The sequence below is a fragment of the Cryptomeria japonica genome, chromosome 7, assembly GCF_030272615.1.
Source record: "Cryptomeria japonica chromosome 7, Sugi_1.0, whole genome shotgun sequence".
In the NCBI taxonomy this organism is placed as follows: Eukaryota; Viridiplantae; Streptophyta; class Pinopsida; order Cupressales; family Cupressaceae; genus Cryptomeria; species Cryptomeria japonica.
The window spans coordinates 437,477,573-437,549,661 of NC_081411.1; positions in this window are offsets into that span (position 1 = coordinate 437,477,573).

The window sequence follows — 72,089 nt, forward strand, 5'->3', positions numbered from 1 at the left end:
TCAAGTGACTCCTTGAGGAAACAAAGAAAGGGGAATGCCAAGTTTATAAAAGTCTACTTCAAGTAACCAAGTAGCCTTAGATTCTTGAACTTACTTCCATTTGACCATATGCTCCATATAAGCGGTGTGCCTTGTCATCTTGAGAATCCTAGAATCCAATACTTTCTCGGCTTGTGGCATGGTTGCAGGTGGTAAGGGTAGGTCTGAAAGTGCTTGAGAGACCTTTGAGACTCTGCTACATTCCTCTGGAAGTGTGCCCTTATACTGCACCAAGTCTGCAACATTAAATATAGAAAATAAAGCCATGTCTCCAAGTAGGTCAAGTTTGTAGGCATTGTTTTCATACTTGGCCAAGACCTTAAAAGGTCCAATCCTCCTCATATAAAGTTTATTAGGGACACCTTTCTGAAGCCTTTCTTTGTTCAAATGAACCATGACCAAGTCCCCAACAACAAATTGTATCTCTTTTCTCTTTTCATATACTTAATCTTTGATCCTTTGAGAGGTGTCTATTAATGCTTTCCTAACCTGCTCATGAATCTCTTGCATGGATTGAGCCATGTCCATAGCATGTCCACTTTTTTGTCCCATCTTCCCAATATCTCTGAGCTCCAACACACCTCTGGGATGAAGGAAATAAACTATCTCAAAGGGGCTCTTATTGGTTGATCTATTCACACTATCATTGTAGGCAAACTTAGCTTGATGGATGATCTAATCCCAAGCTTGTCCATGCTCCTTTGTCAAACACCTAATAAGGTTTCCAAGTGTTCTATTAACCACCTCTATTTGGCCATCCGTTTGGGGATGGTAGGCTGAACTGAAAGACAAGTTAGTACCCAATCTCTGCCATAAAGTCTACCAAAAATGACCAATAAACTTTCCATCTCTATCTGATACTATACTGATAGGTAAGCCATGAATCCTAATGACTTCCTTGAAAATCAAGTGAGCAATATGATTAGCATCATGAGTCACCTTACATGGAATAAAATGGGTCATTTTTTCTAAATCTATCTACCACAACATAGATGCTATCAAATCTTGATTTGTTCTTGGGCAAACCAACAACAAAATCCATACTTACACACTCCCATGGTCGGTTAGGGATAGGTAAAGGCTGATAAAGACCAACATTAGAAAAAGTACCCTTGGCTCTTTGGAAAACCACACATTGCTCCACATATTTTCTGATATCCCTTTGCATCTTAGGCCAATAGTATAATCTTTGGACAAGTTCCAAAGTCTTATTCAATTAAAAATGTCCACTTAAGAAACCATTGTGCTTCTCTTGCATCAAATTTTCTCTCATGGACCCTCTAGGAACACAAAGTTGTCCTCCTTTGAACAAAAGACCATCTTGTAAGGTAAAATCTGCATATTCACCATGAAAATAATTTTTAAATTCTTGACAAACCTTGTAGATGGCAGAAAAATCTTCATCATCTTGGTATAACCCCTTGAAACTATCCACTCCAATGCTCTTGAGTTTCACTTCTTGCATTGTTAGCAACCTTCTAATTAATGAATCAACAACTATATTACATTGACCTTTCTTATGTTTAATGGTAAAAGTATATGACTACAAGTATTCTACCCACTTGATATGCCTATGATTCAACTTTTCTTATGAATTGAGAAAGCTAAGAGCTTGATTATCAGTATAAACCACAAATTCTTTAGGAAGAAAATAATGCTTCCATTTCCTAAGTGATTGAACAAGTGCATACAACTCCAAATCATAAGAAGAATACCTTTTCTTGGCATCATTGAGCTTCTCACTTAAAAATGCAACTAGTCTATTGTCTTGACTTAAGACTACTCCAACTGTTATGTTGCTTGCATCACATTCAATGGTGAAGAGTTTGTCAAAGCTTGGAAGAACTAGTATCGGTTGAGTAGCCACCTTTTTTTTCAAGAGATCAAATCCTCTTTGTGCTTCTTTGGTCCATTGAAACTTAGTCTTCACACCTCCTTTGATTGTGTCAAGCATAGGTGCACATATCTCATTGAACCCTCTTATGAACTTCCTATAAAATTGTGCCAAGCCATGAAAACTCCTCACTTCACTTGTTGTCTTAGGTGTATGCCAACTAATTATGGCTTCCACCTTAGAGGTATCCATCTTCATCATCACTTGAGATTAAAAACCTAAGATATATCAACTCTTGTTTCATGAACTCACATTTCTCCAAACTAATAGTTAGTTGCTCATCACATAATTTCTTCAATACAATCTCTATATGCTTAAGATGTTCATCTTTAAACTTTCTAAAAATCAAGATGTCATCTAAATAAACAACAACAAATTTACCAATATAATCCATCAATAATTCATTCATGAGACTCATGAATGTGCTAGGGGCATTTGTGAGTCCAAATGGCATAACAAGCCATTCATAAAGTCCTTTTGTGGTCTTGAATGTTGTCTTCCATTAATCTCCCTCCTTGATTCTAATTTGGTGGTAACCACTCTTGAGTTCTATCTTGGTGAAGTATTCAGCACCTCCTAAACAAACCATCAAATCTTCAATTCTTGGAATGGGAAATCTATACCTGATTGTGATCCAGTTGATAGCTCTAGAATCAGTGCAAAGTCTCCAAGTACCTCCCTTCTTTGAGAACAAAATGGTAGGAATTGCACATGGGTTATTACTCTTCCTTATCAGACCATTATCCAAGAGTTCTTGTATTTGCTTAGCTACCTCTTTATTCTGCTTTGGTGTCATTTTATAAGCTACCTTATTAGGCAATGAGGCTCTAGGTATGAAGTCAATTTGGTGACTTATGGAACATTGAGGAGGCAAGGTTGTTGGTGTTCCATCACTGATAATGTCCTTAAACTGATTTAGAATTTGCTACACTTCATTGGGAATGCATACCTTCTTATCCTTGCTTTCTTCTTTTGGTTTTACTACAAGTGCAAACCCCACTCCTTCTCCTTCCTTAAGTGTTAATGAACTCCTTCTCACCAACTAGTAGCACATTGGGACCTTTTGATCTGCCCTCTTCTTGGTCTCCTATGGACTGAATTTAATAGGTTATCCCATATTTTTGAAAAATATAGGCATTCTTTTCCCCATGGTATATTACTTTCCTATCAAATTGCCAAGGCCTACCTAGGAGTAGGTGGCAAGCATCCATTGGCAATATTTCACACAATATTTTATCCTTGTAGCCTCCTATAATGAACTCCACCCAAGTTTGTTAATTCACTAGAACATGCTACCCCTTGTTGAACCAAGTAACCCTATAAGGATCACTATGTGGGATTATTTGTAGGTTGAGCTTACTCACTACTTCTTCTGACACTATGTTATTAGTGGAACCTGAATCCACCACCACTCTACATACTTTACCCATAATCTTGCATTTTATCCTAAAAAGGGATCTTCTTTGGCTAGGTTCCTCCTTAACCGATTCTTTAATCAAGACTTTTCTCATCATGAGATTCTCTCCAACCTCAGAATCTAAACTCACTTTTGATGCCTTCATGTTTGCTGCATCTTCTTGAATATAACTTACTCTCCTCTCACCTCCTTGGGATGAAAAAGACCTCTCAGAACATCTATAACTTGGGTGTCCAAGTTGAAAGCAAATATAGCACTTCATTGTGGCAAAATAGGACCCTCTTTCTAGTCTATTAGACCTTCCTCTACTAGAGTTGCTAGATCCCCTTCCTCTATAGTTGTTCTTTCTATTGGAATCCCCACTTTTCTCTATTAACTTAGATTCCCCTTGGGATATTTGTTCTACACTTATTCCACCATAGCTACCTCTATGACCTCTGCCATCTCTTCCCCTACCTCTACCTCTATTTCTTTTCTCTTATTTCTTTTTACTCTTCTCTTCCACTTTGAGTTCTAATTGATTGCACTTATGAATAGTTAGGACACAACATACTCAACTCTTCTTGTATATTCCATCTCAATCCATTCAAGTACCTAGCTACCCTGATGCTTTCATCTTCCACCACCTTGGATCTCATACACAACTTCTGAAATTCCTCAGTGTAGTTGCTCACATCTAGTTCTCTTTGTCTCAAGTTTTGTCTCCTCTTGTATAATTGAATTTCATAGTCTTTAGGGATATAGGCTTCTTTCACCTTGGCTAGCATTCCTTTCCAAGTGGAAATTGGGTTCTTACCCTCCTTTTGTCTCTCCTCTTGGATGAACTTCCACCAAGTCAAGGTTTCTCCTCTCAATCTAGATTTGGCTACCTTCACCTTTTGTGCTGCACTAATCCCATCACATTCAAAATTATTCTCCAATCCTTCAATCCATTCCATGACTACTTCTGGTTCCATTTTTCCACAAAAAAGTGCCACTCCTTCTAGGGATTTTCCTCCTAAGGCTTTTATGGCTCTAAGGAAAGGTTCTTCAGGTAGTATAGGGTCTGGTTCAGGTGTGTCATCCTCTTATACTACATCTTTACCCTTCCCTTCATTGATTTGGATTGTTACTTTCTCAGTCTTGTCTTCAACTACATCTAGTTTTCTCTCTAACTGTTGCAGTCTTACCCTGAGGAATCTATTCTCTTCCTCTTGATCTTCTACCTTCTTGGCTAACTCTAAATTGGTCACCATCTTGAGGCTATTTTCTCCTACTAACTCAGTCTCTGACATGAACTAGCTTCTTCCCAAAACTTAGCTTGCTCTAATACCACTTTGATGGGGATGGGTTCTCAAAGAGAGTTTCACCTTTCTCAATAGGTAGTTATATGATGTTTTAGTGGGCTCCTATCACTCTTCACATTTCCATTAATTATTCAAACACTCAAACTCTCTTGGAGTGCTCCCTATCATTTTGTGCTCAATAGTTACTTCAAGCATGGTTGAGATTCACCATGGTAAATCCAACCATTAAACTATCCAAACCTCCAACTTGTACTTGCAGGGGTTTTAGGGGGTGTCTTATAGGTGTTTCCATTCTATTCAACTGGTTCTTCAATTGGCTTTCCATCATTTTCCCATCGCTCCCTCTTTCTCCTATTTTCTAGGCCTAGTAGCCCTAGAGCCCCAATTAACCCTACCTTGCCAGTTTTTGGGAAACTCCTCAAAAATCACTTGATCTGAGTACCCTTTTGGACAAAATTTTGGATCCACTAGGGTAGGCAGTTTGGTCTTTCTGTACTGGTACAGATCCCAAAAATGACACTTTTGAGGGTTTAGGAGTTAACAGTCCTCTCCAAAAGGTTTTATTGGCTTCTACACCCTGTCACACCTCCACCTCTTCACTTAGACTTTTCCCTACATCACACTTCCATGCCAAACACTTGGTACATCCACAACTTCTCATCCCTGCAAGCAAATACAACATTTTCAATCATTTACCTAACCGGGCTATGAAAGAGCTCGCTAGGAAATGATGGCAAGTTGCTTCCCAACAACTTCCAGGCCATTACAAAGCATATATACATTGTACAAGGTTTCCATGACTTGAATCTCAAAGGTCATTGGGAAAAACTCAAGGGATTTCAAGTTGGAACCATGACTGGGCTCTTGAACCCTTGCTCAAACCAAGAGAAATACAAATTTGTAAACACACTTCAAACCTACACTAAGAGAAATTAAAAACACCTCCTAAGCAATACAATACATACACTAAACCACCATGAAATAACAATAGCAAGGTTAATCCATTTGGTACGGACTGCTACTACAAAAATGACAAAATACAAGGCAAAATATGGAAATTGTCTTCAAATTATAATCAAACTTTCTCAAAGATGTTCCAACCCATTTACAATCATTCTCAAAGAATTTTATATGAAATTTTGGTCATAACCAACTCTTCATCGGTTTCCTAACCACCAATTTTCTCAAAAATGCAAAGTTGTTCAAAAAGTTGCAAAAAGTTGTCAAGCAACAATGACAACTTTTGCTCAAATGTGCATTTTTGCATTTTATGCATTTCTACTCATACTAAACCTACTAGTTTGACTCCTAAGATCAAAATTACATTCCTAAATTCTTAATGAGGCTTTACAAGATGTTTTACATCATAATGCAAATTTATGCCATTTTAGGCTTACAAGGGCTCATAGGCCAAATTTGAGAAAACAAACAACCTAGGTGACAATCATCCTTCAAATGACTATCAAACACACATGTGGACCTCTAAGTAGTCCATTATTCAAACACTAATCCAAAAGATGGACTATCACGCCAAAATTTTGAAAATGCATCAACAAACTGGTTAAAAGCTAGGTGCTCCTGCACCACCCTATATGGACAACTATGGGGTATCCTCTCCAAGTTCACCTTGTTTACTACTTCCAAAGATACAATGTTATCAGTAGACCTTGAATCTATGAAAACTTTACAAACCTTACCTTTAAGCTTTTATTTGACTCTAAACACAGCCTTTCTTTGGGGTGACTCAGTCTTCATTGGTTTCTTGAGCAGTTTCCTCTTGATCGTCAAATTCTCTCCCATCTCTGATGTCAAATTCACTTTAGGAGATGTCACACTCCTTGCATCTTCTTGAGTCAAATTTTTTTTGCTCTCACCACCATGAGAAGTTGAGGCCTTCTCTGGACACTTGTAAGTCGGGTGCCCCTTATGATTGTAGTTATAGCATCTCATACTGGAGAACTTGTGTCACGAACCCTATTTTTCCATAATTATTTAATTAGGAAAATAATGTTTATTTTTCGCAAATGAAATGAAATTGGAATTGTTAATGAAATAAGATAGGAGATCGAATACACTGAAATGATTTATATACAATTGAATGATCAATAATAATTTTCATTGCAAAATTGGGATCCTCATTGCTAATGAGCAACTGAGTGCGAGTGAATGCAGGAAATGGTGAACATAGATGAAGGCGAGAACATGGTTCAGGTAGAGTTGTCTTAGCTCTTGTATTTTGTTAGAATAGATGGAATCTCTCACACACCACATTAGGATTTATAATTTGCATCTTGAAAAGATGGATGATTTAAATGACCTTATTTGAGTGTATGTTCAAATTGAAATGATGAATTTGGAATGAGTAGAAGATTTATTTAAATATTTATACATGAGCAGTTGTTGCATGACTTGAGTAGTGATTGAATTAAATCTAAGTTGCATGAGTGATTGTATGCTTTATTGTTAAAAGAGATGTAATGTGTTAATGATTTAAAAACAAATATTGATCCTATGATTATACATCCTTTATGTGCAAATATGTATAAATGTATGAAATATCATACTTATGAGTTTACATTTATAAATTGGATAATAGTATAACATATATATGTATATAAGAAATTGATTCAATCATATACATATATATATCTATATAATTATATATATTCAATTATCGTGGAATTTAATAACTTCATGAATTTTGTTTATACCTATACATAATTGTTTGAAATTAAATATATATATGTAAATAGGATTGCAGGATTTAAATTACTTTATAAAAATCCATATTATATATTTATAAACATAGGAACGGTTTATTAAAGAATTTGTTAACAAGTTTAATATATATAATTGAAAATATAATAAAAATTAAAATTAAAATTAAAAATTAAAAATTAAAAATGAGTTTATGATGGCAGGATAGTTTTAAAATTTAACCTTAATGAGGGTGGTCGATAGTAATACCAACCACTCCCCTTATTTAAAAGGAGGGGTCGGTATTACCACCAACCACTCCCCCTTTTTTATTTTAAAGAAAACCACGATGGGTAATGTTGTCCATAAACCCACGTAGCAGCCATTAAGACTTGAAAAATCACTTGCAAATAATCGGTATTTATGGTGACTATGAGAAAACATCGAGTTAAGAGAAGGAAGTCGATAGGCGACTTAACAAAAATTGCAGTCAAATCCTCCTCGTGGTGGCTCACGACCGTTTGGGGAAGGAAGGGACTTGGCACATAGTGCCATGGCAATTTGAAAACTACAATTCCCATGGTGATCATTATTCCTTCCTATCTCACGGTGGCAATAGGAAAGACTGTAGTTTGACGGTGTTAGCATAAAACTCTAACAATCTCCTCCATGATCCAAGGCTAGAGGACGTCAACTCAGCTACAGAAAACAACAGTTAGAATCCAAGCACCCTAAACATGTTGACAAGATAGTTTAATAAGAGGTAGATAGACTGGGGAGTCTCTTATGAAGGAGTAGACATGGGGAAGAGGAGTGAGAGACCTGTCAACAATATAGCTAAGGTGTCAAACTCATAACAATAACTAAGCCTAAGATATAGCAGATTACGTAGGGAAAAATATTTTAAATAGAGGCAAGGGCTCGAGAGAAGAAAAAAAAAAAAAAAGGATAGCAAGTTGGAGCTAGAGAGTAAAGAGAGGAAGATAGGAAGTTAGAGGAAAGCAAGCTAGAAGAGAGAAGACAGGAAGGGAGAAAGATAGAGGAGAGTAAGAATGTAGAAGAGCGACAAGAGATTAGAAAGAATAGAATAGTGGAGATTTTGATGTGTTTACGACCGAGTCGTAAAAGTTGGATGATGATCATCTCTGATTTAGCGTCGAAGTTAAGGAGAGCTCATGAGATAGAAGAGCGCCGAGGTGGAAATTATTGGAATCTAGACGTATTGCAAACAATTTCAAGTTATCAGGGATCATAATAGCCATGGATTGTATTTCTTGAGGTAGGCTCAAATCTAGCATGTTTTTTTGAAGAGATTTAAGAGATAAAGAATGATCTAGTTTTAGCTTTATGCAATATTCTAATGAAAGAGTTAGAGTTGCGATATAAATCATTGTTAATTGTTTAAATTACGATCATGCAAATATAGATGCAATAATGAAATATTTTCTTAAACATTATTGATAAACATAAGTGAAATTCATAGAAATTAAACCACCAAATCCTCTAAAAACAGAGTAAGAGGATAGAGAGAGAAACTCTGAAATTGAACTGCGAAGAAGATGAAATATTAGGATTATGACTTAATAAATAGTGAAGTTTATTTTGATATCATAAAGAAAAGACTTACACTTTCAAACTAGATCCTTGCATGAAGAGAAAATATGGTTATCAGGTGTCTCATTTAAAAATCCATATAGATAGGTGCTTTATGAATTTACATCATGTTAGATTGTTGTTATGGTAAATTAGTAAAATCAGTGAGTTGAGTTTTTAAATCATGAAAAGTCACATATTAGTATTAAACTAAATATGATGTTTTTGAGAAAAGAGGTAAATGAACCAAGACACATGGAAAGATAGAGAGCTTAGACAATATAAACTTAGATTTCTAAACCATAAGAAATGGAATGCATGTTAATGATTACGCTATTTAATTTTTTTTGATAATTGAATAAAAGAATGTGTACTCATTTTATTCAATTTATATGTAAGATACATATATGTGCTACACCACCTTATTATTTTAATCATGTCTTTAAATTGCTTGAAAGATAGAAGCGAAAGATTGTTTTCTTTCAGATGTATATTTGTTTATCCATGAAAGATTGCTTCCTGTCAGATAGGATTGGTTGTAATAAAAGATTGATTCTTTCAATTTCTATTAAATGAAAGATTGTCTTCTTAAACATTATATTATTATCTTATGAGATATAGCAGGCTAGAATTGAAAAGGAGAAAGATTGTCTTCAATATATATTTATTCTAGATTTATGTGAACAAAGCTAGATAGGCTTGTGTATGGAAAGTTACCTTCCGGGATGGGTGCCGAATGGGTGGCTGCAAGAAGTTGAGTCCCGCTTTTGGGCAAAAAGTGGAAGTGTTTTCTCTATTTTTCAAATTTTATGTCGATTGATGTCAAAATTTGATGCACTTAGAGATTGAATCTCAAAAAACTTCAATAATAGAAAATGTAGTGCTCATAGTCTACTTTTCAAATATGTAATTTATTTTAATACCCACATGGTAGAAACCCCATTTTAGTAGGCATGTTTAAAAACCAGTTTTTCAAAATGCCTGTTTCAGGACCATACCACGCATGTGTACGACCACCCTTTTTTGATGCAAATAAATGAATTTTTGCAAATCCTTCCAGGAAATGATACCTAAGACACCAAATATTGATGAGAATATTTTTGCATTATTTTTTATTGAATATATTTTTTTTTATTAATTTTTAACTGACAATAAAGTATATTTTCAAAACATCAGGTGTACGACCACCATAATTTGATGAAAATTTCATATTTTTCAATTTTTTTTTTTTTAATATTCAAAATAATTGTATGTAGATTGATGCCATATAATTTATTTTTCTAAAATCCTAAAAACCAAAAAGTTATTAAAGTTTTAGTGAACCTTGGTATTTTAGGTTTAGGTTCCACTTTTGATTAATAAACAATACAAAAATAGTAAAAGTCATCTTATCACTATAGAAGTTACATTTCTGAAATAAGGACGATGAAAACTCTAATGGGTTTTCATTTTGTCAAAAAATTCAATCAGAAGGGCCCTCAAAAAATTAGGCCAAGGTAGAAATCTGATGTCATTTTACCTTAGTCATTTTTTTGGAGGTCCAAGCATAGGCTTGGTGAGACCAAGCCTATCCCGAAGCAAAAAACAAAGCTAAGGAATGTTTCCCGCCCCTAATTTTAAAAACCAGGCGCCCGTTTCGCTCTGTACCGTTGAAAGCAAAACGGGCGCCCGTTTCTGAAAACGAGTACCTGTTTCTGAAAACGGGTACCCGTTTCTGAAAAGATCCGTTGGGCCAGGCTCTGGCCCACAAGCACAAATCCCAATGATTGAATTATTTTTCAATCATTGGCTGGCAGGTACAATCTGCAAAGAGAATGTTTTGATTAATCATTCTCTTTGTTTGTCTTATTGTTGATTTGGTAAGGAGATTGATTTGAATTCAAATTTTGGTGTAGCCATGGGATCAAATCAACATAGGAAGAGGCAAAGGAAGGTTCTAACAACTAAGGAGATTGCAACAAATAGGGAGAAGGAGACAATGCATCAATGGGAGAGAAGATCAAGAATGAGACAAGGAGCTTCAAGTTCCACAATCATTTTAGAAGAGGAGAACATCAATGAGACCATAAATGCTGACGAAGGAAACACAATAGAACCATTTAATTCAGGTGCATCTTCTAATCCATTATTAGATACATGTATGTCTTCACAGCCCTATGTTTTTTCTCATGAAGAAATTGGTGATTTAGTAGAAGCAGGTTAGTTATTAAATGAAATTCTAATTGAAAATCAAACCCCAAATGAAATTACAAGTCAAGTTGAAAGTGAAATTGAAATCCAAATTGAAACCCCAACTGAAACTAGATCTCAACTTGAAACTAAAATTGAAACCAAATTTGAAACTCCAAATGAAATTGAAAATCCACCTGCAACTAAAACCAATAATGTGCATGTAGACATGGAAACACCAATTGAAAATGAAACATGTTTGAATGATAATCAAATGAATGAAAATTTGATGTACTAGACAACCTTCCTTGCTTGGTTTCATGGAGACAAATTAGGACACATGCAAATAGATTGTTTAGACATTTTTTTTTATAATAAGAAATTTGGGTTTCAATGTCAATTAATGGTACAACTAATTAAAATGACTAAAATGCAAAAAGTGATGAAGAAGTTAGGCTTTTATGTCAAACCCAAGAAGAAGGAGGAGTCTTTAAAACAAGTTGTATCGACTGTTGCTAGCACCTTTGATACAATTGGAAATAAAAGGTGTTCTAAAGATAAAAATGTGGCACGACAGGCAATAACAATAGCTTTAGTAAGTCAAACAACTTCTAATAAAAGAATGATGAGTAACATAAGTGGATATCTTAATATTCATCACAAAACTTTGTCAAGAGCTGTAAAAATAAGAGTTAATTTTGAAAGTGATCCGGCAAAAAAATTGTGGACTTTTAGTGGTAGACTACCAAGGTCTGATATGAAACTTACTGGTGAAGTCAAAAATTTGATCAAAAAATTCTGGCATGATAATACGAGAGTATCACCTAATGTTAGAGATGTTCTTAAATTAAGAGTTGGGTCAAAAATTCATGATCCACATCCAAAACACCTATTGGACATGACTCAAACTGAATTGTATAAAAAAAATTTGGATGATAAGGTGTTGACTATTAGCATTTGTCAAAGGTCTTTTGAAAAGTGTAAACCTTGGTATGTTCGAATTAACAAGGAAAGAGGCACATGTTTGCAAAACTCATGTTCAATTTCGCTACCATTATGATGTATTTCGATATATACGTGTTACCATGCATAGTAATGGAATGTTCCAAGAATGTGGTATAAATATACCACCTGAAACTATAAAGGAGTTTATTTCAAGTTTGTTTTGCAACCCACTAAATGAACAAAATTTCCTTTTCAATGCATGTGTTTTTGGTGTATGTGATATATGTGGCAATCTTGCATTGTTGGATGAATGTTTGCATGAAAATCTTTCAAATGATTTTGGACAACAATTAATTGATGTTAAAAGATTTAAAACTATTGAGTATCCACTGAAGGATGGAAAGGTTGGAAAACAATGTGATCTAATCACTGAAAAAGTTAGTATTCATGCATTTATGAATGAATTCAAGAGTAACATCATACCTAAATATGTTAAACGCACTCAAAATGCTAGATGGCTCAATGGTCAGTTTCGAATATGTAAGTATACATTTCTTGTTGGTAGTATACTTTTGGTTGTTGACTTTGTAGAGAACTACATGCTTGCACCACAAGATGAGGTACAATCACAATACTACAATTCAGTGCAAGTATCAGTTTTTGTCCATATTGTCTATAGGCATGCACCAGATAGTGCACAAGAGGATCGCAAAATTTTGAGAGAGTACCATTTCTATATGAGTGATAATAAATTACACTCATCTGAGTTTGTCCAGTTTTGCTTCAAGACCTTTTTTCAGAATTTGAGGGAGAGAGAAATTCAAATGACACAACATCTAATATGGTCTGATAATTGCACATGGCAATTCAAGAATGCTAGAATATTTTATTGGTTGAGTAGGATTCATAAGAAAACTAATATCAAACACATTTGGAGATTTTTGAGGCTGGACACAGGAAAGGAGAACATGATGGTGCCGGTGCATGTGTTAAGAGAGCCTTTTGCAGAGAGCAACTCAAATTCAAGGAAAAGGCTAAATTTAAAAATGCAAGTGCAATTATGGATTGGTGTAGTGCAAATTTATCCACAGGATCAAGTCAGAACTCTACAATTAGATGTTTCTTCTGGCTAGTTAAAGAGGAGAATATCCTTCCAAGATATGATTGTGATACAATAAATGGGTTAGCTAGATGGCATTCATTTAAGAGTTCTAATTCTAACGCTTGGACTATATGGACTAGAGAGCTTGCATGTTTTTGTCAATTTTGTGTTGCGGGTGAATGGGAAGAATGCAAGAATACGGAATGGGTCAAAGAATGGCAACACAAATCCTTAACACCTACTGAGACACAATATGAAGATGTTAGAAGAAATGAAGACCCCGATCATGCATTTGCATCAGAAGATTATGATCGTGTTTCAGACCTCATACAACCTGGTAATTTAATTCAATTTATTGTTTATAACTTTAAATTATATATTTTTTATGTATTGTCATATAATTTATGATTACATATTTGAATTATAAATTCTAACAAGTTTTATTTCTACACATTGTACTTAAATTTGTTTTATAGGACATGTGTATGTTGTTGTTGCACCTGAGGATAATGATGAGCAGGTTGAGTATTGGCTAGCTAGATGTGTAGAACCTAAGAAAAAGTTGATATTGTAATACCCTAAAATTGGTCATCTAAACCATGGGCCCCTAATCTCGACAACATCACCAAGGTCCTAACCAAAGGCAATTAAATCAATCTTGAGCACATTATTAATTCCTTAATTATCAAAAATCACATGGCAAATCAACCACTCAATATTAATTAAATATTTATTTAATTAATTGAATTATTTCAAGAATAATCATTTTGATCAATTATCCCATTTTAATTTATTAAATATCTTTGCATATTTAATTAATTAATAAATTTGCCATTCAATCATGCGAAAGGATTAATTTATTACAAAGAGTTGAATTGAAACAAAACAAAAGTCAAAAAAAAAAAGAATTGAAGAGAGAGAGAAATCAAACTTGAGATATTATTTCTTTTTCTAAATTTAGAACTTGAAATCAGAAAAGCAATTTAATTGAATTGTTGAATTATTCTCTAAAATTGGAACTCAAAGCTTTTCAGAAAAAGAAGTTCAGTTGCATTAAGAAAACTCTTTTCTTGATTAAATTGAAGAATTATCTATTTTTATCAGATGTGCATGGAATTAATTTATTATTATTTTCCAATGCAACTTGGACTTCTAATTTGAATGCATTTCAATTAAACTTATAATTGGAATCTATCTCAAGGTTAACTCAACCTGATTTCTCAATTATTTTTCAATTAATCCTAAATTGAGCTTTTTGTAATTCTCTATAAATTCAGTCTTCAACTCTCATTCCAATTCACCCCAGAGATTTTTGAGAACACGCTTGGAAATTATTATCACGCTAATTTCGCTCTGGAGTCATTGAAATCATTGTGCTTTTTTAGATTACTTGCATCCATTTTACATTCATTATTGCTTGCATGCATTGTTGCTTGAATTTGCTTGAATTACTCATACATCTTGCATCCATATAGTTTAATATCATATAGATTAAATCCTTCATCTTGGTGTAGTCTAGTCACTGGTATTGCTTATAAAAAATCTGAGAGCAATCTTATACTCGCATCTTTTAGAAGGCAATTAGTCGCTTTGCTATGGTTTATTTCTTATTGATTATTGATTACTAACCATGCATATAATGACTTAATTGAAGTGTTGTGCTTGCAGCTACAGGTTCACTTTTTCACACACACAGATATGTGATCAAGTAGATGATGATGGTTTTTAGTATCCAATTGGGTCTATTGTGGTGGTTGGTACATGGCTACGCAAATACTTAACAAGAAGGAATGGCTTACCAGCTTATGAAGACTACCAATCAAAATAGAAGATTATACACTATTCTCATTTGGTGGTGGCAACAAACATCAAATTAGAAAGATACAAAGGTAGACCTGCTAATAAGGTATTGTGGACACTTTCAGTAGAAGAGCATGAGGCAATCATAGATGCATTGCAGAAGAGAGAGGATGCAGATGGTACATTAGGTTGAATCAAATTTATATGCATGTAAGTTTGTGTTAATTGTGTGAACTCTTTTATATTTAATCATGATAATTGTTTTTCTTTGTCCCTTTAACATTGTATTTGTCTACATTTGATACAATTTTGGTTTCATAAACAACATTGTATTAGTTATCTTCTTCTTAATGTTATTTTGTGCACATTGTAATTGTGTTACAATTGAATTCTAATTTTTAATGATATATTTATTTTATTGTAATCTCTTCATAGATTAATTGTAAGTTCAAAGATAGAATTATGTCTTAAATATGACCTGACTCTATATTTATCATTGTATGACAAATCTATATTTATAGTGTACTTTTTTATTTTAGTACCATGAAGTCCATGCTTTTCATACCACTACTATCCGCACTAATAAACCATCAATTTACTAGTAAAGTAGTGTGGTCAACTTAAGAGGAAAGTCAATACTATGTTTGTATCTTCCTAATAATTTGGTTAGCCTTAGTTCCATCAATCTATTGGATTCCTCTATGAGATTCATTTATAATTAATAATCCTTTTATATAATCATGAAAATCATGATTCCTCTATGAGATTCATTTATAATTAATAAGTCGATACTTGTGTGAACTCTTTTAAATATTTAATCATGATAATTGTTTTTCTTTGTCCCTTTAACATTGTATTTGTCTACATTTGATACAATTTTGGTTTCATAAACAATATTGTATTAGTTATCTTATTCTTAATGTTATTTTGTGCACATTGAATTATAAACTGTTGCACTATAAGATGATCAATCACAATGTTAATATATAAAGTCATAAATAGATCACATAACAAGTCATAAATAAAAAGTCTTGTATACAATCACATAACAGTTCCTGATGACATAATAACAAGTCTTGAAATAATAATTTAATAAGGAAATGACATTAAAACAAGTCCAAATAACATAATAACAAAACAATGTATCACATATATAATCACTAGAGTGCTCCAAATCACATAACACGACCTAATATCATAATAGAAAGGAAATGACATAATAAAAAGTCCTATATATAATCACATAATAACAAGTCCTGGGATAACATAACAAGTGTCATCATAAAAAGTCCACAATACAATAACATGACATGATCTAAAATATACAATCTAAGAACTCGCGTGCATCTCATCTGCAGTCCTCTTCACTCCATGTGAAGGTGGCTGAGATGAATCATCCTTCTACACGTGGTCCTGAGATGTAGCATCTTGTGTCTGTGCAATATCAGTGTCTCCACCCTCCTGTGCAGTATCAGTGACTCCACCCTCCTATGCAGTATCAGTGTTTGCACCCTCCTGTACATTATTAAAAGATTTTACATGAGAAGAAGTTACTTGCATAATTCACTTATAAATTAATTAAATACTAAAAAATTTTAAATAAATTACCATACGGACGTGCTCTACAATGCCCTCACTGGTACGTAGAGGTCCACTATCATGAACAAGAAAAGTGGTCGTAGCCAAGTCTGGCAAAAAAAAACATTGTACATCAATTTTGATATTCCATATAAAAGCCAGGTACACAATATAAACAAATTAGAAATTATTTTTGTAATCATTGTGCCTCAAATGATAATGTCAATGGTTGCATCTGGCTCAACCCCATAGTCGTACCAATATTGGTAGTGGTGTGGACCTGAACAACATATATAAAGCATGAATCAAACTTGTATATATACATAAATTATAAAGTATATATATATATATAGACTACAAGATTATCAAAGAAAAGCATACATGTGATGTAGGCAAAGTAACTGATGGTCGAAGGCATACATGTGATGCGCCATCAAACAATCCAAAAGCCTACAATTGCAAAAAATAACGAACATGAATCAAAGTTGTACTTAAATTAGTAAGCATGTAAACACTTCAAATTAATGGATGAAAAACATACTAGTGGTATATGAGGCTGAGCCTCAGTGGTCCATGGGTCACGTGAAGAACTACCCACCTCAGTGCTACATGAAGCACCCTACAAAATTGAAAAAACATATCATATGTAAATCATTACATTAAAAAATTTATTGTTTATTTTAAATGTATATATCAATACAATGTATCTAGATGAAAGTGCATACCGTAAATGGGGCACCAACATCTCTAGGTATTGAGGTAACATGTTGTTGGTTCCTCAATGATGTGGTATGATCCATCCTCTGTTCAGAAAAAATTGACTCATGTTATGGTTCATATGTGTATATATAAGGAATTTAATATTGCACTGTATATTATACAAATAAATTTGTACCTCTCTAGGTTGATCATCGTCTGCCCACTAGAGATCAACATATGAAGAGATGGCATCAGCATGTGCAGCCTCCTCGACATCATCGTAACCACCATGGGCAGCATTAGCATCATCAAAATCACCATCTCCTCCAGGGGTAGCCTCACTCTGTGGACCCCTACATACATCCCCACAACTCATGCAAACATGTGCTAAGCATGGGGCAGCCCTCACCTCCCGCAACTGTTGTACCAAATTGCCCAACAGGGCACTCAATGAACCTAGAGCAGAATCCACTGCTCGATGATGGGCAGGTGCTGGAACAACTGGTGATGGAAGAGGAACCAATGGATCATCGCGCACACAGTTTCTAACCCTGTCACTCAATTTTGCTCCTGGCCTATCTTGGGGCATGCCTCTCCCAACCCCCTGAAATGATCTAATATCAAAGTAATTGGGCTTTTTGCCCAATTCAAATTATGCCCATAATTTCTTCAAAAAATACATTGGGACCTCATGATTGGAGTGTGGTGGATGGTCAAAGACCATCCACCACCACTCCCAAAAGTGGCTAGCAATGCTTGGGTGCCTACACCATCGAATAGAGATTTGTGGCTTCTTCGAATCTATCTCTTCACCCATCTTAGGGTTCACAAAATATTTTTTCAAATCTATTTTTGTTATTTTTAAGTCATTAACGTGTTTGTATGTGAGGCCATCTACGTAAAATGCACGCAATCCCTCATGACAGCTATGATAGCTATCTAGCTCGCTATCTAATGCCTGCACAGACTGTACAATACCTTGCATACTATCTACAAGGTGTAACAACTGAGGGGGTGGATGAGGCTCATGCCTAATAGTGTGAATATCTCTAATCAAAGCATCAATATTTGTCCTAATTGTCTATCGCAACTGATCTGGTGGAGGTGGAGGTGGAGGTGGAGGTGGAGGTGGTACTATACCTAATAGCTCATCTATCTCAAACTCATCCATCATGTGAAAATAATCTGCATATATATACAAACATGAAAATTTACAATTACAATTACAAACATGAAAATTTACAATTACAAACTATTTAATTTACATTTCACCTTCCAAAAAAACTTATAATTAAATACAATTTAGCAACTTAAATATAAAAAAAGGAAACTCACATAGATCTATAATATTATTAATAGGTGGGTAATAATAAGCATCATTTAAGAAATATTATCCACTTAAATCAAAGTATAAGAAAAATTTTACAAAATAAAACATCATAATGCCCATGCAACTCAAACAATACTTTTTAACATCTAAAGATGAATTATTATAAGTTCCATCAAAATCATAAAAATAATCATAAGTTAAAGTCATAAGTTATATCTATGAACTTGTCAATACATGTACTACTTTGTTGTGTTCTTTTCTAGAATCATTGGATGATTTAGTGATCGCAACTAGTAATACTACACTAAGTTGAAGCTTGATTCAATGACCATTTTTTTGTGATTTCACATTCTAATCATTTACTTGGACATCTTGGCACTTGAAAATGACCGTCTTACATGAGATGAATTTGTTTGATATGTTTTTTATGTATTGATTTTATTGATTTTTTAAAGTTTTATTTGAGGAGGTATCATAGGTTTCTCTATTCATCCTTTTGTGGTAAAATTAGAAAGGGATAACTATGATTCTTTTGTAAAATGGTAGCTTCATAATTTTTAGGTGGTGTAATCATTTTCCTTTTATGTATGGAGTCATACCTAAACTAGAAACACTAGAAAATATATAATCTTGGTGTAACATCATTGACCATGTAGGAGTGATTTGATCTAGTATCAAGATCATGATTCTATGTGTATTGCATTGGATATTGATTTCCCCCACACACTTTGGAATAGACTTTAGGAGATCCATGGAGACCCTCATATCTCTCCATTCCTAGAGGATCCTATTGTAGATTGTTTCATTCCCTTTGTAGATGAAGATCACATACCCTTCGATGGTGATACTTAAGAGGAAATTCATTATATCATATTAAATAATTTATTTACTTAAGATCAACTTTTATTTACATATTAAATAATTTTCTAAATATATTTTAATTATGTACATCAATTATATCAATTAGAATAAACATTTGGTAATGAAATACAAGCAATTATCATAAAAAAATTAGAATCAATTCATTCTAAATGTAAAATTATACATACACATATAAATATATAATCAGTTTTTTAATTTAATATATACTTGGCAAAATAAATTTATATAGACGTGTAAATTTTTAAGTAATTTAGTGGGGTTTATAATGAAACCTATCCAAGAAAATTTGTCATATATTAGAATACATAACTCATCTACCCTATATAGACACCACCCTCAACTCTCCCTTCTTGTTGGTTCTTATTTTACTATTTCAATTAATGCTTTCACATAATATAATACATTCACTTCCAACACACACTCTACTATTTTCATGTGCATTTTGCAAACCAACCAACACTTTACTAATATTGCTACAATAAGATTGCAATACCTCAAACTCTTGATGTACACCTTCTATTTATACTTTCATGCTTTCCATTTGAGGCAAGTAGGTCACTAAGTCCAATCCTTTCGAGAAATCAACAAACATTTCTTAGACAACCCTACCTTGATTCTACCTTAACAATTTTCATGCCCATAATTAAAAGGAGTCTTAAGATCCATTTTCATAAGCCTACATTAATAATGAACATAATTAGGTTGAAGAAAAACCCCTCTTAGATAAAAAAATTTGTGATGTTACCTACCTCCATACTTGTCTCTTCTAGTGCAACTTTCATGAATCCTAGAGTTTATTTTGATTTGTAAATAAAGATTTGGTTAAACCTTTTGTAAAATAAATTATTACAAGGTTTTTGATCCTTTCCTTTCTCTATGTTTATTATACTTATCATCCAATCCAATGGGAAAATACACTGTTCTATAGCCAAGTTATTGAATCTTAATCCAATGTTTAGGGTTTTAATTAAAGATTATAATTAAAGATTATAATTTAGGGTTTAGGGTTAATCAACCAAGATAGTCAAATTTCTCATGGGACTTGTTCATTTTTTTCTATTTAGGGTTTAGTGTTCATTTTATGTTCAGGGTTTATTGTCTGTTTTTTGCGTCTAATGTTTATTGTTCATTTTTTTGTTTAGGGTTTATTGTTTGTTTTTTGTGTCTAATGTTTATTGTTCGTTTTTCTGTTCAGGGTTTATTTTCTGTTTTTTGCATCTAATGTTTATTGTTCATTTACGTTTTTGTTTTTTGTTTTTTTCCTACGGTTTAAATACTATTCATGTTTTTTTCTTTTTTCTTACGGTTTTTACTATTCATGTTTTTTGCAATATTTGAAAACTGAAAACTATTTTAAACATGAAATAAAAGACGATTTTCAAACTTCAAAACATAAAAATTAAAAAATAACAATACATTAACATTTTTTATGAAAAACAATAAAATAGAATATAAAAAATAAAACTAAATACCTGGAAGGAGGTAAAAATGTTCAGGGGGTCAGCTGAGGTGAAAAAAATGGGTACCCGTGCTCCTCAGAAACACCTGCCCATTTTTCAAACAATAAAAATGATGGAAAATGGTTAAAAATAAAAATAAATACATTTCAAAAATGGGCGTTCGTTTAGCTTCGAGCACCCGTTGCCAAACGGATGCCCATTTTTTGGTGGCTCGGGCACCCGTTTCTAGCGGGCTCATTTCCCAACCCGCAAACTTCCACGGGATTGGGACCCAACTTTGTACGTTTACCCGAATATGGAATCTTAGCGAGAATAGTTTCTTTTTCCAAACTATTTATTTTTTCCATGCATGGCATTATACTCGGCCGAGTAATCAAATTGAATAAACCATTGAAATAGATGGAATTCTTTTATTTATGCTCTCTACCATATCCTTGATTGATAATGCTTGTTTCTTAAAAGAATTAGAAAATTGAAAATGCATGTATCATCTAGGCACGCACCAGATTCCATCTTGCCTTTCGAATTCTTTTGCTAAGCAATTCATGCAGGGTCGGGTATTCTTGATTGACTACAAATTTCGAGGAAGCGTAAGCTTCAAGGTTGGGTAGAAAAAGTGTCTGAATCTTGTTCTCATCTTCATACTAAAGATTGCATTGGCGATGGCTTGGGTTGCAGATCAACGGGTGCATCTCACCCTTTACTTTGTATTAATTATTATTGTACTTATGGCAACTTGAAATGCCTAAGTATTGTATGATTGAAATACTACTTATATCGATTTATTGAAGGAAGAATCTTTATCTTTTATAGAAATTTTGTGTTTATTACGATCTAAATGAAATGATCAAATGAAGCTATGGATTGAAAAGTGGAATGAAATAGACTTATTAACTGATTTATGAGTTTATTTAAGAATAAAGAGTATTTTGGCTATTATTGAAGTTAGCTCGATTTACGTCCTTACAACTTGGATCCTCTCCCTGATCGATTTGTCCCACCTCTTCCATTAGGTCTTCTCCCACGGTAGCCTCCTCTACTACTTGAGTCCCAAACTTTCTCTCCTTAGCTAGACTCACCACTAGACCTTTGGTTAGAACTTCTTCCTCCAAAATTGCCTCTACCTCTGAAACTTCTCCCTCCTTTACCTTTGTTACCCTGCTCACTTCTTCTCTTTAGTTTCTCTTCTGCCCTTAGGGCCTTTATACACCTAAAAATGGTCTGAAGATAATTAATTAAATAAGCAATTATTTAATTAATCTCCCTTCCTAATTTAATTGAATTCATTAGAAATTTGATTAAATTCTCCCATTCATCTACTTATTAATAAATCTAAGGATTTATTTAATAGGTTCATCTCAATAGTCCCCTTTGATTAATTAATCTGAATTAATTGATCCTCCCACCATTTAATTCATTTCTTCTAATACCCTAATTAATTAAAACAAATCAGTTTATGATTTGTTGAAAGTTAATTAGCCTTTTCCTATTATTTGAATTTTTAAATTCAAATTACCCACATGCCTTCTAGCTTCTAACCACCTAACCTAGCCATCCCTTAACCTAACCCATTCCACCTAATCCTAGGTTTAATTAACCCTATCCTATCTTACACATCCTAACCTCCTAATCCTAACCTCTTATGGGTTGGATATCCTCCCCTTGAGACACATGGCACTTATACCACATCTCCTCCCTTGGACACTTGCCCTCTTATGAGCAAGGCTCCTTGACACTTGTCACCACAGAGATGACAAGTGTCCCTCCATCCAATCTCTTCTCCAACCTCCTCCAATTTCACCCTTGATATCTTCAGACTCAATCTTGATCGTTGATTCCTGCCACCTCACCCCTAGCCTTGGAAATCCTATAAATATCCCCCATTTTAGAGAACAAAGGATCCCATCTCATTGTCATTTTAGTAATTGTTACTATAAGCATATCCAATCTATCATATCATTTAAGCATTGTTATTATAGGCAATTGCAACTTAGATCTAGCTTAATTTGATCATTTTCTAGCATAATTGTTGAATCATATAGCATAATCAGTCTCTATTCTAGCTTAATCATGCATATCATTAGCTTAATAGCCTCTTGGATCAATCTAGCATAATCAATCTCATCTAGCTTTCATATCATATCATTTTAAATCCTCCGTCTAGGTGTAGTCACTAGGATTGCTTATCCAGATCTAAGAGCAAATCCACACTCGCATCTCTTAGGAGGTGATAGGTCACTTTGTCATGGTTTATCTTTTGTTTGATTTCAATGTTCTAACCATGCTTGTAATGATCTATTGATTGTTTGTCTTGCAGTTGCAGGTACCCTACTTCACACACACGACATTTTGGCACCCACCATGGGGCAAGAAATCTAATTTCTTGGCCTCTCTCATCACCAAATCTTTAATCTCATGTGTTTTTAGTTTGGCCTGTTTCAGAATCTCGTATGAGTACCTTTACAGTACCATACGAGTTTCTTGATGCACTTGTACGAGTATTTGAGAATACTCATACGAGCAAGTGAGAATACTCATACACGTTTCTGCTTTTATGTTTTCAAAATAGATTGCATTTTAGGGTTTTTATGCTTCAATTTGGCTATTACTAATGCTAACTCTGGTCTGTTTGTGAGTTTTCTAGTAGCCTAACTAGTTTTTGCAGGATGATTGTCAAAGATTACGCTTGCCAATTCATTTCATCAAAATAACATGACTACTAACGCATCTATTTTGCAGGTTACCTGAGGAAAATCAACAAGACTTTGTGTATTCTTAAGTTTTCTACGCACACTTATTTTGCTAATTGTTAATGAACATATTGTTATCTATGCTTGAGAAGTTGTCTAAAAGGTAGGAGAGTATGCTCTTGTCCATTTGGACAATAAGAAATCCCAACCCTTGAAGCACTTCTATGTTTGAGATTTGAGTACCTTTAGTGGGCCTGTCACAATGGGAAAAAGTAATCACCCTATGAGAACGACCCAAGTGAGTACAACTAGACCTAAGCTTTCCAACTCACTCTAAAAAATAGGCCTCTTGGGATTAAAGTCTCAGAGGATGGGATTATTTGAGTTTTCTCTTTTGAGATCTCTCATATTGTACATTTAGTAGGGCCTCGCGGTCTCGCGGTCTCAATCATGCTTACGTGAGTACTTCTTGTTTTGGTACCTTGTTGGGCTATAGGCCTCAATCGCGCTTATGCGACTACAAGGGGTAATTTCAAACGGAAACCCTTAATACAAACCCTAAGATAGAAGCTACATGATTCACATCCGAAAGGGGGATAATCTTTGTGCAAGAGAGATAGTAACTCTCCCATGACACTTGTCATATTGTGCCCCTATTAGCGTTTGCAGTCAGATAATATGGTGTTGAGAATCCATTGCGTGAGACTCAGCGGTCATATTCTGATTAGCTATTGGGTGTGTACCTAATTTTGCAAGCAAAGGTTTTCTCTCTCAGCAAACTTCCTTAGGATTTAGCATGTTGTGCTTGAGGTCACTTATCATATCACATGTTTGTTGTGTTTTCATCCCTGAAACAGAAAATATGGCATCTAAAATTGGAAAACAAAATCAAAACATCAAACTTCATTGATCAAAAATCTATCCAAATAATTTTTTTCTTTGTTTTGTCCTCAGTCGTACGAACTTTCTAGTTTGTCGTACGAGAAAGCTAGTTTATCGTCTCATTCTATGGGAATTGTCGTACAAGTCAAACTAGCAAAAGATTTTGTGTTATCAGTTGTCGTCTAGTTCTGTGGGAAGTGTCGTACGAATTTAGGCCTTTGTCCTATGATATTTCTAGTTTATCATACGGGTCTGCCTAAATTGTCATCTGGGACTGTATAAACTATCGTACGGATTTTTGTCTCTATCAATCTAGATCTGTCTTCTGGCATGTCTTTTCCAGATCTATCATGTTTGCTTGGTCAATTTACAGTGAGCATAAACACTTGATATATGTCATTTTGTGCTTAGATTGTTTTATTGGTTCGCTTGGTCAAGTAATCTTCTATCAAATTGGATTCTAGAACTAGACACCTTAAGATTTTCAAGTATTCACCTTCAACAAGTTCAAGATCTAAACATCTCAAAGTGCATTATCACCCTCTTTGATAAACTGATCACTCAAAACATAGTTTCTCATCAGGATCTATCATCCTCTATCATGAAAATACAACGTTTGGTCAGGATAAACTTGTCCCACATCATAGGATATATCATTCCTATTGGACTTCATTTTATCAAAATCATCATCATTGCACTCCAAAACTGAAGATCAAAAAAACATGCAAACTTTCAAACACTTGAATTATCTTTTCATGTCATATCACTCTATCATATCTACATTGATAGTTGGTCACTTCTTGAAACACCTTTTAGACAATTGAATACTTGCACAATATTCAACACACATGTATGCCCATTTTAACTAGAGCGCAGAGATGAAAGATTGTTGAAATGGAAATAGAAGCCTTTGAAATGACTGAATATTATAGGAACATTGAATAGAAAAAAAAATACATGAAGAAGAGGAAATAAAAAAACAACATCTCAGAGAAATCAAACAAGATCCTAAATTTGATAAATTTATGGAGAAAATATTGGAGGGAGAAAAAGAAAAATACTTCCTAATGTTAACAAAATCTAGTGCTACACTCTCCCAAGATTTTGATGTGAGCAAATTAGGATAAAAGAGAAGTGGTCCTTCCCATGATAATGAACAACATGAAGAGATTTCCAACCACAAAAAGGACGACGCATCAATACCTAATAACACAAGAACTAACAAGGAAACTTTTGTTCCCAAAAGGGATGACGTAGAAATTCTCAACAAAGCTAAATCTAATGAGGACACAAGAAAGGATTGAGATGATACAAGAAGAGATCAAGATCATACTAAAACACAAACTCATAGTTATACAAGGATAAATCATGTTGATAATCCTATCATAGGTCTTACACAACAAATACAAACACTGCAAACACAGATTCAAGATATGTAGAGAGGAAATGTTAGAAGATACTCACTTCAAGAAATTTGTCCTTACCCATTCAACAGAAATCTAAACATGATACAATTTCCTATAGGTTGTGAAACTCCTAGATATGATAAATATGATGGAAGCACTCATCCTCAGGATCATATACGATAATTTTGCACAATGAGTATGGAGTTTGCACATGAGGATACCTACCTGATGAGATAATTTCCAAAGAGCTTAAGTGGACTAGCCATGGAATGGTTCTCCAAACTTCCACCTAGAATCAGATCATTCTTAAAATTGGTGGATAAGTTTGTTTCACAATACTCTTACAACATACAAAATGAGGTCACAATGCTAGACCTATGTAATGCTAAACAAAAGAGTGGAGAAACCTTCATGGCATTTCTACAGAGATGGAAGTGGTTAGCTTCACGATATCCTTGTATGGTGCCAAAATATGAGAAAATGGACATATTCATCGACAACCTAAATGATTAAATGAGTTATCATCTAAAAATGCAAGGCCATCAAAGTTTTGGAAAGACAATTGATAATTGAATCAGAATGGAGGAAGATATGGCAAAGAAGGGTGAGTTGAAGATATACAAAGAAGGAGTTCATCCTCCTAACAACAATAACAACAACAACAACAATGATAAGCCAAAATTTTGGAATATAAATTGAAATATCATCAACGATGGAATAGTGGATAACAACCATGTAAAACCAAAATAACCAGTTTTCAATTTATCCACTCACTCAGCAGTGGCTCAACAAAACAACAATCACCAAAAATCAACTTTCAACAATTCCTTTAGGAGAAAATTTACAAACATTGTTGAACCACTTGGGTTAGCATTAAAGACGCTTCTCGCAAATAAATTGATTACTTTTCTAGAATGAAGAAACTTCAAACCTCAAGTGGAACCCTCTTGGTGGAATGACAACCATTATTGCGATCTCCATCGACACAAGGGACACCACACAGATAAGTGTCAGCAGTTGAAACATGTCATCCAAGATTTTATTGATAATGGAGTGATAACCATGGATGGACATACAACAAACAAATCTCATACAGCTTTCAAAACTCTTCTTTTAAACTATGAGAAGGGAGAATCATCAACAACACATAATGGTAAGGGTAAAGCAAAGGTGAATTATGCTCATACATATAATAATGTGGTAAATATGATTATAATTAAAGAAAAGAAACATCAAGAACCTGCTCATGCTATCACAAGAATCAAAGATAAAGTTTTTTTGATGGGTCCTACCACTAACATGTCATCCACTACAAAACAATACAGTCTAGTGGATCAATTATAGAAAACTCTCGCACAGAAATCCATCTTAGAACTTTTAAAGCTTTCACCTGCACACAAAGAAATTCTTGAAAGAGCATTAGTAGATACAGTTGTGTCCAAGGATCTTGATATAGATCAATTCCAAACCATGGTGGGACATCTCACAACCCCTCACTACTTATCATTCACTAAAGAAGACAACATGTCCTTGCAACATCCCCATAATGCTCCCTTGTATATCGAAGTCCTCATTCATAAGACGCGTGTTAAGAATGTCCTAATAGATGGGGGAGTTGGCGTAAACATTTTCTCATTGAGTCTTGTCTATGCTCTAGGTTATTCAGAAGATGTAGTTGATCCTCGAAAAAAGATCACCATCAAAGCATATGATGAAGAAGAGCGTTCCTCTTAAGGAATTGTGATATTACCCATCAAAGTGGGACCTTTGCAGAAAGACACAACATGCCAAGTTCTAGACTTGGACCTATCATACAACATACTCTTGGGAAGACCCTGGATACATGACATACAAGTTGTTTCATCAACATATCATCAGTGCCTAAAATTTCCCTATAATGGGCAGGAAATCATGATCTTATCTAATTCAAATCCATTTCATTATTGTAGTAATCTAAAACTAGTTCAAGAGGTCATTGTTCCTCATAATAGGGAGGCATAATCTTCAAACACACAATCCAAAGAAAAATCATTTGCCTCAATTTTTTCAAGTATGGAAAAACAAATGTAGCTAAGAGATCGAGGGAACGGAGAATATTCAATATCACAACTACCACTTTCTCCTAAATCCTATGAAAAAACATCAAACTCTAAACAACAACCAATGGTGAAACATCTTCCAATATTTGATGGAGCATTTGTTAGTGCTAGGACATTATCAAAGGAAATAGAAGACAAAGATGTGCTACAATGACTATACAAGGATGAATAAGTCCAACAAAATATCAATAATGTTAGAATATCTACAGAAAAATATGGAAAAGGACTTAACATTCTTCAAAAATGGGATACACTGGAACGGGTCTTGTAGTTAAAAGAAAAGAAGGTATCTCAGAACCTATAAAACCTCATACTTAGTAGGCTATAGACAAATCAAGATTAGGGTATGGATGAGTTACTCTACAAGAGGAAACATCTTCTAAGCAACAAAAAGATGAACATGATAATAGACACTGGCAACTTGCAATTGAAATGGGAGAAGAAGATATAGATGTTGATATAGTTCATGTATATGCGGGACAAACATTAGGAACTAGCCCACTTGTATCAGGATCACATTCGGTTGACTTGGACTTAATTGAGGATTATTAGGAGCTACTTGCAAGAGGTCATTCTGACGAGAGTATTGTTCTAGACATTGAAATACATATCAAAAACTTTGACATCTCTATCATGACCTTTAATACCTTTGAAGCATCTCAGCCTAAGGACCCCTTACCTCTAATCCATCCTGAACTTATTGACTGGGAAAATGAAAGACATACTAAAATTGATACCTTTCCTAATGATCATGTCATATCCTTATATCTTAATGCAATCAAACCCATAACAACTTTCACCAAGTATTTCACCAGCGCATCTTCCAATCTAGTGGGTGCCAAATCTCCTAGTCACAAAAGTGAAAATAAAGAAAACAATATTAGGTCTACGGTTGAAAACCATTATAGGCAATAGTATTTGGAACTCTTCAAAAGATGGCAAATCAATTTTGCCTAGTCATATGCATACATTCTGGGGTTAGATCCAGATCTTATAATGCATCACCTGAATGTCAATCCAAGAGCAAGCATCAATAATGGAACACAACATGGATCAGGAGCAGGAATTCTATTCATCGTACCACAAGGTCATACATTTCCAAAAGCATACAAATTAAGCTTTCCATGCACCAACAATACATCAGAATATGAAGCTTTGGTCGTAGGTATAAAGATGGCCATAGAATGGAACATTACACAACTTCAAGTATTTGGAGACTCTCAGCTCGTCATTAGTCAAATCAATGATGATTATCAAACAAAGGATGAAAAGCTAATGCCTTGTAAATTTTGGAATCCAAGAACACTGAGAGGGGGGCTAATCAGTATTATGTCAGTAATATAAGATTGTACCTTATTATAACACACACATATAAATCGGTAAATGAAGAAACATATAATATGAATTAAACAAACCTGCCACATGAATGAACACCATAACACACTAAATTTTATACGTGGAAAACCTCAAAGAGGAAAAACCATGGTGGGATTTGTGACCCACAATATCAATTCACTGGCCATATGAAAGATATTACATAGCATGAGGGCCTGCACATGCAGGAAGGCACACTGCCTAGAGCACACTGCTCAACACAAAAGAGTCTCACTGACTACAAGCTTCTGTTGATATAAAACAGTAATGGTGAACTCACAAAATGCATCTGCAATGCCAAAAAGAGTTCCGGTTATAGCTCTATTCTGTACCGGTTCATAAACCCTGAACCCTTCTATCAGTATCTCCATTCCTCCAAGAATTATTTACAAACCATCTATTGATCATAGCATGATATAAAGTTCACATACAAATGATCACATAGTTCTACTTCCTTGTCATATATTAAAATGACCTAACAAACTGACTTATATACCCTCTACAAACAATATGCCTTATGTTGGCTTACAATACATTACAAAAGATATTCAATGTCGGCCTTATACAAAACGATTTTACAAATAAAACCTTTCAATTCCCAAACTGATGTCGGCTCCACTGAACTGTTGGATGTTGGTGTCAATGCCGATGTCAGTGATGACCGTGATTACTCCAATATCGGTATCTGTCGGTATATTCCTTCTATATAATCTTGTTGCCATCAATGACAACATATGAATCCAATGAGTGTCAATTTCCAACAATCTCCCCCTTTGGCATTGATGGCAACACTCATGTGAAAAATGGATTCCCTGTCGGTTCAACTGGAACATGAAACATGCTCCCCCTAAGCTGATTAACTATGATTGCAATATAATATGTCTGATATCCTCCCCCTAGGATTATATACATATTTTTCACATACATATACTCCCCCTTTGGCATCAATGCCAAAGACTGGTGAAAGAATTGAAAGAATTGTTACATATTACTTTACCGGAGCTTGACCAATCTCAAGATTTTCAGATAAGCTTTCTCTAGCAACTGTATATAGGTATCCCAACCGGTTTTGAATGTTGCAGATATGGATACAAGTTCACTTAGTAAATGTGCAAGTGTTTCTTTCTCAGTGACTTCTGTTGGTGTGGGATTTGTAAGCATATCCATACATTCCCTCTTATGTACACCAAGTGAATCCAATCTTGGACTCACCAAACCTTTGAGACTCCTTGCTCTCTGAATGATCTTGTCTCTTTCGTTTTCAAAAGAAAAAACTTGGTTCTACAAAGTCAAAATTTGTCCATCAATGGATGTTGTAAGTGAAGTTAGTCCACCAAAAGAGTTAGAAATATTGGCAATATTTTCATGTAACTCCTTTATCCTCTTATCTACATTTGTTGTAAGAATCTCTATATTACAATAGACCCTGTAGATCTTAGTAGACTGTTTCAAAGAATTTTCAATAAGTATAGGTCTCTCTTCAACCTTCCTCTTTTCTGTCTCAATAATCTGATCAAAAGCGGCTTTCTTAGCCAGAGTAAATCTTTCAAGTCCTGGTCAGTCAAAAATCTACTGCAATGATTTAAAGTTTTTAGATATGTGCTTTGTTAATATATTAAGCTTTCGAGAAGGGCTTGCTTCATTTTCAAGCATACAATCAGGAATCAATCTATGCAAAACTATTATTGACTGATCTATTATTCCTTTGTCTGCAGATCCCTCCTTCATTAGCTTTTGAGTAGCCATCATCATTAGCTCTATGGGACTCATCTCTATGATTGATTTCTTCTCAACTTGAGAAGTGTCAATTGCCAAATGTTTTGTTGAGGAATCAACTGTTGGTTCAATATCCTTTTCCTTTTCTTCCTTATCCTTTCCTAGTGTATCCCTTTTCTCATCCTCTTTTGCACCGGTGGCTTTGCCACTTGGTGCAGTATCTATTACTGTCGGTACAATATTATCAGTATCCTATATATTACCTATATTACCTTGCTCAGTCTGTACAAATGTTGTCTATGTTGGTTTAGTCTGTATACTCTCATCAGTTTTAGGTTTAACTATTGGTTCACTCAAAATTTGATCTGAACTTCCCAAAATTCCTTTCCCTTTGGATCTGTCTAGAATGGTGGGAGTTGTTGCCTTAGAAAATTTTGTTGGTATTTTGGTATGGTTTTTCCATTGATGTCAACATCTATCAACACTTATCAACTCTGGCACTTTGGAGGATCAACAATGTTCACCGGCAAGCAAGTGACTTATGCATAGTCACTGGTATCTGGTACACCAGCAGGATATATTGTTCATCGGCACTTGAAATGACATGGAAAACATCTGGTTATGTCGAAGACATCATTTGGATACTTTGTCCTAGAGATTTGTTCATTGGCATATTCATATTTGCATATTTTTTGTTAGCGGAAAAATAGGTCCAGGATATATTATGCTCCAGCAGGCTTATCTATTCCAGATCAGCACGACACACTTTGGAGATGATTTTGTTGTCATTGTAAATGCATTAAGTCAACATGTTGAATTATATATTGCATCGGTTATTGATTTACTTATAATTATTTTATTGTAATATCTTTTAGAGATGACCTACTAAAATTGGTCTTAGTTTATGTGATAAGGAGGTTGGCAAGTAAGAGCTCACAAGGCTAAATTGCTCAAAAAGGATCACCTTGTTACCAAAGACTTATAGATTCTTTTGTGTATGTCTACTCAACCTATCTAACTGTCATAATACCAAGCATTCAAGGTCTTATTTCCTAGCCAACTCCCTTATTGGTTATGACACTTGCCCATGCACAAAACTACTCAATATTCTCACCTATCCAACCACACTTACTCATGCTTGGCACTTGGGGTCTTAAACCTTTAGTTTCAATGTGTACTGGGATCTTTCACCATGTTCATGTAGGGGCAGTGAGGTAAAACTCAACTTCTGGTGCTCAAGTTCTCATTTTGAGATCAAATGCTCTTAACTTACCCAAGCCCTTAACAAGGCTCAACTACCCCAAGTGAGGTTGCACGCCATCTAGGGTTCCCAAAACACAATTGGTAATTTTCTTGGAGTATTTCTATCACATTTCATGAGTCACCAAGTTTCATTTTCTACCGGGTACATGAAATTTGCAAAACTGCCAAAATTGTGTGTTATGCAGCAGGGCTAGTAGCCCGTGGAGGCCTAATTGGCCTTGTTTTTCTCACCTAGCCCAATGATGGGAATTTCCACCATGGATCTTGTTTGGAATGTTGTTAGGGAGGTCTATGCTCAAGGATTTTAGAGTTTTAGTTCACTGTCTTTGCACTTTTAAGACTGTCCACATTTTGTGGCATGAATGGAGGGTTTGTAGGGTTTTGAGTGCTTCCACCATGGTTACTCATCTTCAAACTTGTTTTGAACTCCCTGGATGCTTGGTTACCTCTGCCATACCATTTGGAAGATTTTCCTACCTTTGTTGGTCGGGCATTAAGCCAAACACTTAGCCAACAACGAAGAAATCAGTCAATGTCACTGTCCTTTCACTGTCTTTTGACAGTCAATTGTTGTCTTCACTTCAAAACCTGCACAAGGGAGTATTTTCATAGGGAGAATACCTCAAAGAGGTCTAAGAAGCATTAAGAGAACTCCTATTACACTACCCTTTGTATTCCAAGGCATGGATTATGCTTTGTAGCATTCCATTAAGCAAAATGACAACAACTTTCCCCAAAAATAGTGAACTCACTATTTTGTCTACAAAAGGGAAAGATTACAAGGTAATAACTATTCTAATACATCAAAATGGTGCTTCAATTCTTGGTCACATGTCCAGACCATTATTACAAACATTTTCTCACTCAATTACCTATGAGTGCAAACTTTGAGTCTTTATCAAGTTACTAGCCAAATGACAAACACTTACCTAGTAATCACTCAATATCATCTTCAAACCATTCTTCTGGCACAAAAGGAAAGATATATATATATTATATACAAAGGGATAAACTTGGTAGAATCCATAGGAGGGATCCCAAACCTGGATCAACCAAATTGATGCATCTTGCAACTCCAAACCCCTGGCAGGGTAGCAGATGCATAGTTTACAAAACTTTTTGAATAAGCACTTTGCAAAGGAAAAATTAATGAAATAAGTACATGAGAAGTCTTAAAACAACAACATCTCAAATTATCAAAAGGTATAGTATGGATTGTATAGCTATAGTACGGACTGCCCCTCAGAAAGGAAGAAAAACAGTCATAAAAGCAAGAAAACACTTGATTTCAATTGAGTTCCACTTGTAAGTACAATCACCAACCTTTCCCAAGAAAATGAGAGGCCTTATATAGTTTCTCACATTTTTTTACATGCCCATGTATGGACAAGAGACTTTTTCAAATTACATTTTCAAAAAAATGACCTTTTTGATAACTTTCTTGAGCAAAATGACAACTTTTCTTGCTCACAAAGGCATTTTTGACATCCTAGCCTTAGAAACTTTCCTAAATCATTTAGACATGCTTAAAAACACTAAACAAACATGCTTCAATACTCTTGAAACCATTAGGAGACCTTTTTGGCACTTTTCCACATTTTTGCCAAAAATTGTCAACTCAAGGCCTGAAATGCAAGATTTGATCTCTCAAGCCCAAAATGAGATCAAAGCCACTATAAATGACTCAAAACAACCTAAAACAACAAAAAAAACCTACAACAAGACTTTACAAACATAAAAGCATGAAAAACCCAAAAATGGGAGTTACCCAACTAGGTGCTCCTGCACCATTATCGTATATATGTAAGATCTTATTTGTAAGATTGATATGCGATAGGGATAAGGAATTGTAAGAAGGTATATGCGAGAATAAGAAAAGCTATACACATAGACATCATTTGAAGGTGAAGCAAGGTTTTTGTAAAGACAGTCAGAACTACACTGGTACTGAATCCAGCATATGAAGATGTTATTTTGAGCAGTACATTCTTATTGGATTTAACCATCCAATTGTAGTCAGTGTGACTCCTATTTGTGTTTGAGCAGTGAGCTCTAGGCGCTTGGCCTTTCTGCATGTGTAGACCCCATTTTTATACACATACTATCTATAGTAATATCATCTAATTGTGGGTAAGGTTTCCCACCATGGTTTTTCCCCTTACAGGGTTTCCACGTACAAATATTGGTGTTATGTGTTGTGGATGCTATTGTCTTTTTATTTCATGCATTAATCTTTACCGATACTGTAATTAACTGATAAACTATCTATCGGCATAAATTTTGGTTTACCGGTATTAAGAATTAAATTTTGTTAAGTTTTTTTTGGTTTGAATTTATTTGATAACTGATTCATCCCCCCCCCTCTCAGTTGTCTCTGGGACCTAACAATCGGTATCAAAGTTGAGTCCTCTTTTTGCAGAAGTTTAACAGCTTGAGGAGATCCAATGTCTACTAACTATTTCAGGAAGGACAGTCCTAAACTTGATGCAACCAACTATAATATATGGAAGATCATAATGGAGACACATCTAAATTGCATTGGAAAGGACATATAGGATGTTACAAAGAATGGCTATATTGCTCCTACTCAAAGTCAGCCTAATCCACCTACCTTAGGAAAAGATGAAGAAAATGACTACAAAGCAAGAGAAGCACTTTTGAGCGCATTAACAGATTAGAAAATCATGGGATTATTAGATAGGTCTACTATTAAAGCTATTTGGGATCATTTGGAAACATTGAATGAAGGAGATTCCACAGTCAAAATTGCAAAACTTGAAAGCTTCCGGGTCAAATATAAAAATCTGAAAATGGAAGAAGATGAAAGGATTTCTGCTTTTATGGAAAGAGAATGAAATTGTTTTGGGTATTAAATGTTGTGGAGGAACCTTAAGTGAAGATGAAATTGTTTCAAAATTTTGAAGAGGATTGCCACCGACATATAAAATGAAAGTTATTTCTATAAATGAGTTAAGAACAATGCCTAATACATCAATAACTAGGGAAACATTGATTGGAAAAATTTCAGCTTTTGAAATTGAGGAATTTGGTCTTGTTGCTACTATAAAGAAAGATTTATCTTTTAAAGCATCAACATCATCTGCACCATCTTTTGACAAATCTGATTGGAAATCCTTTTATGCAAGAGAACTTGAGGAAAGCAGAAGAGAAAATGAAGAAATTGAAGCACTATTTGCAAGGAAAATGCCTAAAGGTCTAGTTGGAAGTAAGTATGAAGGTAAAGCACCCTTTAAATGTTTTAACTATAATAAGATTGGTCATATGGCTTCAAAATGCTCTGATAGACATGCTAGACTAAGAGAAGAAGCTAGAAGAACATACAAGACTAACCCTGAATATCAGAGATATAGATTTAAGAAGAGTAAAGATAAATCTTGTTATCTTGCTGATGAAGGAGTCACTGATGATTCTGATGAAGATCCAGTAGACAATGGATGGGTTTTTGTTGCTGTAACAGAAGATCAACCAACACCTACTATTCAACCGGTAGAGCAGGCCCTGGTAGCTAAAGTTGAAGTTAAGGATGAATGGATTATTGATTCAGGATGTTCACATCACATGACTGGTGATAAAGGTAAATTCTTGAACTTTCAGGAATATAATGGAGGTCTGGTAAGATTTGGAGATGATAAAGCTTGTTTGATCAAAGGAAAAGGTATTATATCTCTTGATGGTAAGCATAATACTAACAATGTTTACTATGTAGAAGGTTTAAAGAATAATCTTTTGAGTGTTGGTCAATTAGTTAAGAAAGGATTTCAGTTACAATTCAAGAATGGAAAATGCAAAATTATGAACACAACTGGTTTGGAAATTGCAACCGGTAATCAAACTAGAGGTAATATCTTTCATTTGAATAACAGTGAAATGACATGCTTGATTACACATATTGATAAAAGTTGGCTATGGCATAAGAGACTCTGTCATGTAAATTTTGATTGCATGATAAAAATCAGTACTACTAAGGCAGTTAGAGATTTACCTAAGATTGTTAAGCCTCACAATCTGGTATGTAAGGAATGTCAATTTGAAAAACAAGTTAGAGGATCTTTTAAAAGTATTCTAGAAAAATCCAATAATGCTCTTGACTTAATTCACACTGATTTATGTGGTCCAGCTAGAACTAAAAGCTTACAAGGTGATAAATATTTCATGCTAATTATTGATGACTATTCTAGAATGTGTTGGATTACTTTTCTCAGAGAAAAATCAGAAGCACTTGGGAAGTTCAAACTATTCAAAGCACCCCGGACACCACATTCTGTGAAGTGAATGGAATCAGAAGATAGTTATCAGCACCCCAGACACCACAGCAGAATGGAGTTGTAGAAAGGAAAAACATAACTATCTTGCATGCAACTAGAAGTATGCTATCTAAACCAAATCTACCACATGTATATTGGAGAGAGGCAGTAAGCACAGCATTCTATACATTCAACAAAGTTCACATCAAAGGAGAAACCAGTAAGACCCCTCATGAACTATGGTTTGGTATTAATCCTACTCTTAAATATTTCAGAATATTTGGAAGTAAATGCTATATTAGAAGAGATGAGTATATTGGAAAATTTGATCCTAGAAGTGATGAAGGAATATTTCTTGGTTATTCATCTAAGAGCAAGGCATATAGATGTTTTAACAAGAGATTGCAGAAAATTATTGAGAGTACAAATGTGAAGATTGATTAACAGTTTAGAGGAACTTCAAGGTATATAGACTTTGAATCGGCAACAGAGATACTGACAAATTAACCTACATTGAATCCACCAGTACAAAATAAAGATCCAGTTACCCCGGTATCATCTGAAATTTTACTGTAACTGAGGAACGACAGCAAACGAAGACACCCCAATATGTAAAACTGAATCACTCTGAAAATCAGATAATTGGAAATAAGTATCAAGGAGTTATGACAAGAGGAAGACTGGAAAATGAAGAGGTATGTCTTATTTCTCAAATTGAACCATCATCAATTGATGAGGCATGTGAAGATAAACAATGGATTAAAGCTATGGAAGAGGAACTAGAACAAATTGAGAAGAATAACACATGGACATTAGTTCCCCGGCCTAAAGACAAAAATGTGATTGGAACAAAATGGGTATTCAGAAACAAACTTAATGAAGATGGTAAGGTAATCAGAAATAAAGCAAGACTAGTGTGTAAGGGATATTCTCAAAAAGAAGGAATTGATTATAATGAAACCTTTGCACTGGTAGCTAGAATTGAGGCAGTCAGATTATTCTTGGCTTTTGCAGCACACAAGAACTACAAAGTATATCAAATGGATATTAAATGTGCATTTTTTGGAGATCTTGAAGAAGAAGTTCACATTGAGCAACCTGATGGATTTTCTTTAACAGATAATAAAGATATGTTTTGCAGGTTAAACAAAGCTTTGTATGGGTTGAAGCAAGCTCCAAGAGCTTGGTATGCTAGATTGGATAAATATCTTATGAAAATTGTTTTTTCTAAAGGTAATGCCGATAGCAACTTATACTATAAAGTGACTAATAATGACATCTTGGTTATAGAAGAATTTTGTTGATGATATAATCTTTGGACAAGAAGATGGATTATGTAAAGACTTTTCTATTGAAATGCAGCATGAATTTGAAATGTCTATGATTGGAAAGATAAAATTCTTTTTAGGATTATAGATTTCACAGACTGATAAAGGTATATTCTTAAGTCAATCCAAGTACTTGAAGGAGTTACTAAAGAAATTTGGGATGTAGAACTCTAAACTAGTAAGCACACCTATGACTACAAATGACAAATTATCACTAAGGGATGAATCAACACATGTTAATCCGACTAGCTACAAGTCTATGATAGGAGGCCTATTGTATTTGACTCAAACAAGACCTGATATTATGAATGCAATATGTATTGTTTCAAGATTTCAGAGTAATCCTAGAGAAAATCATGCATCAGCAGTAAAAAGGATTTTCCAGTACCTACAAGGCACTGCAAATCTTGGTTTATGGTATCCTACAGATGAAAAGTTTGAATTATGTGTATACACATATGCAAATTGGGTAGGAGATGTGGATGATAGAAAAAGCACCATCGGTGGAGCATTTTTTCTTGGAAGAAAATTAATTTCTTGGTTGAGTAAGAAACAAAGTTGTACATCTTTATCAACAGTAGAATTAGAATATGTTGCAGCAGCAGCTAACTGTACACAAGTATTATGGCTTAAGCAAATGTTGAAGGACATAAAGGTAAAATGCAAGGAACCTATAACTATCTATTGTGACAACACTGCAGCAATTGATATATCTAAGAATCTGGTACTACATTCTAAAACCAAACATGTTTCTATCAAATTGAATTTTTTGAAAGAGAATGTTGAAGCAAAAGAAGTAAAACTGGCTTATATGAATACTAAAGAGCAGATTGCAGATATCTTCACTAAGCCTTTGCCTAAGAAGATCTTTGAATATCTCAAAGACCAGCTTGGGGTCATACCCCCACAGGTAGAGACTTAGATAGTTGATGTTTGTCATCAACCGGTAGAACTAACAGAGAAATCTTTTAATTCACCTTTGATGAAGAGAGCTACTTCTCAGGGGGAGTAGTTGGCATACTGAATTGGTTGGTATTTTGTATTTGAACCTGGCTTTTTGGCTTTGGCATTTGATGTCAAAGGGGGAGAGATTGATATGGAAAAACACAAGGAAAACACATGTTACTCTCAGGGGGAGAGATTGTTACTTTGGAGAGATTGATTATGAATTTTTCTTTCTGGTAATGATCTCTTTTGAGAGATTGTTGGTTTTTGGTATTTGGCATTTCTGTTTTGGCACTTTGATGGTTTTTCCATCTTGTGTTGCCATTAATGCCAAAGGCAGAGATTTTTGGTATTTTGGTATGGTTTTGTCATTGATGTCAACACTTATCAACTCTGGCACTTTGGAGGATCACCAATGTTCACCGGCAAGCAAGTGACTTATGCACAGTCACCGGTATCTGGTACACCGACAAGATATATTGTTCACCGACACTTGAAATGACATGGAAAACATCTGGTTATGTCGAAGACATCATTTGGACACTTTGTCTTGGAGATTTGTTCATTGGCATATTCGTATTTATATATTTGTTGTTACCGGCAAATAGGTCCAGGATATATTATGCACCAGCAGGCTTATCTATTCTGGATCAGCACTTCACGCTTTGGAGATGATTTTGTTGTCATTGTAAATGCATTAAGCTGACATGTAGAATCAGATATTGCATTGGTTATTGATTTACTTATAATTATTTTCTTGTAATATCTTTTAGAGTCGACCTACTAAAATTGGTCTTAGGTTATGGTATATATGTAAGATCGATATGCGATTGGGATAAGGAATTGTAAGAAGGTATATGTGAGAATAAGTAGAGCTATACATGCATACATCATTTGAAGGTGAATCAAGGTTTTTGTAAAGACAATCAAAACTACACAGGTACTGAATCCAGCATCTGAAGATGTTGTTTAAAGCAGTACATTCTTATTGGATTTAACCATCCAATTGTAGTCAGTATGACTCCTATTTGTGTTTGAGCAGTGAGCTCTAGGTGCTTGGTCTTTCTGCATGTGCAGACCCCATTTGTATACACATACTATCTACAGTAGTATCATCTAATTGTGGGTAAGGTTTCCCACCATGGTTTTTCCCCTTATAGGGTTTCCACGTACAAATATTGGTGTTATGTGTTGTGGATGTTATTATCTTTTTATTTCATGCATTAATCTTTATTGGTGCTGTAATTAACTGATAAACTGTCTACTGGCATAAAGTTTGGTTTACTGGTATTAAGCATTAAGGTTGGTTAAGTTATTTTTGGTTTGAATTTATTTGACAACTGATTCACCCCCCCCCCCCCCCAGTTGTCTTCGGAACCTAACAAATTTTTCTTGAGAAGTAAGGAAATCAAGATTCTTTTGGAAGAATTTAGCCTAACCATCTCTGGTCTCATTTATTATTTCATTGACTTTGCCCATCATTAAGCCTATTTGTTGGGTTTTGCTGCTAAAGATTGTTCTATTTGCAACATCTATACACCTTTTCATTTCCTCATTATTTATAGTATAGCAATGTCATCTAAAAGCTCATATAATTTTGACACATTTTTCAACATTCCATCTTTAGTTACCTCATCAATTAATTCAGCACAAGTCATATTACTGGATTCATTTGCTTCATCACTCTTTTCTTCTTGTTGGGGCTTGTAGGAGCGGATGGAGCAGGCTACCTCTTCTGAGTAGGTTTCCTTGTCGGAGTTATGGATGTTGTTATTTGTTTTCTTTCTAGCTTCCTCCTTAGCTCCACCTTCTTCTCTTCTACCGAAGGCTCGTCATCTTTCTTCCTTTTGTACCCTTCTGAATGCAAGAGGTTGATTATCCTCTAGATAAAAGTCAAAAGTGATAGAAGAAATGAAAGTCTTAGGCCTATTTACCTCAGGAGCACTAGCCACTGTCGATTGATCTACCAATTTAGATCCAGAACCTAGTTCTATATCTATCTTGTGAATTACATTTTGAACAAATGCATACATTTTGTCTATTTCATTTTCTCTTCTTTTCTTGTTGAAACCAATTTTAACCTCAAGATCCTTCTCCTTTGCAGTGCCAAAGTGTTCAGCCTTATCATCCAAAGGAGCATCAATCAGCATTTTAGCATATAGTTCCAAGATTTTCTCATCAACTTCATAGCCCAGTTTAGAGACCCATATTGTTCTATGTTCCATTGCTTCCATGAGAGTTTCATCAATTTTCACCATGAAGCAAATTTCAGTGGATTATTTCTCCACAATGTGTTTGGAGATTCTCTCCCTCAGCCTCATGTTCTCTTGAAAAGTTTTAAAGTAGCACCAAAGCTTCTCATCCCTATTGTTGCTAAGACCAGTGACTGTATCTTTGATCTGCATACCTACCGGTATGTCATGAGTCCAACATTTCTTTCCCAAACTTGGTAGCTCATTCATGAAATACAACATTAAGTAGATAATAAGATTTCCAAACCAGAAAGTTCCTTTCTTAATACCTTTGATTTTGCCAAGATTCAACATTAATTCACTTCTTAACCATTCACACAAATCATACTTTCCAATATTCTTTATCATTTGATATGCAGCATGGATACAGGAACTAGCAACAGAGTTTAATCAACTTGATTGAGTTACCTTGTAGACGATGATCATGTTGGCAAATTTCACATATGTATCTTTAATGGTGCTGACCCTCATTGACCTTCCATCATGGGTTGCATCGGTGAGCTTTTCAACCTCAGTGTTGGAGATCTTCTTTCCTGGTTCCTGTCTAACTTTGGGTAAGCCGGTGACTGCCTGAATTGCTTCTTTGGTGATCATGTGAGACCGGTCAAGCCAGATGAATTCATTATGGACCCTACTTAGAACATATCTGATCACTTCATCCTTAAATTTTGGTATATATAGGATTCTGGTTAACCCTAGGTCTTCAATGATTTGATATTCCGGTTTGGTTGTTCTAGAGTAGAGCTGCCTAGTATCATAGATTGATACTTTCCCTTGATTTCCTCAGTGCCTAAATCCTCCAATGTGGAGTGAATATAGGCCCTGACATCTTCCACATAAACCACACCATCAAGAACCCTCGAAAATGCACCAGTAGAGTCTTCCTTCATTGCAATTTGAGGAACTTCCTTGAAAATAGGTCTAAGCCTATCCTCAACCTCAACAATAGTGGGATTCACAATGAAAGTAGGAGCAGATGATAATCCAAATGCCATTTCAAAGAAATACCTGGAAAATGATCTTTGGTTTGAAGATTTTGATTACTTCTTAGATAACTGTTGGAAATCCTTTAGAATGCCTTTGCTCACTCTTGATAGCATGTAATTCTCCTTTGCTTCGCTTTGGTTTTCTTGGGTGCTGGGTGAGTGAAAATGAGTCCATTTTCCTTTTTTATCAACAAGTAAACCCTAATCTTTCATTGTCATAAATGCTTAGCAGTGTGCCCTACTAGATGTCAGTTTCATAGTTTTATGTCGGATAAGCCTCCATCAATGATCAATACAACTCTCCAAATCTCTTCTGGGGAATATGCAAGATTTGCAATGAATTTTCCAACCCCGAAGGCGTATGCCTCAGTTACCGGTTGAATTTCTTGTCGGTGTAGGAATGCTCTGTTCTACCGGTGAAGTTATTGGTACAGTTACCGATGTAGTTGCATCTCCACTTGGTTCTTCAGACTTTCTAACCTAGCTCTTGGTGTGATCTTGTTGTATTTCATCTACCTTCTACTTTCCTTTCTCATTTTCTTTATCATTGTTAACCAGTTTAGTCTTGCTTCTGCAGTACTTAGCAATATGACCTATTTTATTGCATGCATAACATGTAACATTGTTCTTTTGAATTGCTTTAACATATCCGGTGTCATTCCTTGACCTACATTGTTTATCCAAATTTCCAAACTGTCCACATGCATGACATTTAACTTTCATTTTGCAATCTTCTAACTTATGACCATATTTCTTGCAATTTGTACATTGACGGGGAACTGAATTGTAGTTTTGATTTGCTCTTTTTTTTCTACATTGTTTAGCCATATGCCCAAGTTTATTAAAAACAAAGCATCTACCATTAAATTTGTAAGCATTAGATTGCCTTGCCAGTTTTCTCTAGTCTAATGAGTTTTGTATACCGATTGTCTAATCTTCATTTGCAGTACTGGAGCTTTCACATTGTACAAATCCAAGTCCTCTATAATCTTCACTCTGCCTTTGTCTTTTCAATAAATCATCCAATTGTGCAACACTAATCTTGAATTTTTCTTTATACTCACTTGCAGTAATTAGATCATCTCTCAGAGTTATTAATTGTCTTTCCATCTCTTGTTCATTATTTCAGGATTGTACCAAATTAGTTTTCAAAATATCATTCTCATGAGCCAATCTGCCACATTCTTCAGATTTGTTCTTCAGAGATACAGCAAGATTTTCTTCCTTCTTCTTTCTATCCTCAATATCTTTTGACATCCTCATAGTTAGGTCTTGTATTTCATTTTTCATGAGCATGTTTGCTTGACTCAGCTTCTAACATTTTTCCTTAAGTGCATTTTTCTCTTCATCATCCTGGTTTTGCAAAAGTTCCTTTCTCTTAGATTGAGCAGATGATAACCTTTCTTGCATAACAAGAATGAATTCATTAGTAGAATTTGATTCATCTTGCAGTTTTAAGTTCTTCATCCTTTTAGCATCATAATCCTCAAGTTACTTCTCCATAGCCATATTCAATTATTCTGGTTTCAGGATCTTCCTCAAGCTGTTAAACTTCCTCTGAGGCACCAGGCTCTGATACCAATTGTTGGAATCCAAGAATGCTGAGAGGGGGGGTGAACTAGTGTTCTCTCAATAATATAAGATTTTACCCTATTATAACACACACATATAAACTGGTAAATGAAGAAACATATAACATGAAGTAAATAAACCAACCACGTGAATGAACACCATAACACACTAAATTTTATACGTGGAAAACCTCAAAGAGGAAAAACCACAGTGGGATTTGTGACCCACAATATCAATTCACTGTCCATATGAAAGATATTACATAGCATGGGGGCCTGCACATGCAGGAAGGCACACTGCCTAGAGCACACTGCTCAACACAAAAGAGTCTCTCTAACTACAAGCTTCTGCTGAGATAAAACAGTAATGGTGAACTCACAAAATGCATCTGCAATGCCAAAAAGAGTTTCAGTTATGGCTCTGTTCTGTACCGGTTCATAAACCCTAAACCCTTCTATCGATATCTCCTTTCCTCTAGGAATGTTTTACAAACCATGTACTGATCATAGCATGATATAACTTTTGCATACAAATGACCTACATGCATATCCTTCACATCACACAATTCTACTTCCTTGTCATATATTAAAATGACCTAACAGACTGACTAATATACCCTCTACAAACAATATGTTATATATTAGCTTACAATACATTACAAAACATATTCAATGTCGACCTTATACAAAATGATTTTACAAATAAAACGTTTTAGATCCCAAACTGATGTTGGCTCCACTGAAGAGTTGGATGTCAGTGTCGGTGATGACCCTGATTACTCCAATGTCGGTATCTACCAATATATGCCTTCTACAGAATTGTTTGCCATCAATGACAACACATGAATCCAATGAGTGTCAATTGCCAACAATAAAAAGATGGTAGATGATTTCAAGAAGTATTTTGAAGAAATAACTTTTGAGTAGATTCTGAGGAATGACAACAAAGCAGCAGACGCCATGGCGACACTTGCTTCTCTACTTCAAACACAAGAAAATCAAGAGTGTTATGAATTCCTGGTGGAAGAGTTGTTTTACCCTACTCATGATTGTCCTGATTCCCAAACTATTTTCCACCTTATTGGGCATGATTCCTCCCACTATGGCCAAATTTATACATACCTAAAAGATAACACCCTCCCTCCCGACTTGTCAAAAAACCAAAAGAGAAAGTTTATTCACCAATCCTCCCATTATACTCTTGTCACGGATACCCTTTTTAAATGAGTTATGGATGGTACTCTTTTAAGATGTCTCAAGCAAGAAGAATCTGAGAAGGCCTTAAATGAAGTCCATAATGACATTTGTGGCACTCATTCAAGTGGTCTTACCCTTTCGAAAAAACTCATATGCTTGGGCAATTATTGGCCAACTATGGAACAAGATTCTTTTCAGATATCTAAAACATGCAAACAATGTTAGATCCATGGAAATTTAATTCATGCACCAGCACAAGAACTTCATGCTTTGATAACACCTTGGCCTTTCTACCAATCGGTTCTTGATCTAGTAGGAAAGATAAATCATCCTTCATGCAATGGTCACAAATTCATCCTTGTAGCTACAGAATATTTTACAAAATGGACTGAGGCAGTACCTCTAACAAATATCATAGGAAAACAAATTGTTGCATTTATCTTGAACTACATCATATGTCATTATGGCATACCCATGATCATTATCACCTATAATGGGAGACTGATCAAGAACCAGGATGTATAAGAGCTATGTGAGAAATTCAATATTATAACACAGATTTTCCACACCCTACTATCCACAAGGGAATGGGCAAGCAGAAGCATCAAATAAAACTATTATGAAAATCCTCAAAAAGATAGTGAATGATGTTGGCAGAGATTGGCATATTCAATTGAACCCTGATCTATGGGCCTACCATACTAGTATTTGCACACCAACAGGTGCTACACCTTTCTCTCTTGTCTATGGATCAGAAGCAATAATGCCAATAGAAGTAGAGATACCTTCTCTATGAGTATCATTAAAAGGCCTTATCCCAGATGAAGAACAACGAGTACCTAGATTGCAAGAGTTAGAATACATCCATGAACGAAGACAAAATGCCTTTGATTATTTAAAGGTATATCAGCAAAGAATGTGTCGAAGTTATAATCACAAGGTCAAACCACAAGCCTTTCAAGTTGGAGAACTAGTACTAAAGGACAATCCATGAAACCAGTCAAACTGAGAAAAGAAAGGGAAGTTTGAACCAAACTGGTTAGGTCCATTTGTGGTCACAATAGTATTTGGGTCAGGAGAATATCAACTATCAATGCAGGATGCGGATCATCTCGAGGAACCCATTAATAGCATGCATCTGAAAAAGTTTTATGTCTGAAAAAAAATAGAAAATCCAAAAATAGTGGAAAAGCTGAAAAATCCAAAAACAATGGAAAAGTAGAAAAATCCAAAAACAGTGGAAAAGCAAAAAAATCCGAAAACATTGGAAAAGCAAAAAAATCCAAAAACAGTGGAAAAGCAGAAAATCAAAAATAGTGAAAAAGCAAAAACAACAAAAACAGTGAAAAACAAAAAAAAACAAATATGAGAAAAAGTGCAATAAAAACAGATGGTGAAAACCTGGCAAATAGGCACTATCTATTAGCTAGCTCTTCCATCTATTAGTTCATGCATCCTTTCACTTGCATTCATTTTCCATTAGCGTTGTTCATATCCATAATAAAACCTTTGTACATACGCAGGCTTTGTAGGTAATTTCTTGCCATGGTTTGGATCATTGGGTATATCATAATGAATTTGTTTCTAGGCTTGGGGCAAAATCCTGCACCTAGCTGGGGGAAAAAATTTCAATCATTTTGAGCTTAATCAAACAAGTAGAACAATAGTTAGGCAGCTCTTGTCAAGAGAAAACTGAGACACATCCAACGTTGAACACGAGATCAAATTATCATCCATCAAACTATCACATGTTTGTCTAAGCACATCACACACTTTTCAATTAATGATATCTTTTGGATAATGCTTTTAACACTTTGGTTCAACTTTTATATCTTGTTTTTTTGCTACCATGATTTATGAGTGACTCTAGGATGTCTTTGACTAGAGGAACAAGGAATGAACATGATATTTTTTTTGTTTGTTGACTATAAATTAATCATTAAGATGTGCAAATTTGTCTCAGTACATGATCATCGGAGTATCATCAAAGACATTTCTGATTTACGTATAGAAATGGTTAATACTGCCTTTTTTACACAAGAAACACTCAAGTCATCTTGGTTCAATTATACCCCATTCTTGTGCTAACTTGCAGTATCAAAACCTAGGAACGTAGTGCTCAAGTCATCATGGTTTAATTATACCATCGATGTTTGCGCTCACTTCCCATATTTTAAAAATCTCAATGATGAAAAAATACAATAACCCAGTGAACTGGCCTGATCGTAGCATTGCATTTGCATTTGCATTTAGCTTGCATTTCATTTTTTCATGGGATCGCAAAAGCTCATCTTATCCAAGGCCAAATCTATCGCAGGAATCATCAGTGTATCATCATAGGTGTATACACAATCAAAACGATGGCTCCTCTCTCTATAGATATTATTGACCTAGCCCAAATCTTATGCTACTCCCTCAAATATGCCAAAATTACCACATTTGAACTTTCCTGCAACATGATATCAATAAACTGCCAGTTCTTTATCAATCAATCTTATCAATTATATCAATCAATCTCATCTGATCTATTCTATCATGTCTTATACAAGATATATCTTTCCTGGAACTAGTTGTTTTGATCATGTCTTATGCAGGATATATCATTCCTGAAACCATATGCTTTGATCATCTTTGTCTTATACAACAGGTGTCATTCCTGAAACCAGACTACCTCTCGATCTCATCAATATTGTCGAATTCAATCAAACTCTATCAATCATCACATCGAGAATCGCATCATCATGATCAAAGAACTCATACCTTCATCAATCAATGTTATAGAAATCAAATCATTTCTAATCGGGAAATCAATTTCACAATGATCCAACCACTCCAAAGGTCAATTATCTCAATTGATCTCCCGAGGGGACATCATCGTACCACAATTTATCAATCAATGTCTAGGGCATCCTATCGAACCAATATCATCATCAAAATAAGATTATTCTTTGAATCAACTCGTCATCACACCTTGCTTCAAAGAGGGGCAAAATGTATACACCTAAAAATGATCTGAAGATAATTAATTAAATAAGCAAAAATTAAATAAATCCCCCTTCCTAATTTAGTTGAATTCATTAGCAATTTGATTAAATTCTCCCATTCATCTACTTATTAATAAATCTAAGGATTTATTTAATAGGTTCATCTCAATAATCCCCTTTGATTAATTAATCTGAATTAATTAATCCTCCCCCATTTAAATCATTTCTTCTAATCCCCTAATTAATTAAAACAAATCAGTTTATGAGTTGTTGGAAGTTAATTAGCCTTTTCCTATTATTTGAATTTTTAAATTCAAATTACCCACATGCCTCGTAACTTCTAACCCTTAACCTAAACATCCCTTAACCTATTCCATTCCACCTAATCCTGGGTTTAACTAACCCTATCCTATATTTCACATCCTAACCTCCTTATCCTAACCTCTTGTGGGTTGGATATCCTCCCCTTGAGACACATGGCACTTATGCCAGATGTCTCCTCCCTTGGACACTTGCCCTCTTATGAGAAAGGATCCTTGACACTTGTCACCATAGAGATGACAATTTTCCCTCCCTCCAACCTCTTCTCCAACCTCCTCCAATTTCACCCTTGATATCTTCAGACTCAATCTTGATCATTGATTCCTACCACCTCACCCCTGGCCTTGGAAATCCTATAAATATCCCCCATTTTGGAGCACAAAGGATCCCATCTCATTATCATTTTAGGAATTGTTACTATAGGCATATCCATTGTAGCATATCATTTAAGCATTGTTATTATAGGCAATTTCAACTTAGATCTAGGTTAATTTGATCATTTTCTAGCATAATTGTTGAATCATATAGCATAATCAATCTTTATTCTAGCTTAATTGCATCATCATCATTGCTTAATCATGCATATCATTAGCTTAATTAGCCTCTTGGATAAATCTAGCATAATCAGTCTCATCTATCTTACATATCATATCATTTTAAATCCTTCGTCTAGATGTAGTCAAGTCAATGGGATTGCTTATCCAGATCTAAGAGAAAATCCACACTCGCATCTCTTAGGAGGTGATAGGTTTCTTTGTCATCATTTATCTATCTTTTGATTTCAATTTTCTAACCATTCTTGTAATGATCTATTGAGTGTTTGTGTTGCAGTTGCAGGAACCTTACTTCACACACACAATAGGGCCAATTGAAAACACTTATTCATTGTCTTTGGTGCCAATATGTTGATCTCATCCTGGATGTTCATTCTTAGGCCATTCAAGTACCTGGCCACTTTCTCTGAATCCTCTTCTAGTCTCTTTGATCTAAGATTGAGTTTATGAAACTCCTCCATATATGCATTCACATCAAGGTCTCTATGTCTAAGGTTCTGCAACTTTTTATACATATGCACTTCATAGTCAATTGGCATGAATTGTACTTTGACTTTAGCTTTCATTCTTTCCCAGAAGGTTATCATACTCTTTCCCTCCTTAACTTTATCCCCTTGTACATAGTTCCACCATGTAAGAGTAGACCCCTTCAACCTTGCCTTTGCCAACTTGACTCTCTTATCTTCAGGGTTTTCCTTGTACTCAAAATGATTGGTCAATGCCTCAATCTAGTCTATCACCTCTTCTGCTTCCATGCTTCCACTATGTATAGGCAACCCATCTATGGAGTCCCTACTAACTGACCTCAAGGCATCTACAAATTCCCTCTGTCTACAAGTATCTCCTCTACCCACTTAGGGGATTCCCCATCTTCTTTATCCCCTTCTTCATTAGTGTCACTTCCATCTTCCTTATCCTTACCCTTAGTCTTTTTCAATTCTTCAAGCTTGGACTCAAGCATCTCTTCAATCAACTTCTTTGCCTCATATTGTGACATACTCTGAGGAGGCATTTTGTTAGCTCCTATCTCAATCTCTTCCTCTGACATACACTAATACCACACCACCCAAGTGATCTTCAAAATATTTCTTTGATACCAATATGATGAGGACGAAACAGACTGAAAGGATAACCTTGAACCAACCAACCTCTAAGGCTCACAAACTCAACCAAAATCCTATTACCTGAGGGTCCTACACAACACCAATTCAAACAATGGTTCAATGACACTTTAAAATACTTTGGTACATTCAAAGGCTCCAATATGCCCCTTCTCAAACAACAAACACTCACCAGTCTTGTGTGACTATACACACCCTTGCATACATGAGTGGGCTACTACTAGGCTTTAGGGGTTTGAATGGCCCACTTGACCAATTCAACACAACAACCCTTGGAGGGTTGTTCTCATAACATATTAAAACAAATAAAATAGGATTTCATGATCTATACTCTCTTTGCCATCAAATTTGACTCACTTTCCCACAAATAGACCTAATTGCAATTAGGCCTCCATTTGAAGGAATCGGGTGATAACTTTTGGCACCCTGAGGATCTAGGAAAAAAAATTATATTTTCAAATACCCTTTTGGGATTTATCAACAATATCTCACTTTCAAGTTCCATACCAGCTTATAGATATCCCAACCTATACTGCACTGATAGACCTAATAGGGCTATTAGGCCTACTTGACTGAACACCTTCCACAAACTTGTTTGGTTCTCCTAACTTATGACTACCATTGACCATGAAATGTTATATCAACCTCAAAAGTACCCTTATACCACATTCAAACCCCTTCCCAGTGCTCTACCACTCAATTCTCACGCATTGCACTCATCAAACTAGCCTGTCACATAGAGATGTTAGACCTAGGGTTAGTTCTCCATCCTTTTTGCCCTATTGTGTCCTCTTAATGGATTTGTAAAATGGCATATGATATAGTGTTATATCATCTCCTATAATGGAAAAGTGTTCAATTAAGGATTGATAGGCCAGAACCCATTATTACAGTCAAACCCTAAGGGTTTGAGGTTTTTAGGTTACCCGATAGAGATTTGCTTGTAGAATGGGACAGCGATCACTTCAAGAATTCACACCAAATGTAAAATAAAGGTAAAAAAAATGTAGTTTAAATATCTATGTGATAATAATTCTTGCCAATCCACCTTCAGTATGAAATCAACAGAAATTAGACAGTTTTCTAAGTTTTCCAACAATTTTGATGCTTCAATTTCCTTCCAAATCAACAACCTTAAATCCTTTGATGTTTGGGGCCTTTAAAGGTGACTCAAAAACTACCACAACAACATACAAATATTTTTCAAAATAAATTGACCATTAGAGAATCACAACTTACAAAAAGTGCAAAATTGTCATTACAACAAATTGACAATATGACAATTTTTGCATTATTCAACCAACTTAGACTCCTGACTATCATAGCCCCTCAAGATGATTACATTTGATTCTAAAACATAAAAAATAACTCAAATAGACCTTTTTCCACTTGATCCCTCAAACCATTGTGACCCTTATTGACTCAATTTGCCCTACAAGACCCTAGGTGACAATTTGACCCATACATGGACAAAACTTGTCACACTCCTAAGACATTGAATTAGAAAAAGGACCTGTTACCACACATTTTTGCAAAATTTAATGTGCTATTATGAGAGAATTTAGTGCGGGTTTTAATGTGTAGGAACCTTACTAGCATGAGCAAAGTTCTCTAAGGATCAGTTGTTTCATGAGTGTCAAGGTATCACTTGGGCACACTAAGGGCATGCACTAAGCATAGATTGCACAAGGAATCCAGTATGGGAGAATTTATCAGTGGAGAAATCATTATGGTATAATTTAAGGTTTTTTTTCAATATGTATTAGACCCTGTGGGATAGCTAGGATCACTATTATTCATGGTGGATGGCTCATTTTCTCAAAAATGCAAATTTTCAATTATCGGCATAAGTAGTCCCGATGAAACAACATTGGCAAGCAAAATAAAGATTATCAACGTGACATATATCGAGAAATCAGAAGGCAGATTCATTGGAGTACTTAAATAATATTCAGCACAGTGCATGCTCTTGGAAAATTCATACCATCGGGATAGCTTGTTCTGATGAGGCGGAAGGAGGGTGTTTTTCTATCAGCATGTATCAGCTTATTGGAAAAGTGTAAAAATTGCTATACTGATAACCTATGAGGCTATCAGTGTAACTTGTAACGATGAAAAGGCAGCACAGATCATGGACTTATAGCATCGGGAGGTTGGAAATAATGAAAAAACTCTATCCCGATACTCGATGACTGAAGGGAACTGAAGGTGGGTCCATCATAGAAAAAGACCATATCGAGATAGTGCAAAAATAGTTAGGTCGATCCCTGATGACATGGAGAATCGGAAGGCAGAACCATAGGTATTACCTATACTGATAAAGAAGACTTGGAATTATAACGCATAAAAGTGCATCGGAGTAACATCAGGACTTCAGGAGGAATAGAAAAAGGCTATTCCGACCCCCGATGAAGATAAAAGCATTTGCGGGTATATCGGTGTGAATCATACTGATAAAGTAACAAGAAGTGAAGACTCATCAGGAAATCAAGAGGAGAAGTTTTATGCTATGTTGAATCCCGATACGATTATTATGGCGGATGGTGAGTTGCCAGGAGTTCTTTGGGGTGAGTTATGTAGATGGCATAGGAAGCTTAGTCAAAATGTGGATCGAAATGTTGAGGTCATCGAGGTATTGGAGGGACATAAAATGAATTATGTCGATACCTGATGGGTTAAGTAAAAAAAAAGAAGGCGGGTGTATTGGGGAGAGTTATACTGATGGATCATGAAAACAAAAGCAAAGCCAAAACTGAAGGAGTATCCATCAGAATGAAATGAACCATCAGGATAGGAGAAAAATTGCTATCCTGAGACCTGATGAGTCAGTCAAGATAGCTTGTCCCGATCAGAAGGTAAGAAGTAGTAAAGTCATAACAAATGGCGCCAAACAATTGAATCATTGGGAAAAGCCTCGCCGATTAGTCATTGAAGGTCTTGATGCAAAATACTAACAAGATGGCTTCCATTAAATGCATCCATTAGGTAGGTCTAATGCCACATGAAGCAGATCCATCAAGATTGTAGCAATTAAGTGCAATATTAGACTCCTTGGGGATATATAGCTAGTGTTGCAAAATGACATTTCGCACAAAGTTGTTGCAGAAGTTATGAGGTGTTCATTGAGAAATATTTTGAGTTGCTGAGCATATAGCAAAGAATTTGCAGAGATGGAAGGGTCAAGCTCAAAAGGGAAGTGGAAGGTCATTGAAATATCCAATAGCACGTCAAAAAAATTGAAGGGTGAAGTCAGTGAGGCTTGAAGGAAATTAAATCAAGACATGATAGAACAAATGGGCTCTCCAGGAGCTAGGTCACGTAGAGCTAAGGTGGATTTGCCTCTTCACGACTAGCTAGAATATAGATATAGAGAAATTGGAGATTTATAGATAGCAGTGCGAGGGCACAAGCTATTTCTTTTCCATTACTTTCATGGGAATGAGCCCTGAACCCATGGAGGAATGGTTTAGGTAAACTCATTGTACTTAATGTCTTTTTAAATATTAATTTATTGAAGCTCTTGATAAGACATTATGATACAAACAAGCGGTGCATTCTGTTGCTCGACGGGACCATTTTAGTTCACTTTACAGTAGCCACAATTCAAGAGGTTTTTGCAGTGGATCTTGAGACGAATGTGCCCTTATCTTTTTATGGATTTGGAAGAGGAATCTAGAACAATGGATACTACATACCAGGGTTGGAACCTCGCTATCCACAAAGCAGAGAGAGGGAGGCTAATAGAGGAGGATAGTCCTCCTTATGATATGACCATTTTCAAGAAATATTTATAGTATACATATATGGCATGTGGTTAGGTTGGAGGAGTTGAAGCTCCTAATGTAGCAAACATGGGACCACTGGTTTTAGCAGCAGATATTCAGAGACATGAGCCTAGAGCTTTTTATTTTGCTTTATACCTGGTGGATAGACTTCATGAAGGTTTCCTGAACTTAAAAGAAACTCCAGACAAGCACTTCATTATTTGTTGTTAATGCACATTGTTTTATTTTATGGGAGATTGAGAGGGTTATGGCAAGGGGGTTTGAATGTAAATACAATTGGGAAGAATGGACAAGATCAACCAATTCAGTTATGGGTTTCTCTCTGGGATTATAGATATGTAAATTCCCATTATATCAAATTTGAAGAGTTCTTTGTTAAGCCAATTTTCTTTCTCTTTGGTGAGCCTTTGTAGCGATCATTTTCTGAGGATGTAAAGAGGTTTCTTAGGCCTCATGAGCACAAAAATCCAAAGGTTAATCACAATTGGGTTGATTGGTACTCATGCCAAAATTTCACTTTTGTTCGTTGTTATGGATTTGAAGGTTACCCCTATGTGCTACCGAAGCCTACACCGGACAGGATTTCTTTTTTGGAAATTGTAAGGCAATTAAATGTCTCTAATGCCAAAAATTTTGAAGGTGCACACAAGCAAGCCTTTCTCCCTAGCACACTTCATTTTTTGGATTTAAAAATTGTATCTACTAGAGCATACGAGTCTATTGACAGCAAGCTAGTGGATGAGTACAACTTGTTCCAGCACACATCCAGAATGAATTATGATCCTGAGGGCTACATCCACATATGCAGGAAGAGACAAGGGTTGGGAGATTACCTTATCAAGAGGATGAATTTGAGGCCATGTGTAAAAATAAGGAAGTGGAGGAGCTTGCAGAGGTTATGGAGACCTTGGAGAAGAAACTGGAGGAGAGAAGACAGAGATTAGAAAACATTGAGGGAGAGCCAACTCAAAGTGATTCAGGGAAGAATGAAGTAGTTTCCAAGCTCTATGCACTTGAGAAAGAGAAGGAGCCAAAACCAAGGGATAAACTCCTCATTACACTAAATGCAGAAATAGATGAAAGGATGACAGAGCACGCTTCATTTGTTTCAGATGATCAATTCATCAAGTCTAAAGAGTTTAAGTTTTTCTTATACCACTATAAAGGGAAGAAGCTGAAGGAAGCAATGCCTAATATCACACCAGAGAATGAGGAGGAAATGTTGCAAAATCTTAAGGCCAATATTGATGCAGAAGTGGAGACAATGACCCCATAGAGAGGGAGGCAGTTGCTAGTGGAAGCAAGTATTATTCTTTTGCCAGGGTGGGATTTGAGTGCATCATTTATTTTTGATAGTTTATTACATGCAGACAATAAGGACTTCAAGTTGGATGCCCAAGGGGTTAGTGATATATTCATTGGGTCAAGCTATGATCCAGATGAATGTTGTTATGGGCATTGTACCCCCTAAATAAAAGACCAAAAATCATACATGCAGATAAAGCCTTTGGTCATATGATGACCCTGAAAGTTGGAGAGGTAGATCCTATGGTCACTGCTGACATAGGTATTGATATCTCAAAATTCAATAAGGATCAGATGAAATAGGAGATAGCAGAGAAAAATAAATATAAGGCCTTATATGAGGAAACCCTTAAGAGGAGTGGGCATCCAATCCATCATATTACTGATTCAGGAAGCCACTGGAAGAAGAAGTTTGAAAATTTAGCTTATGAGCACACTAAGTTGAAGAAGGAGATGAAGACAATCAGGGCTGATACTACTTGTGTATTGATGAGTAAAATATATGATAACATGGAGAAGGAATTGGATGAATTCTGGGGTGTATATCAGATGAACATGGACAATATGGTTTCTAACACCAAAATTCGAGATAGACTCAACCTATTGTTACAAGATGCATCAACTAGGGGAAAGGTAAAGAAGAAGGTTCAGGGTTTGCTTGTCACACATGATGAATTCACAAAGGAGTTGAAATCTGAATTTGTTGAGTGCCAAAAAATTGTTTAGCATGGGGTTCCCAGTTTGGTAGATGATGCAGGTGTAATTAAGGATAAGACGTATGGCTTTCTGAGTGTAATTCTTTACTTAGTGCAGCCCAAGCCATTTCCAAGATAGATATTCTTGATATGAATGACACGGCTGATTAGTTTGATAACTTCTACATGATCGAGAATGCAGCCAGGGATGCAATATTCAATGCTACAACCTACAAAGATGCGGGCTATTTGCAGCACATTTAGAAGTGCGGACAACAACTGGCCGAAAGTCTTAGTTTATTGTTTAGTTTTATGTTTGTAATGTAATTGATGTTTTAGTTAGGATGTTTTACTTCAGTTAGTTGTCTAGGATAATGAAAGGGTGTGTCCTTTCATTCATGTCCCTTGGCATATGTATTTGTATTGAGTCATTTTGTATCAAAGGATGATCATAATTGTCTACAGTTTTAAAAAAAGGGCCAAGGGACTGTTAGTCTTATGTTACAGAAGGGTAAATGAGAATGAAATGTTTTTGAGAAAATCATGTAATCTTTGTGAGTGCAGCTTATGTATTCAGTATTGTTTTTTCAGGATCAATATATAAAACCTTTTCCTTCTAATTCCTTGATCATTGTGTTATTTTTTCATGTTGATGTTTGTTTGAGTCCCCTAGATAAATCTTATAAGGGTTTGTTGTAATGTGACATCACAAGTTGTTGTGATTGAATATAAAATTAAGTTTTTACTATTCTCACAACACTTAATGAAACCATTTTAGCGATAGTTTTAAAACTGTCTCTAGGATCTAATCAAGATTTATGTCCATAAGTAATACACTAATTGTCGGATGAAGGCACTGGTCTAGTGTTGACTTTTGGAACAATTTTGATATATGTTTAAGGTCCTTAACTGAGAAGCATTATTGAATTCTTATGATCTCTATCCTATTCATAATTACTAATTAGTCCTGAAGCTATTTCCTTTTTCAGTATACATTTATTTTAGCATTTTTTTTACTACCATTCAGTAATAAGCATTCTTAAAGCACATAATTTTCAATAAAAGTTCCAGGGAAATTGACGTCCCTGTTAAACGTTTGTCCTCAAGTTTAAATTCACTATAAAGAAGCAATCTCTTTGTGCTTGGAGATTGGGGTACACCCGTCGAGGTTTAGTGAAGCCTAGAGTGCTGGGGAATTTAGTCTTTGACCATTCCCATTTGTTGGCCAAGGCCGATTGTGGAAATAGAAAGAGGATTGGCAGCCTCTTGTTTTCCCAATCTGTGGTTTTGGGCCCCAACTGATTGTCGACTCTGCTGGGGAGTTGTTATACAAGGTTTTTAGAATCTTTGGTAGTTTTTTTTATACTCTACTTGAGGGAGGATCCAAGAAGATCAGTTAAGGTGGTAATATTTTCCTCCTAGGAGGTGGCGACTCTACATTTCAATACATGAATAATAGTTTGTATTTTGAGAAAATAAGAGAAACCCCTAGACATCTATCAATAAAATTGATGAAGGGGAGGAGGTCTCTGCACAAAGGACAAGAAGATCTTGTTCAATTGAGTCCCAAGAAAAGGAACAAAGAGAAGAAATCAAACGTGGCATTTGAAGGATATAAGAGATTTCCTAGTAGGAAGAAAGATTTTTCATCTGCTAGCAAATCTGAGAATAGAGAGGAAAATCCTTTTTACAAAATAAATGCAAAAGTTAATAGACATAGCCATGATGAGATCATGACTGCTGAGGAACATGAAGTAAAATAGTGGGATGAGCTTATTCTTAAAATGGCTAATATGAATGCAAATGATGCCAAAATGGCAAGGGCACTTAAAATGCAACTAGATTGGGTGTTGCAGAAACTCGGAATAGAGAGAAATAATATTTCAAGCCCCAAGACAAACAAGGAAGAAGAAGAGAGGGGTGAGACAAGTAGACAAGTAGTTCCAAAGTATAGTCCCCCTCATATGAGAAGAATAAACTGGCCTTTTGTAACTTATGATAACCCGTTGGTAAATGAGACTAGAATATGGAGGGATGTGCATAGGGATCAAAGTGAAGAAAGCCGAGAGGATGGAAGAAGGAATGGAAATGATGGGAATAAGAATAACACAAATAGGGGTAACCATGTAGTAAATAATGGGTAAGGCAGCAATCAAAATAATGGACACAATAGAGGTAACAATGGCAATTATGGAAGTCGCAATGGTGGATGTAGGAACAATAATAATGGTAATAATAATGGCAATAATAGTAGCAGTGGAAACAATGGGAACAATGGTAATTATGGAAACAATGGTGGGTTCAATAGAGGAAGTATGAACAATCAAAACAATCATCATGTTGGCAAACAACCTCTGATCGTTGAAAGATACAAACAGTTGGATTTCACTAGCATTGTTGGTTATCCAAATTAGATCACTAATGATATAAGATTAGCAATCCCTAAATTCTCAAGAAATGGAACTGATTCAGTAGAATAGCATGTAGTTAATGTAAAAAATATCATTGAAGAATTTGAGGTTCCTCATGAAGATGTATTCATGAAATTGTTTGTTCAATCTTTGACAGAGGATGCAAGAGAATGGTGTAGAAGCCTTCCTGATAGATGTATTTGCAGCTGGCAGGAATTTCTAATGATGTTCTTGGAAGAATTTGGAGCTCACAATGATCCTTCATTTGCATCCCATGAATTAACAATTATAAAGAAGAATCAAAATGAATCAGTTGTTGAATTTAATAAAAGATTTAACAAAGTATTAAATAGAATACCCAGAGATGTCAGACCTATTGATTCATTTCTGATTAACTTTTATCTGAGTACTTTTGATAGCAAAAACCATTATGAGATTTTGTCTCATAGACCTAATACCTTATAGAAATTATTCAAGACAGTTGCTACTATTGAAAATAATAGGAAGGTTGTTGGGAAGGTTGCTAAGAGAGATGATCCAAAATTGTACAGCTCCAGGGTTCCCAAGAAAGATGATCTTATTCAAATCATGGACATGCTTAAAGACCTAAAGGGTAAGAAAAATCCTAATGAAAGGTCACCATATAGAAACAATAAGAAAATAAATTACAATAGACCAAGGTTGCATGACATGCCATATAACACAAATTGGAAGCATGGAAAGCCAATAAAACCCAACATAAATAATGAGACTCCTGATCCATTAAAGAAAACCACAAACTTTGTAGATGAGTATCCATGGTGTGATATATGTAACTTGCCTCATGTTGCAGAACAGTGTATGATTGCTTAAGGCTTGATAGAACAGGAAGATAAAAATGAGGATTATGAACCAACTGTGAATGCCCTTTTGTCTGATCCATATTGGGGAAGAAATGATGATTTATCTGAAGAAGAAGAATATTCCGATGTGCATCAAAGAAGAGAGAATTTGCAATATAGCATATAGCAGGTTTTTTTTGATGATGATGAAGATATCCCTGCTTTGAGAAAATTGTTTTAGGAGGAAGTAGTGCCTTCTTTGAGAAACCTGACTAAAGAAGAAAAGAAAGCTTTCACTATTGCAGTTGTCGAACAAGTGAAAAGCAATTATCAACTGAGGAATAGGAAGGTCGACAATGAGAAGGGCAAGCCACCAGGTTTTTTTGCCAAAGTCACAAAATCTGGTGGGACAAAAAATAACGTAGCCAAGGGCAAGGATGCAGGTGCCAAGAAAGGGACAGAGCCGGAAAAGACTAAACAAATTTAAATGCCAAATCTCATCAAGCCAGTGGAGAAAAAACAAATCAGTAAGCCTTCTTCAAACTGTGGAACTTTTATGTATCAAGCGTTGTCTCAGGTAAAAATTTCTATGCCCTTGCTTGAAGTGATGAAATTTCCAGAATATAAGGATGAGACCTTGAAAATTATATCAAATTTTGGTGATCTAAGTAAGGACGCTTCTAAGTTAAAAGAGGATCCTCCAGTGATTTACTTAGGCACATCTATCACAAAAAACCTCACACAAGTTGATCCATTCTATTTGACATTGTTAATTAACAATAAAATGGTCAAGAACTGTATGATAGATTCAGGGGCAGTAGTGAACATCATGCCTGAAGATGTCATGAGAGAGCTTGGGATGCATGTTGATGTTGGCATTATAATAGACAATAAGAGATTGTTGGCATTTCAATTAGGATATTGAGAAGGTTGTTGATAATTATGGATATAACTAATTAAGGATGTTTACTGTCTTCAAAATATTATTTTGTCATTGATGTCAAGAAATTGATTTTCTGATTTAGTATGATGTTTCCATATCTTAAGAAGTATATTTTGAAGAGAATTAAGATGTCGGTAAAAGACACAGAAAGGATGTGATGAATAAGGGGAGGAATAAGTTATTCAATGGGCAACTATGACCGAGTTAGACAATGATGAGATCATGTTGTTTAGATTATTTTGATATCCTACATATGCTATTGTTTGTAAGGTTAATACTATACTATGTTAGCGAGAAAGGAACCCAGTCGGTAAACCCTAAGGAACCTAGTCGGTAAAACCCTAAGGTTATTTCTATCGGTTAATGAAGGCGGAATGTCTACCAAGTGAAGTTTAGTACTTACCGAGTTGCAACCGAGTAATAACAGAATGCATTGGATGAATACATGCATTATTTAATGATGGATACAATGTGTATTATTTAATGATGGAAGTTGATGAGCTGGTTATGATTAAATGATTGATACAATGTGTATGAAGTTTGTTAAGGATCTATAGCAATGGAAGATCAGCAGGAAGATCTACAGCTCAGATTAAAATGCAATACCCTAGCAGAAGTTCCAAGAGATGTATGCAAGTTCCAAGGTGGGGTAAAATGTTTTCAGATCAAAGGATACATTGAACCTGGTCAAGATTGAAGATCTGATGGCTATGATTGATCATCAGAAATGTGATCAAAGAGATTAAGTGGTTAGCAAATTGTTTATAAATAAGGAACTTTTGATAAACAATGGATGCGGGCAAGTGTAAGCACAGAGATGCTACATAGTGATTACCAAGCACAGAAGCTTGAAGACATGTTTGAATAACAGAGTAAGGAGCCCAGCAGAGGGACAAGATAAGTCCTATGACTAGATTGTATTGAGCAAATAAGAATCTGCTTTAGCATTTTAGATGCAAAGTTGTAGACATACTCATTACTGTTGTTTATTTGTAAGTGACAGAAAATCTCTTAACCGAGTGGACTTAACAGTCTTATTTGTAAATCCTCTAGCAAGGTGACACTTTGATTGAGTGTTTGAAACCCTTTAACAAGGTCACCTCTAACAAGGTGAAGATCCTAATAGATCTAAGGGAAATCTCTTAACCAGGTCACATCTAGCACTATGTTTGTAATCTTTAACAGGATTTGCTTTTAACCGAGCATACTCTAGAAGAGTATATTTCTTAGTGGGTCTAAAATCCCACAATGGTTTTTCCCTATTTGGGTTTCCACGTTAAATCTGGTGTTATGAGTGTTGATATGGTTATGTGTTCTTAAGTTTGCATGTTGAACAGTTTTGGTTACATATATCTGTTAAAGCTACTCAGGTTGAATCTATTGAATATATTGAAGATTAAGCTTGTATGATTCACCTCCCCCTCTCATCTTATTATCAATTAGCATCAGAGTTATCAATTGGTATCAGAGCTTCAGACTCCAGGAGAAAAATTTTAAAGGTACTTGAGGAAAAGATCCAAAGATGTATAAGAGGGATGCACCGAAGCTGAATAAGTCAAGTTTCTCTACATGGCAGAAAAGGATGAAGTTGCACCTATCAGGAATTGGAGAATATGCTTTATATTATCTAGAGAATGATTTCATTACACCTAGCACCTATCCATTGACAATGGAAGAGATAAAGGCAAAGCAAGAACATATTCAAGCAATGATTGAAATAACATCTGCATTGACTGACTTAGAGTTTAATGATCAAGAAGGTTGCAATGATGCCAAGGCAATGTGGGACAAGCTCATATCTGTCTATGGTGGTGATGAACATGTTCAAAGAGCAAAAGTGGATAGTCTAAGAGGACAACTTGAATCTATGAGAATGAATGAAGGTGAGAACATAACCCAGTACAGTACAAGGTTAAAGGAGATTATCAATCAAATCAAATGAGCGGGAGGAACCATTGAAGAGAAGGATGTCACAAGTAAGCTATTAAGAACCCTTCTACCTCCTTATGCAATCCAAGTCTCTGCAATCAATGAACTGAGGTATGTACCCAATATGCTAGTTTCTTTGGATGCTACTATTGGTAAGCTACATGCATTTGAGATAAGTAACTTTGATAATAGTGGATCTTCGGTAAATAAAGTTGAATCTGCATTTAGTTCTTTTCATCTTGATGAATCTGATGATTACAATGATAGAAAGTATAAGTACTCTGAAGGGAATCACAGTGGAGCAAGTGAAAGATTTCACAAAAACATGGAGGAGGTACACAAACTTTATGAAGAAATCAGAAAGCAAGAAGAGTTTGAAGCACTATTAGCCAAAAGGCTACCAAGAGGAAAAGGTAAGTACAAAGGAAAGTTGCCTTTGAAATGTTTTAACTATGATAGAATAGGACATATGGCTTCTAATTGTCCTGACAAAGAATCCAGAGAAAAGAGAGATTACCAAGATGACAGACAGAAAGATAATCATTACAGAGGACACCAAGACTTCAAAAGAAAAGATAAAAAGACATGTCTAATAGCTGATGAGGAATCTAATGATGATAAATCAGATGAAACTGATACAGAGGAAGTTGTTTATGTGGCTATCAAAGATGGATCAGATGAAGAAAGGTACGAAGAAAAAGATTTAATATCTCACATAAATACTAATGATTCTTGGATCATAGATAGTGGATGCTCACATCACATGACAGGTGATAAACACAAGTTTGTTATATTAGAAGATTATGATCTAGGTTATGTAAGATTTGGTAATGATGCACCATGTCCAGTGAGAGGTACAGGATCTATAACACTTCTTGACAATACTAAATGTAATGATGTTTATTGGGTTGAAGGTTTGAAATACAATTTGTTGAGTGTAGCACAGCTAAACAATACAGGATACCGAATAGAGTTTCAGAAAAGAATTGTCAAAGTTCATGACAAGCATGGAAAGTTAGCAGCTATCAGGACACAAACAAAAGGTAACACATTTCACCTTGACTCAACTCAAAATAAGTGTCTATATGCAAAGATAGATGATACCTGGTTATGGTACAAAAGGTTTTGTCATGTAAATTTTGATAATCTAATCAAAATAAGCAAGAAGCACCGAGTAAGAGGTCTACCGAGTCTTGAGAAACCTGAGAATGCTATGTGCCGAGGATGCCAGATGGGTAAGATGACAAGATCAAGCTGTACAAGTAAGTCCTACACTTCTAAGGGAATTTTAGATCTTGTGCATACTGATCTTTATGGTCCTATGAAAGTTCAGAGTTATTATGGTGATAAGTATTTCATATTATTTTTGGATGATTACTCAAGGATGATGTGAGTAATGTTTTTAAAAGAAAAATCAGAAGCTTTTCAGATGTTTAAATGGTACAAGGCAAGAGTTGAAAATGAAATAGGAAGACAACTAAAATGTCTTAGGTCTGATAGAGGAGGAGAGTTCACTTCTGATGAATTTAACTTATACTGCAATGATTATGGTATAAAGAGGCAAGTATCTGCACCGAGAACACCCCAGCAAAATGGGATATCCGAGAGAAGAAACAGATCAATTGTGGATTGTACAAGAATGTTGATGATAGAAAAGAAGGTACCTCAAACATTTTGGAGAGAAGCAATCAGCACTATAGTTTACACCCTCAACCGAGTACAACTGAAGAAAGGAACTTTGAAGACACCATATGAAATCTGGTATGACAAGAAACCTAATGTAAGTTATTTTAAAATCTTTGGAAGTAGATGCTATGTTCACAAAGATGATAGAAATGCTAAGTTTGATCATAAAAGTGAAGAAGGAACATTTCTTGGTTATTCTTCTAGAAGCAAAGCATTTAAATGTCTGATCAAATCATCTAACAAAATAGTAGAAAGTGCAAATGTAAAAATTGATGAATTTACAGAAAGAAGTGATGAGGGAAACTCCAAAGAACTAGAAGATTATGAAGGATTTTTATATGTTCAACCGAGAAGTCCTACCGAGAAAACTGTTGAAGGAAATGAAGAGAATATCTAGTTACCGAGCGATGAAGAAGATCATATAAAATCTACCAAGCCTATATTAGCCAAGTATGTCAGAAGAAATCATGCATCAAGTCAGATTATAGGAGATAAGAATGATCCAGTGATGACAAGGAATAAACTAAGACAGAACACATGTCTGATATCTGAATTTGAACCAAGGATAGTGAAAGAGGCATTTAACAGTGAAGATTGGATAAATGCTATGACAGAAGAGATTGATCAAATCAAGAAGAATGACACATGGACACTGGTCCCAAGACCGAAGGACAAAAATGTAATCGGTACAAAGTGGATTTTTAGAAACAAGCTGAATGAAAAAGGTGAGGTCATTTGAAATAAAGCAAGACTAGTTTGCAAAGGTTATGCTCAAGAAGAAGGAATTGATTATGGTGAGACTTTTGCACCTGTGGCAAGACTTGAAGGAGTAAGAACATTGTTGGCATATGCTGCTTACAAGAATTTCAAGGTATATAAAATGGATGTCAAATCTGCATTTCTGAATGGTATATTAGAAGAAGTTTTTATTGAACAACCAGAAGGATTTGTTGAAGGAGAGAATAAAGATCAGGTATGTAAACTGAACAAAGCTTTATATGGTATGAAACAAGCACCTAGAGCATGGTATGAAAGATTGCACTCTTATTTAATCAAGATTGGTTTTATAAGGACAAGCGAAAACAGCAATATGAACATGAAGAATGATGAAGACAATGGAATACTGATCTCAGCCATATTTGTTGATGATATTATATTTTGTGGAAATGACTCTCTATGTAGGAACTTTGGAAATGAAATGAGCAAAGAATTTGAGATGTCATTAATCGGTGAGATAAAGTATTTTATAGGTCTACAAATACTGCAAATGAAAGATTAGATTTTCATTACTCAATCCAAGTACATAAAGGAAATCTTGAAGAAATTTGGAATGGAGGATTCAAAACCAGTAAGTACTCCTATGACTACCAACTGTAAACTATCAAAGAATGATGAATCTGCATCTGTTGATGAGACACTTTACCGATCTATGATTGGAAAATTACAATATGTTGTTCACAATAGGCTAGATATACCACATGCAGTAGGTATAGTTGCAAGATTTTCTGCAGATCCCAAGGAAACACATATAAAAGCAATGAAGAGAATTTTCAGATACTTGAAAGGCACTGAGGATTATGGCTTAGTATATCAGAAAGGAAATGACTTTGATTTAAAAGTTTATACTGATGTTGATTGGGCAGGCAACATAGATGACAAGAAAAGCACAGGTGGTGGAGCTTTCTTTTTAGGAAAAAGACTAGTGAGTTGGCTTAGCAAGAAACAAGGATGTATTTCATAGTCAACAGTAGAAGCCAAATATGTTGTTGCAGCATTGAATTGTACCAATATAGCATGGATCAAACAACTATTGGAAGGCATAAATGAGAAAGTTACCAAGCCAGTAACTATATTCTGTGATAATACTAGTGCCATTAACATTTCAAAGAATCTTGTTATGCACTCTAAGACAAAGCACATCTCTATCAAATATCATTATCTCAGAGAAGAAGCTCAAGAGAAGAAAGTGGTGTTGGATTATGTTAGCTCAAAAAAATAAATAGCAGATATTTTCACCAAGCCACTACCAAGGGACACTTTTGAGTATCTCAGAAGTAAGTTAGGGGTCCTACCCCTATCTTCTACTCACTAACCGAGTTCGGTGAAAGCATCAATTCGATGACTCTAAAGAATACCTTTTAGGAGTTGATGTTGATTTACACACTTTAGGATGTTTTCTAAAGATGTGCAGGAAACAAAAATAGGGAACAGGAATTAAAGTCAAAATGCTCTAATCGAGACTGAGTTGATACCAAACAGCAAAGGAATTACTTCACACAAGAAGAAATTATGTATTAGTGTTATTTTTGCATTGTTGTCAAAGGGGGAGAAGACTAATGTATGGGGGAGAAGACTAATGATAGGGGGAGAGCATTTCAGAAATCACAACAATCTGAATTTGAATCTTTTTAGGTCAAATCAATTAGTTTTGCCATCAATGCCAAAGGGGGAGATTGTTGGCATTATAATAGACAATAAGAGATTGTTGGCATTTCAATTAGGATATTGAGAAGGTTGTTGATAATTATGGATATAACTGATTAAGGATGTTTACTGTCTTCACAATATTATTTTGTCATTGATGTCAAGAAATTGATTTTCTGATTTAGTATGATGTTGTCATATCTTAAGAAGTGTGTTTTGAAGAGAGTTAAGATGTCAGTAAAAGACACAGAAAGGATGTGATGAATAAGGGGAGGAATAAGTTATTCGATGGGCAACTATTACCGAGTTAGACAATGATGATATCATGTTGTTTAGATTATTTTGATATCCTACATATGCTATTGTTTGTAAGGTTAATACTATACTATGTTATTGAGCAAGGAACCCAGTCGGTAAACCCTAAGGAACCTAGTCGATAAAACCCTAAGGTTATCGCTATCAGTTAATGAAGGCGGAATGTCTACCGAGTGAAGTTTAGTATTTACTGAGTTGCAACTGAGTAATAATAGAATGCATTGGATGAATACATGCATTATTTAATGATGGAAGCTGATGAGCTGGTTATGATTAAATGATTGATACAATGTGTATGAAGGTTGTTAAGGATCTATGGCAATGGAAGATTGGTAGGAAGATCTACAACTCAGATTAAACTGCAATACCCTAGCACAAGTTCCAAGAGATGTATGCAAGTTCCAAGGTAGGGTAAAACATTTTTAGATCAAAGGATACATTGAACCTAGTCAAGCTTGAAGATCTAATGGCTATGATTGATCATGGGAAATGTGATCAAAGAGATTAAGCAGTTAGCAAATTTTTTATAAATAAGGAACTGTTGATAAACAATGGATGTGGGCAAGTGTAAGCACAGGGATGCTACATAGTGATTACCGAGCACAGAAGCTTGAAGACCTGTTTGAATAACAGGGTAAGGAGCCTAGCAGAGGGACAAGATAAGTCCTATGATAGATTTTATTGAGCAAATAAGAATCTGCTTTAGCATTTTAGATGCAAAGCTATAGACATACTCATTACTATTGTTTATTTGTAAGTGGCAGAAAATCTCTTAACCGAGTGGACTTAACACTGTTATTTGTAAATCCTCTAGCAAGGTGACATTCTGATTGAGTGTTTGAAACCCTTTAACAAGGTCACCTCTAACAAGGTGAAGATCCTAACAGATCTCAGGGAAATCCCTTAACAGGGTCACATCTAGCAATGTGTTTGTAATCTTTAATAGGATTTGCTTTTAACTGAGCATACTCTAGAAGAGTATATTTCTTAGTGGGTCTGAAATCCCACAGTGGTTTTTCCCTATTTGGGTTTCCACGTTAAATCTAGTGTTATGAGTGTTGATATGGTTATGTGTTCTTAAGTTTGCATGTTTTATAGTTTTGGTTACATATATCTGTTAAAGCTACCGAGGTTGAATCTGTTGAATATATTGAAGATTAAGTTTGTATGATTCACCCCCCCCTCTCATCTTATTATCAATTAGCATCAGATTTATCAGTTGACACACCTTATGGTAAGTGTTATGCCATGTACAATTGGTCTATCCCTATGGTGGGTATCATGAAAGACGTAGAGTTCAGGTTTCCAGCTTGCCCAAATACCACATATAAGACAGATATCACAATTGTGCAAGTTCCTACAAACTATGGAATGTTGTTGTCCAAGCAATGGTCAAATTTGGTGGGTAGTCACATTCAACTTGATCTATCCTATGCTACTATTCTAGAAGAAGGGACAATGGTGAGGATAAACAGAGAACCAAGATCTCCATACCTCATAGAAGAGGTTGACCTTGATGAAGTGACTTGCTTTTGCCATTCTGATATGGACAACTTTCAGGTAAGTATTTCTAAACCTTTAGAGATCAATAAAGTTACACAAATAGTTAAACAAAATGAAAATTTAATTTGGAAATTATACTTTGATGGTGCCTGTAGTAAGGAAGGAAACGGAGCAGGAGTTGTACTTATTTCACCAAATAAAAAAAAATTAAATACTCTTTCTTGTTAACTTTTGAGTGTACTAATAATGTTGTTGAATATGAGGCCCTCTTATTAGGACTTAAACTAGCAAATAAACATGGCTTTAAGTTACTAACGAATTATGGTGATTCAGAATTAGCCATTTCACAAGTTAGAGGCAAATTTGCTGCAAAAAATGAAAAATTAAGAAACTACAGGAACAAAGTTTGGGATTGCATTGAACTATTCGACGCTTTCTCCATCAATTGGACTGAAAGATCCAATAATATTTGGGCAGAATTTATGGCTAACTTTTCTATCAAGCATAATGACATTCCTTTGGATGATATTACCCAAGTAGAAATCAAGACCAGACCGTCAGTACCTGACAATGTAAAAAGTTGGCAAGTTTTTTATGATGACAGGGATTTTCTAAAATTCTTATTTTGTGAACATCGGTATGAGCACCAGTGGATTGATTGGAATGGTCTTTTGGAGGACAAGGATCGCAAAGAAACTATACTTGGGCAAGAGGTATTGCAGCTAAAAACAAATAAAATTCCAAAAGGATTGATAGAGCTTGAAAGAATGTTTGATGATAAAGATGTAGTGAATTTCAGACCTAATTCAGGAGGATGTGAGGATGTTGAAAAAATAAATTTGGGAAGTGAAAGCAACCCAAGAGAAGTATATATTGGAAAAAATCTCACACCAAAAATTAGAACAGAATTGATTAATTTGCTGAGGAAGTATAAGCACATCTTCGCTTGGTCGTATGATGACCTTAAAGCATATAGGGAAGATTTTTTCTAGCATGAGATACCTTTGAAGCCTGATGCAAAACCTTTTAGACAAAAACAAAGGCCAATAAATCCTACTTTGGCTCCTAAAATGAAGGAGGAGCTTATGAAAATGAGGAATATCAGTATTATTGAGCCTATAAGGCACTCAACATGGGTATCCAATTTGGTCCCAGTCAGAAAAAAGAACAGTGACATCAGACTGTGTGGATTTCATAAATTTAAACATTTCATCTTTGAAAGATAACTATGCTTTACCTAACATGGAGGCTCTTTTGCAGAAAGTCACAAGGAATGAATTGTTATCTATGATGGATGGTTTCTCAGGCTATAATCAAGTCAAGGTTAGGGAAGCAGAAAAATTCAAAACTGCTTTCACTACAACTTGGGGTACCTATGTTTATGGTAGGATGCCTTTTGGTATGACAAATGTAGGAGCTACATTCTAGAGGGCTATGGACGTAGCCTTTGAGGGTATGATTGATTATATATCTTAGTAGTGTACCAGGATGATATGACTGCTTATTCTAAAAAGGCAGAAAATCATTGTGATGATCTAGGAAAGATTTTTATTAGAGCACTAGAATATGGCATATCTTTGAATCCTAAAAAAATGTCATTTTGGGGTTACTAAAGGAAAATTGTTAGGTCATATTGTTTCAAAAGATGGTGTAAGAATTGATCCAGAAAGGATTGCTGCTATTGATAAAATTCAAATCCCAAAAACTGTTAAAGCAATTCAATCTTTTTTTGGTCAAATCAACTTTGTAAGAAGATTTGTTTCAAATCTTTGAAATCATAAAGCCTATTACTAAAATCTTGAAAAGGGTGCTGAAATAAAATGGACTAATGAAGCTCTTCAATCCTTTGTAAATATCAAAAGAGCCATCAAGGAAGCCCCTGTATTAAAATCACCTGATTTCTCTAAACCTTTTCAAGTCTTTTCATTCGCCTCTTTCCATACTATTGTTGTTGTCATGTTACAAAAGAATGATGAGGGTCATGAACAGCCAGTGGCATTTTTTAGCAAAACGTTGCAAGTATCCGAATTGAATTATGATTTAAATGAAAAACAAGCCTATGCTCTTGTGAAAGCTGTGAAATCTTTTAGACCCTATCTATTTGGTGCCACCGTTATTGCCTATGTACCAAATGTTGTTGTTAAAGACATCTTCAGACAATTAGAAACTACTGGAAGGAGATGTAGATGGATAAACCAGATCCAAGAATTCAATATTGATCTACAAATCACAAAGTTGGTAAGAGGTCAAGTTCTGGCAAAATTGATGGTGGAATCCAATCTTGAAGCATAACAAGTAAATCAGGTAGAGTTGGAAGATGTACAAATTAGCATTGAGAGGTGTCCCTGGTATACAAATATTGTATATTACTTGAGATACATGAAATGTCTGGATAACTTAAATGATAGTCAGAAGAGAACTTTAAAGCTTCAAACATCTAGGTATGTATTACTTAATGGAGACCTATACTGGAAAAATAGAGATGGTGTTCTTTTATTGTGTCTAGATGAATGTCAAGCGTCTGTTGTTTTAAAATATTTACATGAAGGTGTATGTGGAGGTCACTTCTCAGCTAAAACCACTACTCATAAAATTCTTGATACCGATTTTTTTTTTAAATCAAAAGTGGCAAGCCACTGATATATATATTAATAAGAAAACTGATTCAAGAGCTCAATAGGGAAAGAACTAGAAAGAAAACCCTATATCCTTGCTCAGATACAATGAAGAAGAAGGAAAGAGGCTATGAGAAGAAGCCACCTGATCCAGAGAGATAAATAGGGACTGCCCATAGAATGAGTCTCTTAGGGGCCAAAAAGAGAGTAACCGATCGGGATGAGACCGAAGGAAACCAAAAAGACTGAGAAGTGTGAATCTGATTGTCGGAGCACTGATGAGCTGCGACAACTAGTTTTCAATTATGTTGTTCTGATGCTTTGATACCAGTATGATGTCCTTATGACTAGTTCATAAAAAGAAAAGCCTCCAATACCGGTGCTAGTCAACAAGCAAAGAAGATGACTCCTCTACCAGTTCTGTTGCCGTTAGATTTTCCACCCATCAAAAAAGAGCATATTCTGGGTAGCAAAAAATAAAGTAGGAATAACTTTACACATTCATGGCGGTGTCTTCCTGGGTTTGAATTGCAGGGGCATCGAAAGTAGGCAGAAGGGAAGTAGTCCATCCCATGAATTCATCCCGCGCCGGTACGTTGAGGTTTGGAACCCTATCTGTAGTCTGACCCCTTTCCATAGGTTGTGATATTTGGAAACAGGGGTCAACATTTTCTATTTCCAGGATTTCCATTAGAGCCCCAACTTTAATTTTGACTCTATGTACAATGTGGTCATCCAATTGGCTATCGAATTGATGCAAGTCATTCTTCACATGGCAAAAATTTTGTCATTCAAGGGCATGCTTTATTCAGTCATAGAGTACCATGTAAGCATGGCTAGATTGAATAAAGTGATGTGGAAAGAGGCCCCCAAGGAGAGTCAACCCCTGCCATAGATTATATTTTCCCAGGGCTTCATGGAACGGGGTCGGGGGAAGCACATCTTGTCTTACTAGTTTGAAGAATACTAATTCCATCAGAGTAATAGATTGCAAGAGATCCAAAGCATTTGACAGAAAGGAACTGAGAAGTTGATGGGGATACAGAATCCTTTTAGCTTGTAGGGATAACATCTTTTCATCGATGAAGTCTTTGACAGCTCTTCTCAATTGTGGATTGTGTAACAAAAAAAGTTGGTTGGGGTCCCTGTCATTGATGTGTCCATGAAAAGTCGCCGAAGGTTCTGGAATTTGCACTGAAATCTGATCATTTCATGACATATACTCCTAGTGAATTTTCCTGCATTCTCTGCAAGAATCATTTTCCATATTACAGAGCACTGTGATACTTCAAAAATTTAAATTTTTAAAAATTTTGGCTGAGAACTGTGTGTGTAAGAGCAGGTTGGTTCCATTTATAAACAAAAATTACCATCTCAAAGTGCAATAAATGATCAGGATTTAGGATCATGTTTGCGATCCTTGCATTAATTTTGTGATCGTAATATAGTCGATGGGATGTGTGAGAGGCCTAAGTTTGTATTGCCTTATGTGAAGTGACGTATTGAGAATCCCCGGGTACTTCGCACTAAAGTTCCATACATACCATCTACAAAATGCATTTAAAAGAATAAATGCAAGTGTCCTGTCAACCTTCTTGTTCATCAGCATCAGTTATGTGCTTGCATGTGAGTATTTAATAGGAAGTAGCTTGGGATAATAGTTTTGTGCTTTCCTTTTGTACTAATTCGAGCAATTTGGGAAAAGAAGACAGTTTAGTAGGAATTGCGATCGACTCCATGGAAATGCCATCACAGCCCATGTTTGCTAACAAGTCAGCAACAGAGTTGCCCTCTCTTAGTGTGTGACTGACA